The sequence below is a fragment of the Ovis canadensis genome, chromosome 16 (assembly GCF_042477335.2).
Source record: "Ovis canadensis isolate MfBH-ARS-UI-01 breed Bighorn chromosome 16, ARS-UI_OviCan_v2, whole genome shotgun sequence".
Classification (NCBI taxonomy): Eukaryota; Metazoa; Chordata; class Mammalia; order Artiodactyla; family Bovidae; genus Ovis; species Ovis canadensis.
The window spans coordinates 24507639-24579727 of NC_091260.1; the positions used below are offsets into that span (position 1 = coordinate 24507639).

The 72089-nt window shown below is 40.8% G+C and overlaps 1 long non-coding RNA gene across 1 annotated transcript; it reads right to left on the reverse strand.

Moving 5' to 3' along the window:
- Positions 1–15166: 15166 nt before the first annotated feature.
- LOC138421851 (uncharacterized) lies at positions 15167–48426 on the reverse strand. The gene is made up of 3 exons (XR_011249651.2): positions 48294–48426; positions 47816–47885; positions 15167–15405 (listed from the first exon to the last, which is right to left on the reverse strand). It is a non-coding gene; the product is annotated as an uncharacterized lncRNA (long non-coding RNA).
- Between the last annotated feature and the right edge of the window lie 23663 nt (positions 48427–72089).

The following is a 72089-nucleotide window of genomic DNA, read 5'->3' on the forward strand; positions in this document are numbered from 1 at the left end:
CATGATGCTCAAACTATGCTTTAAAGTCCTGCCTGCCACCCATTGTGGGGGGAAGGAGCTTGGATGATGTAAGAAAGAGTAAGGGTGGATGAAGACATTAAAAGTGCGCAATATCCAGTGGCTTCCAGTTGGCTGGCCTGTTTTAACCCAGGAAAATAAGAGATGTTGGTAACTAACTTTGGTCCCCTCTGCAAAAGGAAAAATATTCAGAAAAAAATACTTCTCATTCATTTTGCAAATATTTATTGAATTCCAACCATGTGCTAGGTACTGTTCTAAATGATAAGGATATAGTCATGAATCTGCCTATGGACCCTATAATTTCACATATATTAAGTAGGGCTCACTTGGGCAGGGAATTCACTGTTATTTTCAGTTACATGAATGTCCACTATATGCTCAGCTACAGAGGCAGATTCTCAGTAAAACTAATGAACTTCAGTCTTCATGGCTGCTTGCTTTCATGGGCCCCCTGTTCTGCGTGTCTTCCTCAGGGATTTGGAACTCATGGATACACAGGCCCTGCTCCAGCCAGGGGGTTGTCCTCTATATCCTGATCTATGGGGAAATCAGTGGGCTCCTAGGAACCCCTTAAATTTTGTGGGCCCCCAGTGACATTCTATACTACATGGGAGCCTCCCCAAGTACCCTGAGCCCAACTCTGGCATCAAGAAGGTTCTGATTAAAATGCTACTCCCCACTCAGGACACCTTTTGCCCTGCAACCCCCTCCCCCTGCCCAGGACTAACCGGATGGCAGACCTGGCTTAGTTGGATCAGCTCCTGAGGCCATGGCCAAATGGCCAGCTGGAGCCCTTTCCAGTGATATCAAAGGTCTGTAGCCTCTGAGAGCCTTTCCTAGGACACAAAGCACCTTTAGTGCAAGAAAACTGTTTGAGCTGTGGGATGACTAACAAGTTCTGAAGCTAAAAAAACCTTTTCTAAGCCATCAATAACAAAAAATATATTTCTATCTACTATGCCAGGAGAAAGACAAAATTATCTTTCTATTCTCTCATTTATTATTAAATTTCATAATAAATGGTATTATAAAATTTTTACCATGTGAAAATTGAAAGCTATAAAACCAAACATATAGGGAAAATGTGCATTATATATGTGGGTCAACTAGTTAAACTGTAACAGTAACAATGACTGTTAATTAATACTAGTGATAATAATGCTATTTTCCTGGATGCTTTTTGGAATTTGCAATTTGTTATGATTTCTTTTTTTCATTCAAAATAGATCTCTACCCTGAATCTAGTTTCATATTCTCTTTCATAAAGAGGGCTCCCTATTTAAGAAACATCAGGCCTTGTGAATCTTCAGATCTACTCTGATAGGGCTCCTTTTCCTAAAGAAGTGAACAGGAAAAAAAAAATCATAAGAAATCGCTAAAATCATGAGAAACCAATTCCCACAGCTTTTCTTTACTCCATTAAATCCTCACCCTCTCCTATTTGGCCTTCTTATAAGTTAGTCATTCAGTCATGTCCACCTCTTTGCAAACCCATGGACTGTAGCCTGCCAGGCTTCTCTGTCCATGGAATTCTCTAGGCAAGAATACTGGAGTGGGTTGCCACTTCCTTCTCCAGGGGAATCTTCCCAACCCAGGGATTGAACCCAGGTCTCCTACATTGCAGGCAGATTCTTTACCACTCAGCCACCAGGGAAACCCATCCTATTTGGCCTTGCATCTATTTAAAAACCTTTAATGAGTCAAATGCCAAGGAGTATTCAAAATATCTAAATAAAAAAGGGGCCTCCCTAGTGGCTTAGAAGGTAAAGAGTCTGTCTGTAACGCAGGAGACCTGCCTGACCCAACCTCATTGAAAAAAATCAAGGATCCAACTCTAGCTTCCTAATCTGGAAGAAGACAAACTTGCCTGAATTGGTTTTTGGAACAGGAATTACTTTAGAAGTGCAGTTCCAGAAACTGAGGAGCGTATGATTTTGCTAGTACATTTCTCTTAAAATGAGTTATTAATTCAGAGGCGGCCACTATCAAATGTCTTCCTACAACACATCAACCACTATTTTCCATCTATTCAGGAGGGAATGGCAAGGCTGAGAGCCAATGAAGGGGAGAGAAATTACTGCCGATTTTGTTACAACGAAACCAAAGGACGCTTGATTTATCAGTACATTTGGCACACTCTTTTTCAGGGGTGTGTTGGGGAGGAAGAGTGGGGTGGTGGAAATTAAGGGTTGTAAATTTTATAAATCAAGCCCTCTAAAGTAGGCCAATTGGTCAGCTGCAAACTTGGCAGCGGTGTGAAGCATGTGTGCTGGGGCAGCTTCAGAACACAATGTTCTGTTCACTCTGCGAGCAAAGGAAAGTGGAATAAGGGCTCAACCCAGGACATGGCGAGGGCTCAGCACAGACAGGCAAGAAGGCAGAGAGACAAAGGAAATGCTAAGGAATAAGGCAATACCCTTAGACTGGTGGACACAAAAGAGTGTGTGTGTGTGTGTGTGTGTGTGTGTGTGTGTGTGTGAGACAGAGAGAGAGAGAGAGAGAGAGAGAGAATGATTACCACCCCTGAGAGAGGTGCTGTAGTTCTGATGTTTACTGAAACTAAATCCTGGAAAATTCAGAGCAGTTGTGTGATTAATGATTAAAAGTAATAACTGAATGTTCTATGTCAGAGTAATGATGAAATTTTGAAAAATTTGCTTGGGGATAATGCTGAGTCTATAAACTATGAACTATAAAGATGTGTGGCATAAAGAGAAAAAGAATATTAAAAAAAAAAAGGGGAATAGCCTGAAACACAGACTTTTTAACTCCAAATGTAATCAGGACCTGCCAGGACTTTTTCAAACCATATTTATATTTCATATTGTTTCAATAATTACTTGGATGCTACTGAATAACAGAATAATAGAATATATAAAAATAACAAAATAGTTGGCATATTTGAGTATTTAGCCTTCTCAGATATTTTCAAATGGTTTATAAGAAAATAAACTGGATCCTTCAAGCACAAAAAATAAAGGAAAGAAGAAAAGAAATAGTGATAACAGTTCAAGAAAAACAAGGAACTAATTGTAAATTATACTTTAATTCATAAAACATTCTGCAGAATGTTACTGACCAGCCGTATTCTGGAGATTTTTATTTTCATTCAAATGATTTTGAATCATGCTGCAGTGATACTCCATTAGAATCATTTACAACTGATAATATGCAATGAGCTAGTTCACACATGTTTTCCTTCAAATATCTGGTATTATCTATCATAAGCTTGAAAGGAGGACAGAGGTAAAACTAGTGATAATTGCTTAATTTCAAATGTATATGATCATTTAAAACTTTTAAGTTGAAAATAACTTCTGAAGAGATGTCTTTGATTTACTGCAGAGAAAAAATTTAAGTTTAAATGCAAAAATGGTTTTTACTTACTAGCATCACATCCTTCTCCACATAGGGAAAAAAAAAAAAAAGGCATCTTATTTACCAGTGTAAAAAATCAGAGACCGTAGGGGCCAAGACTCAGCTGGTCTTTGTGAAGGAGTTTATAGCTTTCAGCTGAAATCTCTAAGTGTGAACTCTCATTCTCAGCTGCCGGCTCCCTAAGAGCTCCCTTCGGCCTCTGACCCCATTTCCATGGAGAAAGAGGTGGGAAGGGTAAAAATAAGTTAAAGGGAAAACTTTTTTTTTTTGAAGGCAGTATTTTCAAATCCTCACCCCTCCAATCCTAATGAGTGTTCAAGTTAAAACTGGCCACACATCAGTAACTGAAATTTACTTTATTCTTCAGGGTTAAATGGCTGAAAATAAAGTATTTGCTTGCAAAGTTATGTTTGCATGAAAAAAAAAAAGAAAACACCCATTCTGACTGTTTAAGCTGAAAATTGGAGCTCAAATGAAGGTAAAATGGTTGCTGCCATTTAAAAATGTAAAGAGAATCCTACTGGTTTCCAGAGTCTGGTTTGGGGCTGAGAGCTGTGACTGTTAAGTGGGGTGGGAGTGTAGGTTGGTGTTTCCCCATATGTCAGAAAGCTGGGATCTTCATCAGGAGAATTAAATATAGGATGGTTTGCCTCATGTGTATCAGTTAATCCTTTGTTTTGCTGTAAGCTTTTGTTCCTGACCGTCTAACTGAGGCTAATAAAAGTAGATAGGATGCTACAACTCCTGTTGTAACCACCAGCTCTAGCCCTGCTTCTAGGAGCCATTCACTGAGTCATGCCTACATACCTGCTACTGGATGATGTATTTTCTCACTCAACAACAGCCCCTTACGGGGAAAACTTTTTATTAGGGAAAAACTCAAACATGCACAAAATCAGAGAGAGTAGTCTAATGAGCTCATGTCTCATTTATGGCAACCATTAATTCTTTTGAAGCAAATCTTCGATATTTTTACCCATGAAGATTTTAGTATGTACTTATGAAATACAAGGACTCATTAAAAATAAAAATATACCCCACTGGAAAATATCAACAATTATTTTCTAATATAAACAAATATCAGTGAGATGGCTTTTTGAGTTCATAACTATTACTTTTGTTATATTATTATTCACATTTTACAGTTATGGAGACTGAAGGCAGAGAATTTAAAAATTCTGCACAATATCTCACAGAAGTAGGAGAACCTACTTATAGGTTGAGGTATAGATGAACACAAGTCCATATTCTCAATATCACAAGGATTATAGCAAAACAAAGAAACTAGCATTTTGTGTGTGTGTTTACTTACTATGTGCTACACTTTGTTCTATTTGTCTTATTTAATTCACACAACAACCCATTGAGGAGTGGATGCCATTATCTGCATTTTGCACATAAGGAAATGAAGGCACAGAGGGCTCAGACAATAGCTAGTACATGGTGCATCCAGTTAAAGGATACATTCATTCACTCTCTCATTTACTCATCAACTTCCTGTCTATCTTTATATTTATCTGTGCACCTATATGCCAGCAAATTTGGAAAACTCAGCAGTGGCCACAGGACTGGAAAAGGTCACTTTTCATTCCAATCCCAAAGAAAGGCAATGCCAAAGAATGCTCAAACTACCACACAATTGCACTCATCTCACACGCTAGTAAAGTAATGCTCAAAATTCTCCAAGCCAGGCTTCAGCAATACGTGAACCGTGAACTTCCAGATGTTCAAGCTGGTTTTAGAAAAGGCAGAGGAACCAGAGATCAGAGTGCCAACATCTGCTGGATCATGGAAAAAGCAAGAGAGCTCCAGATAAACATTTTTCTGCTATATTGACTATGCCAAAGGCTTTGACTGTGTGGATCACAATAAACTGTGGAAAATTCTGAAAGAGATGGGAATACCAGACCACCTGACCTGCCTCTTGAGAAGCCTATATGCAGGTCGGGAAGCAACAGTTAGAACTGGACATGGAAAAACAGACTGGTTCCAAATAGGAAAAGGAATACATCAAGGCTGTATATTGTCACCCTGTTTATTTAACTTATATGCAGAGTACATCATGAGAAAGGCTGGGCTCAGGAAGCACAAGCTGGAATCAAGACTGTTGGGAGAAATATTGATAACCTCAGATATGCAGATGACACCACCGTTATGGCAGAAGTTGAAGAGGAACTAAAAAGCCTCTTGATGAAAGTGCAAGAGGAGAGTGAAAAAGTTGGCTTAAAGCTCAACATTCAGAAAACAACGATTATGGCATCTGGTCCCATCACTTCATGGGAAACAGATGGGTAAACAGTGGAAACAGTGTCAGACTTTATTTTTTGGGGCTCCAAAATCACTGCAGATGGTGACTGCAGCCATGAAATTAAAAGATGCTTACTCCTTGGAAGGAAAGTTATGACCAACTTAGATAGCATATTAAAAAGCAGAGACATTACTTTGCCTACAAAGGTCCGTCTAGCCAAGGTTATGGTTTTTCCATTGGTTGTGTATGGATGTGAGAGTTGGACTGTGAAGAGTGCTGAACGCCGAAGAATTGATGCTTTTGAACTGTGGTGTTGGAGAAGACTCTTGAGAGTCCCTTGGACTGCAAGGAGATCCAACCAGTCCATCCTAAAGGAGATCAGTCCTGGGTGTTCATTGGAAGGACTGATGCTGAAGCTGAAACTCCAGTACTTTGGCCACCTCATGTGATGAGTTGACTCATTGGAAAAGACTCTGATGCTGGGAGGGATTGGGGGCAGGAGGAGAAGGGGACAACAGAGGATGAGATGGCTGGATGGCATCACTGACTCGATGGACATGAGTTTGGGTAAACTCCGGGAGTTGGTGATGAACAGGGAGGCCTGGCGTGCTGTGGTTCATTGGGTCGCAAAGAGTCGGACACTACCGAGTGGCTGAACTGAACTGATGCACCTATATATCCACTTATTTGCATAGATAATATATTTTCATGGCACAAAACTCTAGAGTTTCAAAATGGTATATGTGTAAAAATGTGTATCAAATTTGTCCCGCATCCTTCTCCCCCACCATCCCGTTCTGTCTCCAGAGGCAAGCAATATTTGGAGATCCTGGGTATCCTTCCCTCGGTACTTCATGCAAACACATGAGGAAATGCATATCCGTCCCCTCCTATTTTTACATGAAAGCAGCTATACACACTGTTCTGCACTGAAGGGTTTTCACTTAGCATATTCTGGAGTTTTACTACTCTCTCTCTTTTTTTTTTTTTCTAACACAGGACCCACACTGCTACATCCAGCTCATTCACACTGGGAAGCAAACCCACGTCTGAATCTCTAAGTCTGTAAATCTTAACTTCCACATAAATAGTTAATGTTAACTTGGAACGTCCATGTTTTCCTCATTTACATTTTGAGCCTGCTTAAGCACTCTTTAAAATCAACTCATTCTTCCACCATTGCCTTACGAAATGCACTGAAGCTGACTTTAAGATACATTGGCTTGTGTTGCCTGAGATCCTAACAAAGTTTCATTTAAAAATAATCCAGTGTTATAATTAGCCAGCCTTTAGATGTTCTTTATTCTCTTCATTTTGTATGACAATTAAGTGTTCTCAAAGAGGATATAAGAGGACTTGCAATAAAAGACTCTATCAATAATGTGTGTAATACAAATAAAAATAAGGATGGAAAATATTTTTAAATGTCTCTTCGATGAAGTTCTAATGACAGGGGTTTGCGATCATAACTGCTAATACCTCTACATCTTTGGCCCTTCTCAAAGAGTGTTAGTGATAAAAAAATTGCCTGGTGATGCCAGAGACATGAGAGACGCGGGTTTGATCCCTGGGTGGGGAAGATCCCCTGGAGGAGGTCATGGAAACCTACTCTAGAATTCTTGCCTGGGAACTCCATGGACAGAGGAGCTGGCAGGCTACAGTCCATAGGGTTGCAAAGAGTTGGACATGACTGAAGCAACTTAGCACGCACATATGCATACAGTGTTTACAATGATCCCAGGTTGGTATTGTCCACAGATACCTAGCAGAAGCAATATAAATCCTCTTTAAATCCAGGCTTCAAATGAATTCTTATGGGTCAAGTTTCAAGGAACATCCTCCACCATCCTTCTCTCCACCCCATCTCCCAGACTGTAGTAACATGGAGAAACAGGCCACCACGAGGAAGAACAAGCAAAACAACCAACTATCGAAACAGACCCACAAAAGCAGGAGGTAGTAGGATTATCAGAAATAAAGTTAAAAGAAAATAGAAGGATTTGAAAAAGAGTGAAAATATATAAAAGAGAGGCCTAGAGATACTGAGCATGGGGAGAGATGATCCAGTGTAATCAGACTGCTAGGAAAGATCACAGGAAAACTCAGAGTTTAAGTTACATGAAAATTGTATAAATGAATTGTTATCTCTATGAAAAGACCAATTCTTAGATTCAGACATCCCAATAAATCCCTAGGAAAATTAAATAGAAAGCTGACTGAGATACCTTGTAGAGAAACTAGAAGTAAAACCAAGAAGTAAAACAAAAATCAGTTTGAAAGAAAGGCAGGTTTACTATAAAAGCACAATTAGACAGTTGACTTTTCAACAACACAGAAATGGGGAAATATTAGAATATCGTTTTTAAGCTGCTGAAGATAAAATAACTATCATGGTAGAACTGTTTACCCAGTGAAACTATCATTTAAAAATAGGATAAAATAGTGAACCTTTCATACAAAAACTGAGAGAATTTGCCACCACCAGATCTTCTCTAAAAGAGCTCCTACATGACAGATTTCATGAAGAAAAGGATTCCAAGAAGACTTAAATTACAAGGAAAATAACAAGCATCAAGAATAGTATTGCAGTGGTATCTAAACATGAACAATGGAATAAAATAATAATACCTAATTTATGGAGTTAAGATGTAAATTTAAGAACTAAAATCCCTGATTAATAAAACATGTCAGGAAGAGCTCCAGTCAACGTTAAAATGTCATATGCTTCTTATATTGTTCAGAGTAGAAATGCTGATTAAATTCAGACTTTAAAAGTTAAATATGCATATTAAAATGATTTCTAGGAAAAACACTAAGAGCATAAAACAAGCAGAAGAAAAAACAGAATGAGGAAAAAGTAGATCTTAAGTAACCCAAACAAGCAAAAAAGAGAAATAAGAAAAAGAAACAAGAAAAAAAAAAAGGAAAAATGAGAGCAAATAGAATGTAAAAATAAGATGGTAGAAAGGCATTAAAACAGACCAGTAATCAATATGTGTGGACTAAACTCCTCAATCACGAGACTAGTAGACTGGATTTTTTGAAAGGTAATAAGTTGTCTTACAAGGTCCACATTCAACAAAAACTTAAATACAGAAAGAGTTCAAGTTAAAGGATGGAAAACTAAACAATAAGCAGAGAACAAGAGAAAGTTAGCAAGACTGTTCTAATATCAGACAAAATACACTTCAAGTCTGAAAGCATTACCGTAAATAAAGTGAATCACTATATTTTCCTAAAAGTTTCAATTCACCAGGAAAATACAGCAATTCTAATTCACATATCCCCAAAATATAACTTCAAAATATGTAAACCAAGTACAGATAGAACTACAAGAAGAAACTGATAAATTCATGATCACACAGTATCTGTCATTCTCAAGCTTAAGTGAGCATCAGAATCACCTTTAGGGCTTGTTAAAACACAGATTGCTGAGCCTGCCCTTATTGGTTCTGATTTAGCAGGTCTGAGGTGGGGCCCAAGAACTGCATTACTAGCAAATTGATGTCATCAGTCCAGGGCCCGCACTGTGAGACCCACTGCTCTAGAGAAGTATGCACCAAGAGACACGTTTATGAAAGCTTACAGCAACACTGGTCATTCCTGAAAAGTTCTGACAATTGTTGTTAGTCAATCAGCAACAGACACAACAGCTCGTAATGTATTTAGACAACTGAATGTCGAATCTGAGCATAGTTTTCTGTTGGAAAAAGAGTGAATGCGTACATTCACTCTTTACCAAATTCCTTGGAACTGAAACCGATTCTTTAAGGGGGGGAAAAAAGAGCAAGAAAGTAGTACTGATATACAAACCTGACAGACAAAGTTTTAAAATTTACTAATCCAAAAGGATCTAGGCTAGAGGTGGAAATAATCTCAAAAAAGATGGAGTGAGTGCGCAAATATTAGCTCCATCAAGAAAGACTAAAATGAAGACGACACATTGCTAACCTCTGAGACTACCGTCAAGGAGAAGAACCATATCCATCCCAAACTTTGGGGGTGGTGGGAGATATGTCTGTGGAGTGCCACATGCAGCTCTCAGGATCTACTGAGTTTTGGTTTGAAGACACGTATCTACTACTTAAGTCTATCAGGAGATATTTTCTGTGTCATTCAGCTGAAGTTTGGAGTAGAATGATTTCAGCAGTTCTCGGATTTAGCCTCGGTGGGCCTCTACAAGTCCCTGAGGTAAAAAATGGGTTTTTTGGGAATAATTCTATGACATTATTATTCTGTGACAATTAGATTCAAGGGATAAGATCTGATAGAAGGGTGGGATTTAGCCTCGGTGGGCCTCTTGAAGTCCCTGAGGTAAAAAATGTTTTTTTTTTTTGGAATAATTCTATGACATTATTACTCTGTGACAATTAGATTCAAGGGATAAGATCTGATAGAAGGGTGCCTGAAGAAACATGGACAGAGGGAGGATCGTGACTTTGTACAGGAGGCAGGGATCAAGACCATCCCCAAGAAAAAGATATGCAAAAAGGCAAAATGGCTGTCTGAGGAGGCCTTACAAATAGTTGAGAAACGAAGAGAAGTGAAAGGCAAAGGAAGAAAGGAAAACTATACACATTTGAATGCAGAGTTCCAAAGAACAGCAAGGAAAGATCAGAAAGCCTTCCTCAGTGATCAGTGCAAAAAATAGAGGAAAATAATAGATTGGGAAAGACTTGAGATCTCTTCAAGGAAATTAGAGATATCAAGGGAACATTTCATGCAAAGTGGGCATAATAAAGGACAGAAATAGTATGGACCTAACAGAAGCAGTTGGATCATAGATAAAGCAAGTGAATTCCAGAAAAACATCTATTTCTGCTTTATTGACTATGCCAAAGCCTTTGACTGTGTGGATCACAACAAACTGGAAAATTCTTCAAGAGATGGGAATACCAGACCACCTGACTTGCCTCCTGAGAAATCTGTATTCATAAAGCAACAGTTAGAACCAGACATGGAACAACAGACTGGTTCAAAATCAGGAGAGGAGAACATCAAGGTTATAATTGTCACCCTGTTTATTTAACTTCTATGCAGAGTACATCATGCAAAATGCTGGGCTGGATGAAGCACAAACTGGAATCAAGATTGCTGGGAGAAATATCGGTAAGTTCAGATATGCATATGACACCTCCCTTATTGCAGAAAGTGAAGAAGAACTAATGAGCCTCTTGATGAAAGTGAAAGAGGAGAGTGAAAAAGTTGGCTTAAAACTCAACATTCAGAAAACTAAGATCATGGCATCTGGTCCTATAATGTCATGACAAATAGATGGGTAAACAATGGAAACAGTGACAGACTTTATTTTGGGAGGCTCAAAAATCACTGCAGATGGTGGCTGCAGCCATGAAATTAAAAGACGCTTTATCCTTGGAAGAAAAGTTATGACCAACCTAGACAGCATATTAAAAAGCATAAACTTTACTTTGCCAACAAAGGTCCATCTAGTCAAAGCTATGGTTTTTCCAGTGGTCATTTATGGGTATGAGAATTGGACTATAAAGAAAGCTGAGCACTGAAGAATTGATGCTTTTGAACTGTGATGTTGGAAAAGACTCTTGGGAGTCCCTTGGACAGCAAGGACACCAAACCAGTGAATCTTAAAGGAAATCATTCCTGAATATTCATTGGAAGTACTGATGCTGAAGCTGAAATGCCCGTAATTTGGCCACCTGATGCAAAGAACACCTGACTCATTTGAGAAAACCCTGATGCTGGGAAACATGGAAGGTGGGAGGAGAAGGGGACAACAGAGGATGAGATGGTTGGATGGGATTGCCAACTCAATGGACATGAGTTTGAGTAAACTCCAGGAGTTGATTATGGACAGGGAGGTCCGGCGTTGATTATGGACAGGGAGGTCCGGCGTGCTGCAGTCCATGGGATAGCAAACAGTCGGACACAGTGACTGAACTGAACTTAAGTGATGACATTATTTGCCTTTCTCACTGTATTGATATTTGCACCTGTTGGTGCTTGACCACAGACCAAGACAGTGGCATCAAACTATGCCAACAGATACTGAATTCTTCAATAACATGCACTAGCAGTGAAAACAGAGCCAGTTTCTCTTCAGAACATCCTAGATCAATCAAACAGAAAAATGATTAATCTTATTAAATCCCAACTATTAAGTACTATTAAGTATTCCATGTGATAAAATGGGAAGGGCATGTAAGACACTTCTGCTGCCCACTGAAACAGGATGCTTGTCTTGGGGAAAAGTGCACATTTAATTGCATAGGTTGCAAGCTAAATAGTTATTTTTCACAGAACACAAGATTTCATTTGCAAGAACGACTGACAAATTATAGTTATTCAGATTTGAGTATTTGTCAAACATTTTCTCAAAAATTAATGAAGTGGGTCTGCCACTTCAAGGGAAGCAACCCACAGTATTCTTTGCCAATGATAAAATCCAAGCTTTCAAGTGAAAATTAGAACTTTGGAAAACTCATATCCACCGCTGTGAGCTTGACAACAATCTAATACTTGAAGACATTGCTGGTGGGATTGGTGATGATGTTAATGACCATGAGTGTTCAATATTAGAACAATAAACTTTATTAATGTGTCAAAAATTTTAGAAGCAGCATATAACTCAGTGAACCAGTGTTTTTCACACGACCAATGAACGGGTAAAAGCCATTAAAAATGGAAGACAGACAAAAGAACTTTAATGTGACAAAGTAACCCTTAAAAAACAACTACATACAAGGAGAGTTTGGGGAAGTATTAAAGAACAATATCCAAAACTCCTTGAAAAGGCAATTGAAATACTCCTCTGTTTTCCAACTGTATATCTGTATGGAATTTTCTTTACATACGTCAAGCACAACATCATTTATCAACAAGATGAAAAGTGGATGAAAATCCAGCTGTCTACTATCTAGCTGGATGTTAAAGATATTTGTAGCAATGCAACAAAGCTATTTTTCCTTTTTTTCTGAAAAATACAGTTCATTTTCATAAAATATGCTATTTATATAAACATGTAATGGGTTTTATTATTGTTTTTAAATGAAAACATAAACATTGAATTTTTCTCATGTTATAAATAAGGAAGGATTATACTTAACATAAACAATAGCTCTTTGAGGTCCTCAGTTTTTAAGGGTTAAGGGGCCTGAAGACTCAGAAGTAGGATTAAACTAACCACGATTAATCTATCTGTTCATGGCCTAATCTTAAATTGAGTTACAGATTTGAATGGATTGAGGAGACAAATTTGGAAGCAACAACAAAGAATATAAATTTCTAAAAATTTGGCAAAGCAATGATTTACAACTAGGAGCGATAGTGACCACTCTCCCCTCCAGGGGTACTTGAAATGTCTGCAGACATTTTTGATTGTCACACTGGGTGGATGGAGATTATAAGGAAGAGGTGCTATTGGCATCTATTGTGGAGGCCAGGGATGCTACTAAACATCTTACAAAGCACAGAACAGCTTTCCTACAACAAAGAATTATCCAGCACAAAGTATCAGTGGTGCTGAGGTTGAGAAACCCTTCAGTTAACTACAGTAGACAGATATAAAAACTGCCTGTCAGAACAAAGAGAAAACTAAATCACTTAAATGTATGCATCTAAAACACCACAGTTTGCAATCAAGATATGTACAAATCAGCATAGGAGAGTAGGCCAAAGCCATGACATTGTTCTCGGATTTACCAGTGAGACCAATTGGTCATTTTCCAAAGGGGGCTAACATCTGTGGTCTAGTCTATTATTAAAATTCTAATAAAATTTTAGAAGTTCATTCTATCTCACTTATATGCTATAAATCAATTCTGGTAGTGTACATCTGTGTATTTCTGAATGTAAGCAAATGTGAGGTTAGTAAGCCTGAATATGAGTTAAAAACGCACTGTAAATAACATCTTGTGGTCTGACTCAAGACAGCAACTGAAGGTTCCCTAATCCTTCATAAAATACAAGACTTATAGAAGTAGCAAGACATCACAACAATAAAAACAAAACCCCCTCACAATAGTAGTATTTTGTTTAGTACTGAGGGAGCTAGTTAGTAACTGCTGGGCCAACTAACGACATCATTTTGATAGAAAGGAATTATAAATTCCTAGGATCAATCAATTAATCAATCGATTATAAAATCCTAGAATCAACTAATCAACTTTTGTCAGTTGAATTATGTGCTCTCCTATCCCCCAAACCCGGGTTGAAGTCCTAATCCTCTATATCTGAGAATGTGATCTTATTTGGAAACAGGGTCTACACAGATGTAGTCAAGTTAATAGAGAGTCATGTTGGATTTGGGTGGGCCCTAAACACAATGATTGGTACCCTTCTAAGGGGAGAGAGGGTAGAAACACGCACAGGGGGAAGAAGTCCCTTTGCGGACAGGAGTAGAGATGGGAGCGATGCAGCTACATGCCAAGGAGCAGTTAGGATTTCTGGCAACTGCTAGAAACTAGGAGGGGGCAAGAGAAGATGATCCTTCATTAGGGCATTAAGAGGGAGCATGGCCCTACTGCTATCTTGATTTTGGATTTTTAAGAACCATGACACAATACATTTCTGCTCTTTTAAACCACCATTTGTGATGCTTTGTCAGGTCAGCCTAAGGAAACCAATACACCTACCTATTTACATCAGAGTCTCCTCCTCAGACCTCTTGGAGATTATTTCGTGGCATTGAACTCTGAAGCTCCAGTGACAAACCACACACTACTTAAAAAACAGGTTCAGTGTGGGATGGTTCTAAAAGGCATAGAGTTCTTTACACAATGAACAAGTTGGTTGCTTACATTATTTTTTTTTTTATCAACCACCCCATCTAGAATTCTGTCATCTATATCACCTATCATGATGTACTTTGGCAAATGGGTCACTCAAAGTGCAACTGCACTCAAAGTGCAGAAACAGATCCTCAAAGCCTACATCAACTCATCTTCAGAGTAGAAAGTAGCATCAATGTTTGAAGTTACCCACTGAGTTTCTAAGAAGCTGTGGGTCTTGCAAATGAGAATGGGTGATACCACCTTAAGCATTCAAATTCACTTATAAATAAGTTTGCTGGGAGAATTAGGCCCACAGGGTAGGAGTCCAGTTTAAAACAGAAAGGATAAGTGACCTTTTAACCTTCACAGAATTAGTAGAAGAAATGGATTTAGTTTTGTTACACAGAACTTCTAGTGGCTTTCTGACTCCCTTGCAGAATGCCTTCTCCAAGTACATAGTTGGAATACTCATCATTTAGTCCATTGTGTACTGTCCCTTGTGAGGCGAGATATTAATAAGGTGTTTAATAAACATTCACCAATTAGTTTACTCCCGACCCATTGAGGGTCCTTCTTTCACAGCAATTTAAATTCTATTTATAATAAATTCACTCAGTATTCACGTAGGCGATGCATACATTTCAAAATGTTCAGCTGCAATTTGGATCTAATTAGTTGACACTTTGAGTACTGCCAAAGGTTTTTTTTTTTTTATTTTATTCAGGAGTGGATTGGCTGTTTCAACAACAAATCTTCAAAAACATCTGTAGAATAAAGCCAACTGACAAAAATATTTATGTTACAGTTTTCAGCTGTGACATAAGGGGACATTCCGTCTTATGTGCTTCGCATTTTTTGCAAGAGCTTTGGCCACACGGATGCTCTGTGGGCTGGGCTTTCCTCATTATCATCTTGTTCTGTCCTTCATTCCTGTTGGTTCCAGGTTACAAGATGCTTCAGATGGAAACCTTGATAGCCTTGTCTCAACATCTCATTGTCCACACATAAAAACTAAAATCAAGATAACAGGAACACTGAAATCACTTTTAATGTTGAAGAATGATAACATCAGAGCAGGTATTGGTTAATTATGATGAGATATTAAAGAAGAAAAAAAAGGTGAAAACAGTTAAAAGCTAACAATGACGGAGTGCTTACCAGTCACTGTACCAGACATAGAATCTCATTTTATCCTCTCAATAACTCAGTAAAGTAAGTATGTTTTATCTCCATCTTGGAGATGAGAAAATTAAGGCTTAGGGAAGTTAAGCCTACTTTCTCAAGGTTTCAGAGCTAATAAGCTAGGTGCCTGCAACACAGGAGACCTGGGTTCAATTGCTGGATCAGGAAGACCCCCTGGTGAAGGGAATAGCTACCCACTCAAGTATTCTTGCCTAGAGAATTCCATGGGCAGAGGAGGCTGGTGGGCTACAATCCATGGGGTTGCAAAGAGTTGGATACGACTAAGTGACCAACACTTTCACTTTCAGCACTGAAGTCAGCTTTGACTTGTAAAGTTACTGCATAACTTAGACTCAACTGTGTTTCCAGAGACACCACATGGTTTATATAGTAGAAATTCTGATTTCTGCTATGTATAATGAGTATGTATGGCCTACATTTTCACAGTGTTACTACTCCAGGCTTCTCTGATAGTTCAGTTGGTAAAGAATCTGCCGCAGGAGACCTGGGTTCGATCTCTGGGTTGGGAGGATCCCGGGAGAAGGGAAAGGGTACCCACTTCAGTATTCTAGCCTGGAGAATTCCACAGACTGTATAGTCCATGGGGTCGCAAAGAGTAGGACATGACTGAGTGACTTTCACTTCACTTCACTGGATAAAAGGCAAACTAGCTTGCCCAGGGAAGAACAAGGACAGTAAGTGAAAATCTGATCCTTTAGATTCACAGAGGAAGTGGGTATCCAACAAAATATTCCCTTCTATGTAGTTGTCTTGTAGCAGAGGATAATAAAACCCTGAGGCAATTATCTTGGCAACTTAAGCACCCTGATTTTTAATTTCATACAAGAATGTGGGACTGATTTTGCCCAAATAATGTTTGTTTTTCATTTTGAAATGCTAGTTAAAGGATGCAGACCTATTTCTACAAGTCTGATAACTTGACACCCCCTCCCACCCCCTCTCACCTCTCCCTAAAGGGATCTGGCCTAGGGAGGCCAGTCTCCAAGCCGTGGTGTGTTGTATAAGAGCCCTAGAACCAGACTATCTGGGTCCAATTATCAGCCTCATTACTCATTAGCTGTGAGATCTTGGAGAAGTTTTAACATTTCTTTATGCTTCAGTTTCATTCTCTTAAAACAGAGATAATACTTGTAAGTCCTCACAGAGTTGCTGGGTAGATTAAGTTAATTCACACGTGGAAAGCACTTGGAAGAGCACCTGACCTAGAGTAAGGTTCGTTAAGTGCTGGCTAACACCTTCATCCGGAGAAGGCAATGGCACCCCACTCTAGTGCTCTTGCCTGGAAAATCCCATGGGCAGAGGAGCCTGGTAGGCTGCAGTCCATGGGGTCACGAAGAGTTGGACACAACTGAGTGACTTCACTTTCACTTTTCACTTTCATGCATTGGAGAAGGAAATGGCAACCCACTCCAGTGTTCTTCCCTGGAGAATCCCAGGGACAGGGGAGCCTGGTGGGCTGCTGTCTGTGGGGTCACACAGAGTTGGACACGACTGAAGCGACTTAGCAGCAGCAGCAACACCTTCATCATCATCATCTTCTAGCTCCTTGGAGAAAGTTTAGTGTTTGACAATGCTATAAACTCTGCTTTTCAATATGGAAAATGAAAGGGTCCAAAGATCTTCATTTATATTTTAAAACTTCCTGGAGAACTTTTAATAGGTATTAGTGAAGAAGGCTGAGCACTGAAGAATTGATGCTTTTGAACTGTGGTGTTGGAGAAGACTCTTGAGAGTCCCTTGGACTGCAAGGAGATCCAACCAGTCCATTCTGAAGGAGATCAGCCCTGGGATTTCTTTGGAAGGAATGATGCTGAAGCTGAAACTCCAGTACTTTGGCCACCTCATGCGAGGAGCTGACTCACTGGAAAAGACTCTGATGCTGGGAGGGATTGGGGGCAGGAGGAGAAGGGGACAACAGAGGATGAGATGGCTGGATGGCATCACGGACTCGATGGATGTGAGTCTGAGTGAACTCTGGGAGTTGGTGATGGACACGGAGGCCTGGTGTGCTGCGATTCATGGCGTCGCAAAGAGTCAGACATGACTGAGCGACTGAACTGAACTGAACTGAGGACCTTTATTATTATTTATGTCTGTACTCAGCAACACTTTTCCAGATAATGCAATGAGCTAGAAAAATCTCAAAAAATCCAACTTTTGTGAAATTATCTTTTTTGAAAAGTAATTGATAAAGGAGTCTGTTTTTAAAGAAGTTACTTCTGGCTTGAGAGAACATAATAAAGCATATAGCACAGTGCCTGGCACATGGCAGACATTCAATAAAGTCACTGTCACCACTACTAATGGCACATCTTCATATCTGTTTCATGGTTTGTTAGTACTTTATCCCATAGTGAGCTTTTCTTTTGTGGATTACACATATTTTTTCCCCAGCTTCTGAACACTGCAAATGTTGAGTTTTGAAGCAATATAACCATAATTTCTTCTCTGAACTTTCTAGCTAAAAATATCTGCCTTGCCCTGTCCTCTGAAGCTGGAATTAGAAAAATTTAACCTGGGTGTGAAAGAATAAATCAATTAGAGCATGTACACCCTTCACAAGAGCATTCTGTTGGGCGTTGCTTATAACCAAGGTCTCCAATTTCAGGTTCGTCAATAGAACCTGTCTCAAGTGTCACTGTGGACAGTGGACTATCAACATTAGCTCAAAGTAAGTGCGTGCATAGAAGGATTCAAGTTTCAGCCCTTTTCTTGATGAGTATCAGTAACTCTAGGAATAGGACCGCAGGGATAAAATACCTGCTATGAAAACATGTCCTTTGCATGAGCAAACATATTTATGTTTTACTGGGAAATGTTGTTTCAACAAGGAATCATTATTGTAACAGATTACAGTTTATTCCTGATGTAATCTAAAATAAGTCTACTACTAAGTAATGCATACTAATTTCAAGAAAAAACAAACAGGACAACTCTTCTTTTTTTCAAGAAAAAGAACAGGACAATTAAAATTGCCTGTGTAATATGGCCATAAAGTCAAACTACTTTGATTGCTATGGTGCATAGCTTTGTGGATTATTTTTCTGTGTAGGTACATATATATGTATTTTTGTCATTATTTACATTTGGGGAAATTTCAATGGCTTTAATTTTTACGTAGTTAATTATTCAACTTCTCCTTCACAGCTTCTCTATTTGTATCATACTTGATGTCCTTCCCCATGTCATAACATTGCATGGTTAACTTTCTTTAATTCATCTTTTTGGTCTACATGAAACTGGTTTGGTGTAGGAGTGAGCAAGAAGCCTAACTTTATGTTTCTTCAAATGTCTGGCCTATTGCTCAGATGCAGCTTTTAAAATCGTTGATTCCCCCCTATTGATTTGAGATATTTTTAGCATATGGTAAGTTCATATATAGCCTCAGGTTTGTTTCTGTACTTTCCATTCTGCTTTTTTGATTCACTTATTCCTGCATAGAACCACATTTATTAATTACTGTCAACAAAGGTCCACCTAGTCAAGGCTATGGTTTTTCTAGTGGTCATGTATGGATGTGAGTTGGAAAGCTGAGTGCCAAAGAATTGATGCTTTTGAACTGTGGTGTTGGAGAAGTTTCTTGAGAGTTCCTTGGACTGTTAGGAGATTCAACCAGTCCATCCTAAAGGAGATCAGTCCTGGGTGTTCACTGGAAGGACTGACGGTTGAAGCTGAAACTCCAATACTTTGGCCACCTGATGTGAAGCGTTGACTCATTGGAAAAGACCCTGATGCTGGGAAAGATTGAGGGCAGGAGGAGAAGGGGACAACAGAGGATGAGATGGCTGGATGGCATCACTGACTCAATGGACGTGGGTTTGGGTAGACTCCGGGAGTTGGTGATGGACAGGGAGGCCTGACATGCTGCGGTTCATGGGGTCACAAAGAGTCGGACACAACTGAGCGACTGAACTGAACTGAACTAGAAGCTAAATTTGGCAATTTATACAAGGCTTGTGCTTAAGTTTAATCATAGGCATTCTACCATTACCTTTCAAGAAATACTAATTTGTTTTAATAATATATGTACAGTATATACATTTAAATGGTATAAATGACACTAAAATGTCAATAGTGAAAAGTCAGTCTCCTCTTTTCTTCTCTGTCAGTTACTTCCCACTTTGGAGCCAACCACTATTTCTTCTTCTTTTTTTTTTAACTGCTATTTCTTATACATTCTTCCAGTGCTATGCTATGCTTATATAGAATAGAAATATGATGTTAAATTTGCACTTTCAATGACAAGCCTAAGATGACAGATATTAGATTGCCAGATACTAAAGTGAACAGCATACCAAAATATAAATCCTCAATGGAAACAGAAGCCAATTTTGTGACCTTCAATTTTGTACCTACTTTGTAGGTAAAAAAATAGTGGGCTGCTGATGGAAAAGGAGAGGGAGATAAATTTGTGATTCTAAAGATGATTTCTTTGGAAAGAGCAGTGCATGACCCACCCCCTCAGGTGTAGAGGGAACCTTCCATGGGACTCATTTTGACATGGGGCCTTGCCAAGTGACAGACACTAACAGTGCGGTGTCTCCCACTTGCCTGAGAGCCAGAGAAACAGCTGGGTGGAGCCATAGGAGTTTGGTCCCATGGGTTGGCTCCTGAAGCTCACAGCGTGTCAACACAAAAAATGTGCGACTTTCGTGTACCAGGATGGACCACACAGTGGGGGGGGGGGGGACGGGGAAGGGGAGGGAAAGAGCTACGTTGTCACACACAATAGTCTATCTAGATGGGGAAGAGAGCTCAGCACTCATAATCTGGAGGTGGAGTGCAAGGCTACCAGGAGGGAGAGCAGGCAGTACCCCTAATGAGAGCACATCAGGTGCATCAGGGAAAAGCAGGGGCGAGACCTCCAGTGGTGGGAGGATTGCCACTACAAGGCCACAATAGCATCCTCTGAGTAGGATGGTGGCCACCCCAACTGGTGTGGACTGAGGGAATTTCAAAGGCAGGGGCCTTGATTTTAAAACTGGGAAGGTCCTGGAAACCTGGAATAAGTTGGTCACCCTACACCTGAGTAAAAATTGTGTTTCAATCACCTGTCAGACCCAGGGAATACTTGTTGTTTAGCTGCTAAGTTGTGTCCTACTCTTTGCCATCCCATGGACTGTAGCCCTCTAGGCTCCTCTGTCCATGTGGTTTTCCAGGTGAGAATACAAGAGTGGGTTGACATTTTCTTCTGCCGGAGATCTGCCCGACTCAGGGATCAAACTTGTGTCTCCTGCATTGGCAGTGGATTCTTTACTGCTGAGCCACGTGGGAAGCCCCTCAGAATGTACAGCACAATTCTTACTTTCATGCTCTCTTTACCTCACATCATCCCACCCTAGAATGGTCAGAAATAACTAGTAATAAGTAGCAGCAAAGTTGAGCTAGAGAAAGCAAGTCTCCTTTGAGAGAGAGGTGCAATGGTAACTTAACTTTGAGTTCACAGTTTTGAGTATGGCATAGGACTGGGCATTCTAATTTCTTAATTGATCTTGAGAAATCTAAATTGATACTAGTGATCTGAAGTGATAGAACACTTTGTATAACTCACAAGTGATCAGAAAAATCATGGAAATGAATTTTCATCTAGGGGTAGGAGACCTTCCCCAGTGAATACATTTTAATGGGCCAGTGGGACATAAAATAAAGTCACTGTGTGATTTCACTCATGAGTCATGCTGTTTCAATATGCTAGCTGTATATTTGTGTATGTAGTATGTTACACATCCTGCTTTGCTTCAACTTTTCCATTCAACAATGTACTGTGGAGTTTATCCTATGGACAAAGTTTTGTTACATTCATTTATGTCTTTTATTTTTTTGATTTATTCTACTTATAAGTGATAACATACAGCATTTGTCTTTCTCTGTCTGGCTTATTTCACGAAGCATAATATCCTCCAGGTCCTTATGTCGTTTTAAATGGCAAATTTTCATTTTAATGGTATTCCATTGTATATATATGTACCATACCCTTATTCATTCATTCACTGATGGACACTTAGGTTGACTCCATATCTTGGTTATTGTAAGTAATGCTGCTATGAACACTGGGGTGCAAGCACCCTTTTGAGTCAGTCTTTTAGTTTGTTTTCTTTGAATATATGCCCAGGAGTGTTGCTTTCTCCATGTTGATTTTTTAATATTCTATCTTTAATTTGTACTGTGTTAATTACAATATGTCTTGTTAAGGGTCCTCCTTGGGTTGGTCTTGCTTGATGCTTTTTGGGCTCCTGGATCTAGATCTGTTTATTTTTCTGCCTGAGCTAGTGAAGTTTTCAACTGTTATGTTTTCAAATAAGTATGTTTTCTGCCTCTTTTTTCCTCCTTTTTTTGGGACCCCTTTACTTCAAATGGTAGTATGCTTGATGTTTTCCCAGTGGTCTCTTAATCTCTCTTCATTTTTTTCTATTCAACTTCAGTCATTTCTGCCACTCTGTCTTCTGGCTTGCCGATCCAATTCCCAGTATCATTTAATCTGCTATTGATTCCTTCTAGTGTATCTTTCATTTCAGTTACTGCATCCTTCATCTTTGTTTAATTCTTCCTTTTATTTCCTCTTTGTTAATAACTTACAGGTGTTTCAGGAGTCCAACAAAAAAATAAATATAACTTTCAATGTTAAAAATTGGGGAGTAAAACAAAAGATAAAAAAGGGTCTATGTCCCAAATTGAAAATTTCCTTTGTAAACAACCCTTGGAATGAAAAGGAAATCGAATCAAAAACTGGAAAACGACTAAGAAATGCTGATACTAGAACTACATAGCAGAATTGCTTGGTGGGAGAAAATACAATTAGCTGGTTTCAGAACAATATAATACACATCTAGACGTTTGGGAAAAATAAGAATTACCACAGCCAGCGTCTGTTACATCTGTTTGCTCTGTTCATCCATTCTATCATCTTTACAATCATTACCTTGAACTGAACTTTTTCTTTTTCTCATCTCCACTTAATTCTTTTGCTGGGGCTTTATCTTGTTCCTTCATCTGGAACATATCCCTCTGTTGCCTCATTTTGCCTAACTTGCCAATTTCGTTTTGATGTATCTGGTAGGTTGTTTCCCAGCCTTGGAGAAGTGGCCTTTTGTAGGAGACGTCTTATGCATCCCAGCAGCATGCTCATGTCTGGTCACCAGAATTATATGCTTTAGGGGTGCCTTTGTGTGGGCTCTATGTGGAGTCCTTTTGTGGGTAGGCTGATTACCAGTGGTGGTCTTTTAGGGTGAGACAGGCTGGCCCCTGGTCTGGTTGGTTTCCAGGCCCTAACTTGTGTGGAGGCTGACCACTGGCTGGCAGGGCTGGGACATGATGTGTTTGGTTTTGGAATTCCAGGGGCCCCAGGGCTAGTCCTGGCTCATTGTTAGGCAAAGCATTGGTTCTGGGTGGTTGGGGGGGCCAAAGTTTCTATATGTACTGTTGGCCTGCTGGTAAGTTGGGCTGGATCCTGGCTGGCTATTAATGTAGCTGAGAGTAACAGAGGCTGGCTGTTGTAATTCTTATTTTTCCAAAACATCTAAGTATGTATTATATTGTTCTGAAACCAGCTAATTGTATTTTCTCCCACCAAGCAATTCTGTTATGTAGTTCTAGTATCAGCATTTCTTAGTCATTTTTCAGTTTTTGATTTGATTTCATTTCAAGGGTTGTTTACAAAGGAATTTTTCAATTTGGGACATAGACTGGTTTTTGTTGTTGTTGTTGTTTTATTCTCCAATTTTTAACATTAAAAGTTAGTTTTACTTTTTTGCTGGACACCTGAAACCTGACACAACCTTGCAATTAACTACGTATGGATGTGAGAGGTGGACAATAAAAAAGGCTGAGCACCAAAGAATTGATGTCCTCAAACTGTGGTGCTGGAGACGACTCTTGAGAGTTTCTTGGATAGCAAGGAGATCAAACCAGTCAAGCCTAGAGGAAATCAACCCTGACTCTTCATTGGAAGGACTGATGCTGAAGCTGAAACTCCAATACTTTGTCCACCTGATGCAAAGAACCAACTCACTGGAAAAGACCCTCATGGCGGGAAAGATTGAAGGCAGGAGGAGAAGGGGATGACAGAAGATGAGATGGTTGGATGGCATCACTGATTCAATGGACATGAGTCTGAGCAAGCTCTGGGAGATGGTGAAGGACAGGGAAGCCTGGCGTGCTGCAGTCCATGGGGTCACAGAGAATTGGACATGACTGAGTGAATGAATAGCAACCACAATTTTGAAAAAGTTAACTTTGATAGGATAGCTTTAAAAAAAAAGTTTTAGGTGGAGAACTCCTTTGTATTTCTCCTAAGGCTAGATGTCCCTGAATAAAGAAAGGAGTGTGTGGGGGGCAGTGGGGTGGGGGACAGGATAAGTTTGGGAGGAAAGGGAGGCTGCATAAATTTCTTGTCCAGAATCCCTTCCTGTCCCCACTGAGGACAATGTGAAGAGAGAGGGAGGTAGAAAGAGGGATGCATGGAAGGTGATGCAGCAACGATGGATTTAGAGATCAACCAGGTAAGGCTTTTGCATGTCAGGAACCATCATCTGTATAGCCCAGCATGTTGTTGAGAAAATTAAATGAAATAATCATGTGGCAGTGCTCGATACATTCCTTCTCTTCTGTATAGGAAGTTGAGATTATAAGATATGCCTGGCCTAGTGGACCATGATCTTGGATGCTGAATGTTTAATCTAGTACTGTAGCTGAACAGCAATGCTATCTTTGATGCTACTTACAAAAAAAATTTTGTTTTAATTGAAAAAAAGGTATTTCAGTGAATGAGGCCTCCAGAGGCTAATTCATTGCAGTGTTATACTCATTTTAAAATTCTGCTATCTGCCCTAAATTTCTAACTGTTCTGTGTAAGGGGAAGTGTCTGTGAGAAGGGCATGTGTCTTGAGGAGAGGACTAGGAGGGATGACAAAACTCTGAGGATCTGTCCACCTGCTGGCATGAAGGAGACGGTGAGGAAGGATCATGGTAGAGAGGAAAAAGGAGAAGGTAAGAAGAAGAGAAGGCAAACTGCTAATAAATTCGGAAATGTCTTATTTGCTGTTCTTTTTGCTCTCTCTCACTGGTGATAGATCTTCTAACAAGTCTGTTACTTGTTGCTGTTCAGTCAGTCAAGTTTGACGCTTTCCAACCCCCTGGACTGCAGCACCACAGGCTTCCCTGTCCTTCGTCATCTCCCGGCGCTTGCTCACACTCACGTCCATTGAGTCAGTGATGCCAGTCAACCATCTCATCCTCTGTGGTCCCCTTCTCCTCCTGCCTTCAACCTTTCCCAGCATCAGGGTCTTTTCCAGTGAGTCAGCTCTTCGCATCAGATGACCAGAGTATTGGAGCTTCAGCTTCAACATCAGTCCTTCTAATGAATCTTCAGGGTTGATTTCCTTTAGGATTGACTGGTTTGGTCTCCTTGCAGTCCAAGAGACTCTCAAGAGCCTTCTCCAGCACCACAGTTCAAAGGCATCAATTATTCAGCACTCAGCTTTCTTTATGGTCCAACAAACAGTAGAATCTCTCAAATACTGGCTAGAGAGGAGCTCTTGTCAGGTCTGGTGACATGAGTGAGAAAAGCAAAAGTTTGTAACTGAAAAACCGAATGTCCAAAGGCTGGTTAACTGAGAGTTGGCTCTAGAAAGAGTGAAAACATCTGCTGGCTTCTTTGAAGGAAAAAAATCCCTCTGGGTTTTTCCTGCAACAAATTCTGTTCTCAATTTTCTCTTTGGGAGGGATCCAGGAAAAAAATGACCTCTCCCATTCTAGCAATGAATTTCTATTCCCTTTTGAACTTTAAATATGTTAATTTAATCCCCAGATGGTCACCAAAAAATATGTATTGTCAAATCATAGATCTTGACACACCACTTCCAGGCTCGCCCCTGCCCCGTTGCTCCAATTTCTCTGGTTCTGGTTCTAAAGAGAATACATCAAGGGGAACCATGTCTGGCCTAGTCCAGCCCAGGCCTGTACCACCAGTGTTTACAAGAAGTTTGCCTTTTTGTCACGGTGTCCCTTCACTGAGCTGAAGCATGCTGAAGCCTCCAAGAATATCAGAGACTGGCTAAGATCTGTCAGTGGACTGGGATCAAAACCACACTACCTATTTCTTATTTCTGGACTTGAAATCACCCCCATTCAGAATACATTATCCTACAGTACAGTAAACACTGCCCAACTGGGATCTTCTTTCTTTAGTTTATGTTTGTAAAATAATTCAAGAACTAGCCTTCATTAAAAGATATATAGAGTGTGTTAATCTGAAGGTCAAGAAACATTTTATGAACCCGAGTCTGTGGGTGATCAGACAGACTTGTGCTTCTGGTAATACTGACGCTTCTTGTCTCTCAGTGTCTGACTGGTCAGAAGTAGATTCATTTGAAAAATGGGATGCTATTGTTCTAATCTGGGCCTCTCTGGCATTTATGAAGTACAGGGGCCTGTGCTAGAGGCTGGAGTCTAGAAGCTATAGGAGCGCATGTACCTGTCCTCTGGGAACTTCCCCTTTTCTCAGCAGTGTCCAGACCTACTCTCATGATCATCCTGCATCTCCCAGCTTATGCAAGTGGGCCAAGGCTGCACATACAGAGACATCATATGGCCATTTAAGCATTAATATAGCATTTGCAGAAACTGTGTACAGACATCTAAAGATGTATTAGAACCATCTGCAAGCTATTGATGAAGTTTTCCTGAAGAAGTGCTTTGCATGCTCAGAACTGGAAGAGGATGCTCATATGATGAGCCACAGGTCTCCTTCCAAGAAACCAACAGTTGAGGAGAGCAGGTAAGAAATGTAAACACAGCCCCATAACATGAGGAGAGATTAAGGTCCCTGAGATACATAATCCCTGTCATTTAGGCCACTTATTATATCCAAAGATGTCCTTCTCACTGGCTCTCTACCCCTTTTGTTTTCTTCCTTTTTTACAAGTACTAGAAGCATCCTGTAACAAGAAGGCATACAAGAAAACAGTGATAACACCAGTACTAGAAAAAAAGCATGGCCATCATCATGGATGTCTTCAAATCCTACTGGTCCACTCTTTCCACAAACTGGCCTCAAGAGTCTTGTGTCTTTAACACTTCCTATTCTTCCCATCTCAGCCACCTATTCCCATTGATGGATATGCCCTGGATCTTACCACCTGGAACTTTGCCTTAAGCTCAAATTTATCAATTGTGGGCCAACTTCTATTCTTCCTACTCCTCTCTTCCTCTCATATTCCCTTTTTGCTTCTGATTATTCATCCCCCCACTACTGTCAGTACACCAGCTCTTCAATATTCCTTTCTATCCACATTGATTATCCCTACCTATGGCATCGCTTCCTTCCTTATCCAAACCAGACACACAAATGCATCACTTTCACCACTTTATGCTGAACCTGTCTGCTCAAACTCCAGACCCGGATCAATCAAATTATCTGCTATCTCCTATTTTTCTTTTAAACTTTTTGGCCACACCACGTGGCATGTGGGATCTTAGTTCCCCAACTCAGGAGAGAGCCCATAGTCCCTGCAGTGGAAGTATGGGGACCGCCAGGGAAGTCCCTGCTATCTCCTATTTTTACCTGTCACTCCACTGCCTATTGCTGCCCTCCACAGAGTCTTCAAACTCACAGCTTCTTGGTGTCCTCTGTGTTCTTTAAAAGAATTTCCATACTCTAAGCCCTTTCGCATTCTCCACTAGGGCCAGAATTTCACTACTCTCTTCCCGCCACCCTCCCCATCTCTTCTGTCCCCTTGTATCATAGGAAATTAAAACCATCATGTATGACAGCCCTAAAACCAAGGGCTCCTTTTTAGGATATATAAACCTCCTCACTACCCCCATCTCCTTACCTTCAGCTTCAATAGAAGTGGTATCCCTCCCTGAGCATAGCTGATCCCTCTGCATTACTGGAGCAGGTTTCACAGGAGTATAATTGGGAAGAGATACAGTTTCTATGCATCAGCTACGATCTTTTCTTCTGAAATATGTCTAAGACCCTTGCTTAGAGAACTGTGTCCCAACATCTATTCTCGTAATTGGATGTCACAACTATGTCTACGCTCTTCACACTTATCATTAACAAATTAGTAGGCAAGTGAGAAGAAAGTTTGTGATGAGATACAAATATGCTAAGTTCTTGAATACCCTATTCCAGACTGTAGTTTGGATACCGCATTGCCAACCTGCCCAAGATTTACACTTTTTACGTAGTTTTTTGGTTTGTTTCTTGTTAGTCATTATCAGATGGATTTAAGAGGACAAGGTTCACATTTATCCACACATGGGAGGATCACAACCAGTTTCAGCTTATGTCAACAGTAAGTTGACAGGAAAGTGGAAAGTGGGAGGGAAACATTCATGAAAGTTAGTCAAAAAAAAAAAAAAAAAAAAAGGAAAAGAAACTTCAGAAAATCCTCAACAGGAGAAAACTATCTCTAGGAAGTCCTTCATGCCAAATCAACTGTTTTCAACAATAGGAAACTACATAAATGGGCCTGGTTGGGAATTGTTTCATATAATTGCTAAGTCTTCTCTGGAGGAACAATCTTTGGGGAAACAGTGCTCCAAGTCAAGTAAGTCTTTAGGTAAAGCCTCAGCCTGCCCACCACCGAGCCTGGCCTTCAGCACTCTGAAGAGGATTCCCAGTCATCAGATACACAGAATCACACAGTTTAAGCTGTGCTGAAGCTGAAGCTCCAATACATTGGCTACCTGATGAGAAGGGCCAACTCCTTAGAAAAGACCCTGATGGTGGGAAAGATTGAAAGCAGGAGGAGAAGGGGACAACAAAGGATGAGATGGCATCCCTGACTCAACGGATGTGAGTTTGAGCAAGCTCCTGGAGATGGTGAAGGACAGGGAAGCCTGGCATGCCGCAGTCCGTGGAGTTGCAAAGAGTTGGACATGACTGAACAACTGAACAACAACTAAACAACAACACAGTTTATAATATTATCAAGCTGAGTCAACCTTCTAACCAGGAGGCATTCCCGGGAGATGACCTCCTTCTCTTGACTAAGATCCTCCTACAAACCTGCTGATACAGTTCTCATCCAGAAAGAATTCAAACCTTGAGAAGGAGGACTTTAATACCTAGGATCCATGTCCTGGGTATTTGCTAAATCCTCTGTGAGAAACTCTTGTAGATCAAACTCAGTGCAGCATGATCCAAGCTATGGGGTCAGGTAATCCTGGATTTGACTCAAACATTAGATAAGATCGTTCTTTAAGTCTTGGTTTCCTCGTTTGTAAACTGGGGACAATAACAGTATCTATTTAAAGAGTGGTTCCAAGGGTTAGTTCTGAAGCCCTTAGCTTTGCAGCTAATAAAGTGTTATCTACAACTTATAATAATTACTTTTGTCATTACATCTAAGATCCCATCATCTACAAATTTAGAAGGAATCTCTGCTATTGGGAAACATGTTCAAGGGTCATGACTGAAGCTGAGGATGTAAAAAAGAAGCAGCAAATGCTGGGTGAATACATTTGAATTAAAATTCTTAGGCCAAGTCACTTCCCAATACACAACATGAGTAGCCAGTTCTTTGTGGTAGGAAAATCTGAAGACTCCCTGGACCCAGTAACCCACAGAGCAGCTGGGCTTACAGGAGCTTTACAGAAGCTGAAAAAATGGATTATATTGGGGAGACCAAGCTAGAGGTGGACAAGTGGAGAACAACCCAACCTGAAGTTTTAGGAGGGAAAAGATTTAGGATTAAACAAGGTGTGTGCTGACTTCAATGAAGAAGGCAGATTATGGATCAAAATATGCCCCTCCTACCCAATAAACTGCCATCAACTTGAACACTGTCTGTAGCTCTACGTGCTAGTGCTACCAGTGGACAAACAGTGATGTGCTATGTCTGTACCTACAGACGGACCTAGAGCTACAGTCTATTATCTAGATCTATAGCCCATGCCTCTGTCTACAGCTATAGAACACAAGGGCTACTCGCCACACTGTTCATATCAGTTATCTCTGATGTGCAGGACTGTTGATGTTCAGAAATGTTATTTTTTTGCTGTGTTTTCTGGTGAGTATATACTGCACTTGTAACGAGACAATCACAAAATATTAATTAAAAAATACATCAGAGGGAAAAACATTAGATGGGTATTGACTTCCCCTTTCCTTTCGTAAGAGCAGACGTGTGAGACGTGTCGTGAGGGAAAATCCTGCCAACAAGGAGTCAGGTGGGAACAGACTGTGGATGGAAGGTTTGAGGAAAATCCTTTGAATCTGCCTGCGCTTTCCCCACTTAACTTTTGTCTATGGAATTTTATTTGCCTTTGTATTAAAGTAAAACCAGAAGCATTTTTGTCTGGCCTCCTTGTTTACCTCTCAGATCTTCTCATTGTAAAGCCATCTGTTCACATGCTCCCCTGAAGCCGGAGGATTAGAGGTGGTGGATTTTAGATAATGTGTCTTGAAAGGAGACTAGTTACAGACACCAAAGAAACTCATTTTAACGTTTCCAGTGCATACAGGTAAAGTCGCTATTATCCCAGTAGAGAATTGTGGGCTGTCTCTCTTGGATTCCCAGGTTAATATTTTGGCAGAGATTTGGCTCTGGAATCCATGGAAGACTTATCATGGGCAGGAGGAGAAAGAGGTACAGATATGGAGAGCAGTGTGATGTTTACATCTGTGTGGGCTGTGGTATGGTGCAGCACCCTCGACCCAGAATGATGCAGACCCAGAATCACACTAGAGATGAGACCGACATGTGTGATGAGAAGAGAGGGAAGCCAAGGGTTTCACTGCGCTGCTTGTCCTTGGATCTTTGAGGGCCGTCCTTCCAACAGCCTCTGAAACCAACAGAGATATCACATTCAAACTAAACATCGCTGCCTACCTAACAAGTACTAAACAAGTGTTAGGTGGTGGAGACACAAAGCTTATAAAAACAGATAATAGCTAATAATCAGTACTTCTTAATCTGTAGCAAACGTGTCCTTTATGTGTTTAATATAGTTAAATCCTTGCAATACCTAAACAAGGTCATTGTTGTTTAGTTGTTAAGTTGTGTTCGACTCTTTGCGAGCCCATGGACTGTAGCCCACCAGGCTCCTCTGTCCATAGGATTTCCTAGGCAAGAATACTGGAGTGGTGCCATTTCCTTTTCCAGGGATCTCCCTGACGCAGGGATTGAACCCCACATCTGCTGCATTGGCAGGCATATTCTTTACCACTGAGCCAGTCACTACTTTAACAAGGTAGGCAGTAGTATTATATCCATCCTACACATAAGCAAGCCTAGGACTACAGTTTAGATAAAATTGCTGAAGTACACACAGATAGTAATTGTTGGTGCTGGTGTGGGTGCCCAGGTGGACTCCAGAGACCGAGTTTTTGATTTCCAAGAAGAGAGGTCTTTGGCCTCAAGGGGTCACAGACTAGTGGGACAGGCAACCAATAATGAAAGACAGAAATATTAATTGGCCCCTGGTGCTGTGGGAACACGAGGCAGAATGTGAGGTCAGAGGAGGATTCTCAGAAGACATGATGTTTGACCACAATGAATAGTTCACCAGCCCACAATAAGTACAATCGCTAACTCCTAAACAGCATTTACTGCATCCCAGGGACTGTTCTAGGCTGCACGTATCAACTAAATTTGATCTTATAATTTTGGGGACATCATAGGGGATCCAAAGTGCTTACTTAAGAAAGGGTGATAAATGGGTTGAATAATCCCAACAATGAGTGGCTTCTAATGGATGACTTCAACTCCCCCCTGCCCTGCCCCCGCCCGCCCAGCCTTGGGTAATTTACTATTTTGGATTTGGTTTTTCAACTCACATTTAGTTAGTATCTAGAATTTAGAAAATGACTATTGTCTCAGTAGTCTTCAGATCCATCAAAATGTCTCAGTTATAGCTCTCATTTTTAACTCAGAGGCAAACAATGAAGAAGAGCCATCATTAGTCAGAATTCAGATGTTACCACATGCATCTCTGTGCTGTCTTCTGAGGCACAGTCAGTGAGTGGCCCCAGTCTTTGGTTTTTCAATGTGTCTTTCTCCTGAATGACAGTTTTCTCTGAAGTTTAATCTTCTCTGTGGGTTATATGAGCATCCTTATTTTAGGGTCAATGTCACGAAATCCAGAGTTTAAGTGGAAGAGTTGATTTTTAACTTTCGGCATACATTCTGTTGAAGCAGCCATCCTCAGAGGTACCTTTCGCTATCAGATGGTGAGCATGATGCTTATAGAAGCTCTGTTTAGAAAGATGATGTTATGGACCTGTACTAATATCCTGGGGTTGTGGCAACAGATTACCACAAAGTGGGTAACTTAAAACAGCAGAAAGTTATGCTCCCAGTTCTGAAGACAAGAAGTAAAAATGAAGCTATCAGCCGGGTCGCGGTCCCTCTGTGAACTCTCGGGAAACTCTGTTCACTGCCTCCTCTAGCTCGTAGGGGCTTTTGATTTTCCATGGCTTGTGTTTGCATAACTAGAAGGTCTGCCTCCATCTCTACCTGGTCTTTCCTTCTTCAAGTCTATCCTTTTGTCTCTTATAAGGATGTTGTCGTCAGATTTAGGGCCCATCTGGATAAATCAGTCATTTCATCTTAAGATCTCCAACTTAATTACACCTATGAAAGCTCTTCCCCCCACCCACCTTTTTTTTTTTTTTTTTTCAAAATAAGATCACATTCTTAGGTTTCAGGGGGATAGAACATGGACATATCCTTTTGGGTACCACCACTGAGCTCACCACAGGACCCACAGTCAGGAAGTCCTGATGGTAACAAAGGTGCTTTCCCCATAGTGATAATGGATTTATACAGATTTACCTGTAAGCGCCTGCCTCCTTTACCCTGAATGTGAAGTGAATACACATCAACTAGCCTAATTTAGCAGAGAAGGCAATGGCACCCCACTCCAGTACTCTTGCCTGGAAAATCCCATGGACAGAGGAGCCTGGAAGGCTGCAGTCCACGGGGTCGCTGAGGGTCGGACATGACTGAGTAACTTCACTTTCACTTTTCACTTTCATGCACTGGAGAAGGCAATGGCAATCCACTCCAGTGTTCTTGCCTGGAGAATCCCAGGGACGGGGGAGCCTGGTGGGCTGCTGTCTCTGGGGTCGCACAGAGTCGGACACGACAGAAGCGACTTAGCAGCAGCAACAGCCTAGTTTAGAGGCTGAAGCAGGGATTACAAACTGGTGGACCCAATGTCAGCTCTAATCAAGAGGCTTGTTTTGGTTGCTCTCTGTGGTGCTTTAATATTTTTGAGTTGGTTGAGTATATGAAAAATTGGAGTATTTTTGCATACAAGTCTGAGGTTTCTGGCTTTTCTTGGAAGTCAGCTCTAACAATACCGTGCCCACAGTCCCTCTCAGTAACCGGGCTGGGGCCCGCAGAGGAGCTGCTCCTTTACAGGGGGTTTGAACTCTCCACACTGCCACGGCCCTCACCACGCACTGTTGTTTACCCCAGGGCCATTCCGCTCATGGCCATTAGTGGCTTCGCTCCTGAGCTTTTGAGTTGGCAATCCTTGTCCATGGGCATGTTATCCAGGGCAGCTAAGCACTCCAGTGGAAATTCAAGCAATGACCCTGATTTGCTCTGACCATGGAGCTAACCTGCAAATTATTGTCAAAGAATTTGTGTAGACAAGGAGAACGAGCCATTTTAGATTCACGCCATGTACCCACTGGCAGCCAAGACTCATAATCCAAAGATGTTCAGCCTGTTACTGTGATACAGATCCTACATTTTCATAGTCTAACTCTTTTCAGGCCCAGCCTTGTGTAAACATGATTTATAATCTTGAATTTTGCAGGCTAACTTAACTCCAGAAGCCTTGCTTGTTGCTTTATGTATGGACCAAAGGTTTTATCTGTTTTATAACACCCTTTATATAACATGATGAATATTTTCCTACTCCCGATAAATTTCGTTTGTTGAATTTACCCCCACAGAGCTTACCTGAGCTGAATCTCCTAGCATCTCATTACCTAAGACCTTTCTCTAAGGACACACAGAGCAAAATGGAAACCCTCTTTTCAACAGGAGTGGTTTTAACAGATACCTATTTCTTTTGCTTTGACTCTTGAGTCCAGATCTCAGACAGTTGAGAATAGCCTTGAAATACAGAGGTCTACAGAAACCTTCAACATGTAAGGCTCATCTATTACTTACAATTAGAATGACAGTTGGTGGTGAATAATTAAGCAAACACTGACCTTGCTAGTGTTCCCACGGAGGCATTTTCTCTGGGATTAACTGTTCTTGCCCAGACTTCCCCATGTCACTCTTAATAATAATAATAATGGACATGATTTCTGTTTGCAGCAGGGAGATATATTTTCACATGCGCTATTCTCATGAACAAAATCAAAACTCCTTTATATATTTTTTGCTTCTTTAAATACATTCCAATATAATAAATCCAGGATTTATTTTAAAAATCACATATCCACTTTCTAGTAGGTTAGACCTGTAACATCTTTCTTAACAATGAATACCAAATTGATTTAATTTAGCAGAGACAATCTTGGGTAAGTGACTTATTAAGTGGCAAATGGAACATTCAGAGTACACATAAAGCTATCACTTTTTAAAAGTCCCACCAAAGTAGACTCCACAGAAGTAGAGATGTGAATAGCAACAGACTAGGTTACAATCTATTAAAAAGTCACCTGCTTTAGTGCACCAGTGAAGAGAATGTTTCAGTGTATAAGATACAAAAAGCATGTCTTAAAGGAACATCTCATTGTGTCCTTCATGAACGCTGCAGAAAGAAATGTAGCTGCCCACTCAGGTAATCCAACAGTGCAGTTCTACCCATTTCATTGAAAATACTTTGGGAGAAACTCTTCTGTCTAATGGAAGGAAGGCAAACCTAGTTCTTATCTTTTGTTTGGAATCTGAAAGAGCTGAATGGTAAATGATGGCCACTGACTCTCAGGATTGCCACCAGACTTTCCTCTGTGAAAGGTGCTTATCATGGCGATATGGCATGAATTGAGCAACAGGACAGGCCCAAGAAGAAAAATGCTGATTAGCAAGACCTGCAGGCTGTAACCCTCCATCCTTGACATCTGTTACTGGTTTTTCTGAATAATGAATTTCATTCCTATAAATTACTTTGAAACAGTTATAGACTCAGAAGTGTAGTTAGTGATGATAAATAGCTGTATGTGAGGATACCGCAGCTCAATCCATCTTCATCTTTCAATTGTTGCTTCTTTATAGAGAAAACAGGCACGGCCATTAACTGCTGGCGAGGCAAGGTTGACTAAGAGATTGACAACAAAATGATTTACAAAATCTATATTCCATTGCACATGGGCCATGAAGCTTGTAGTTACTTTTTCATTCATTTTTTCCTAATAACAAAAGAGTCTTCAGCCATTAGCTCTTGTGTTTGAGAACTGTCCTCCCTGAGAACACACAATTTTAATCTCAGAATGAATTAGTTGGTTTTCTAAATGTCTTTGGAATTTTTTTTTTCATTCTTTAAGCTACAGCGACTTCAGTACTAACATCACTGTTGAAATAACATATATTTATCAATTAATGAATGCCTGCTACTTTGGAGAGCTCAAGGAAGAAGAGGACACACTAACAGGACATGATCTCAGCCCCAGGTGGCTTGGGATCCACTCAGGGTGGGGACACACACCAAGAGAAACATCTAAATAGCAACACTGAAGAGATGGCAGAGCAGAAGGGCTGTCACAAACAATGAGCGTCAGGATAAGCTGGGGTGGGTAGGGTGTGAAATGCCAGTACAATGCCCAGAAATGGAGATGGCATCTTAAGGAAGGGGGATACAGGTCCAAGAAATTTAGCCATCAAATCACTGGATTTGATGAAGAGTATAGTTGTCAACAGTATGGCCTCTGAAAAGCAGTCCCCCTGAGGAAGCAATTGGACATGTCCATTCACGAATTTCCTCACATGTAAAATAGACATAATAGTAGTCACTGTCTCATGGGGCTGCTCTGAAGACTGCATGAGACAGCAGACACAGCGTGGTCAGTGTGACTGGCCTGGTGTTTGTGTCACCCTGGCAATTATCATGTTTTTAATTATATTCTCCCCAGTTTTAACCATGGTTCCAAAACATCTTCAGTTTCTAACATAATTTATGATGCGCACTGTAGACCAGTGTCACGAGATATAATTAGATATGTTGACTCTGATTCCCTCATTGTAGCCACAAATGCTTGTTTGGATCCTTTTATGTTGCTTGTCTCCATGGATATTTGAAAGTTAAACTTCTAGAAGGGTCCTCTTATGAATCATTACTAGAAAAATAAAGCTTTTTAATTTGGGTTCATATGTGACTCGACAGCTACAGAGTTTGGCCTGGCCCCAGGTTTACAGATTGATAAATTAACAACCTCTCAGCTCGTGTGCATGTGTGTGTGTGTGTGTGTTTGCCGCTTTTTTCCCTGAGATTTGAAGGCCCACAATGTGAACAGTTTTCCAAACTTACAGCATCCTTCTGGCACAAATCATTGTCCCCAGAGGCTAGTAACTGGCTTCAGTTGTTATGTGAAGAATGTTTTAACACCACCACCTTTCTAAAGTGATAGAACACAGAGGCATCTCAAGGCATTTTGACTTTGGTTCAGACAGCTTGCCCAGCTAGGCATCTCCTCTCATGTCTTCCCCTTCAACCCTGGGGGATTCAGCCAGGCGGGTAGTTTGACCCCTGGAGTCAGGGTGCAACTTCGTAGAAACCCAGAAGAAATGAAAGTGGAGTGTTGGGCACCTACATGAATAAGAGGGTGGCTTTGTGACTAAACGTGGCAGCTCCCTATTTCTTTGAATTATTTTAGCCCCTTCCTGCAAAGCCATCCTCTCCCTGCTGCCCACCCCTCCTTCCCACATACCCTGGTGGCCCTATGGGCTCTTGACAGGATTCTGCCAAGGTTACAACATTGGTCTTAAACACATTAACCGAGGCTTCCTCATCAGCTCAACTCAAGCACCAGCAAAACTCCCAGATGTGTCTTCCTTTAACTTTCCTGTTTCCCAAACTTTCCTGCTCCTATGGCTTAACTGGGATACCTGGAAAACGTGGGAATTCTGATTCCATGGTTCTGAGGTAGAGTCCAGGGGTCTCATTCTTCATATAACCTGGGTGATTCTTTTGATCTGGCAAATTTGGAAAACACTGGTTTAGCTTTTGTGGGAGCACCCATGCATCCTGACATTGGATTTTTGCAGTAACAGGGGTGTGTGTGCTAGGGAGGGATGGACAGTTAAATATTTGTTGAGAAAAAGAGAATGAATAAATGCAATGGCTATTTTAAAAAAATTTACTAAGCCTGCTCAGGCTTCACTTCTGAATACTCATAAACTAAGTGTCTTTTAAATTTAAAATCCCACTTTTACTTGATTAAAAACTGTATTGTCTGTATATATCCTAAAATTTTCATAATAAAACTATAAGATAAACTATCTGAAAACAACTTTTCTCACATTTTCTGTTTGGTACATTTAGGGATGTGAAGATCTATAGAATAAAAATGTTCTCTTGAGCCTTCTTATCAGTTACATGACCCTCTTCTCTCCAGTATATCTGCAGGAGGAGGAGACATTTTTTTCCACCACTTGTACAGAGTACCTAAATAGGTAGACTTCATGCCCAGGAATACATTTTCTGGCTGAGTCACTATGTAAGTTAACTCCCAGGATTCATTTTAAATGACATGAATCATACAATGGTTAGATTTTTTAAATGATTTTTTACATTTGTGTAAGGTCAGTAGACAATAGTGGTGTATCAGTGATAACTTCCTGATTTTGACCCACTGTTATGCAAGGTTGCTAATATTTATGGAATGTAGGTGAAATGTATATTTCTATATACAAATATAATTTCTATTATCTGTGCTGTTTAAAAATTCTTTGATATCTGAAACTATTTCAAAATTTAAAAATAAGTAATTTAAAATTTAGGTATAATAAAAATTTGTGTATTTACCACCTAGATTTTATAAATATTCAGTTTAGTTCAGTCACTCAGTCATGTCCGACTCTTTGCGACCCCATGAGCTGCAGCACGCCAGGCCTCCCTGTCCATCACCAAACTCCTGGAGTTCATTCAAACTCACATCTATTGAGTCGGTGATGCCATCCAGCCATCTCATCCTCTATCATCCCCTTCTCCTCCTGCCCTCATTCCCTCCCAGCATCAGAGTCTTTTCCAGTGAGTCAGCTCTTCACATGAAGTGGCTTTAGCATCAGTCCTTCCAAAGAACACCCAGGAGTGATCTCCTTCAGAATGAACTGGTTGGATCTCCTTGCCGTCCAAGGGACTCTCAAGAGTCTTCTCCAACACCACAGTTCAAAAGCATCAATTCTTCAGTGCTCAGCCTTCTTCACAGTCCAACTCTCACATCCATACATGACCACTGGAAAAACCATAGCCTTGACTAGACAGACCTTTGTTGGCAAAGTAATAATATAATAAAAAATTTGTGTGTTTACCACCCAGATTTTATAAATGTTAGCATTGTCTTATTCGCTTGACACTTACATTTCTTTTTTAATTTGAGGATAACTGCTTTATGGTGCTTGTTGGTTTCTGCATACAACAAAGCAAATCAGTCATAACTATATACATATACTCCCTTTCTCTTGAGTTTCCTTCCAAGCCCCCACGCCCAATCCTATCCCTCTAGGTCATCATAGAGTGCCAGGCCAGGCTCCCTGTGTTATGTAGCATCTTCCCACCATCTATCTTACACATTTTTTAAGGGGCAGACCTTTAAAGAGCCAGTCTGCTCTTACATCACTTTGTTCTTCCACTAGCAGTAAGTGGACAGAGGAGCCTGGTAGGCTGCAGTCCATGGGTCTGCATGGGTTGCTGAGGGTCGGACACGACTGAGTGACTTGACTTTCAGTTTTCACTTTCATGCATTGGAGAAGGAAATGGCAACCCACTCCAGTGTTCTTGCCTGGAGAATCCCAAGGATGGCAGAGCCTGGTGGGCTGCCGTCTATGGGGTCACACAGAGTGACTGAAGCGACTTAGCAGCAGCAGCAGCAGCAAGTGGAAGTTTCTGTTTTATTTCGTCCTCTTCAATGCTTAGTACCATTAGGCTTTGATGTTATTTCCATTTCAATGTGTAAAGAAGGATAGAATTTGTTTCAGTTCCCATCACCTTAAAGATGAGTGAGGTTGAACATCTTTTAATAGGCTTATTGGTCATCCGGGTTTTTTTGTTCTTTATATTGCTGTTCTTTGTCGATGAAGGAGAAAGGAGCTCCCACCCATCTCCTCCTCTCAAGTCAAGATAGTAGGGATTTAAAGAGCCTAAAGAAATGTGTCCTGCACTGCGGCCCCTGATTTCCTATAGGAAATGCTAAGGGGATGGCTGAGCAAAGGAAAGATGGTTGTATTAGTGGCTTGGACCGTTAGAACTGGCCTGGGCAAATGACGCTGGAATGTTTCTTATGGATGAGGTAGGATTCAATGGGAGAACGTGCTTTTGCAGGTTCTTTATGAGTCTTGCTCGAGAGAGCTGCTTCAAGGTTTACCTCAACAGAAGGAAAAACTGTCAGGCATCCAGGGAGTGGAGGAAGGAGCTAATAACCAGCTGAACTTGCCTGACTCCAGAAAGCTACAGGTGAGAAATCTCTGATAACCCGGTAGGAGGAATTGCTAAAAAACACAAAAATGCCTCTGAGAGATAGCCTGACCCCACAGCTAGAGGAAACTAAGGTCACTTTGTTGCTAGTTAGGTGAAACACTTCCTGCCCCTTTAGTTCTTCCCTCTTTGATCCTGGAGGTTCAGAGCAGAAACCACAGAAGAGCAAGATGGGGGAGGTAAGATGCAAGGTTGGGCGGGAGAGAAAAGTTAATTTGCCTTCCACCACCACTGCTAGAGGCTGCTAGCCTGTATCAGGCCTGCTTTGGGAAAAAGAAATGTGTAATGAAGTTGCAGTTTTAGTTGTTGCTTTGGACTAGAGGTGGATGTTACTAATCACAGGACCTATGCTATTCAGAGCAGCTCTACAGGGGACGTGCGCTCAGCTGCCCAGTTGAGTCCAACTCTTTTGTGACCTCATGGGCTATAGCCCACAAGGTTCCTCTGTCTGTGGGATTTTCCTAGGCAAGAATACTGGAGTGGGTTACCATTTTGTCCTCCACAACAGGGGATGAGATGGCCCTAAATTTCATTCAAGGATGAGAAAAGAACTAGAATAAATGTTAAAGGGCAGTGGCAGACACAAAGAAAGTTGTTTCCTGATTATATCCCACGACTCCTGCTCGTTTGCTGTAATTTTGACATGGCATGAGAGGTGCTATGCTGCCAAGGTTAGACACTGGGCTCTGGAACCAGCTTTCTTAATCCTAGCTTTGTCTTTATTGAATATTTACCTTTTCTGTGCTTTAGGTTTCTCATTTGTAAAGTATGACAGTATGTTGTTATGAGCATTAAACAGATTAATGTACTTAAAGTGCCATAAACAGTGCCTGCCATTCTGTAAGCAGTAAACATTAGCAAAGACGATTAAAATAGCTGTGTTTACAGTTAACTGTAAAAATACTCAGTTACTACATAAAATTCATGTATGAGAGATACAATATACTTACTGAGGGTCTCTGAAAAGGTGGAAACAGTTTAAACAGTGCAGTTCAATTATTTTCAATGTGATGGCTTATTTGTTTGAGAACAGACTTCAAACAAACTTGGTTTTTAGATGACAGCACAGTTTTTCTGGTTTTTTACCTTTTAAAATAAAGGCTGAACATTTTTATCAGGACAGCAGTGAAAGCAAGGAAGGAGTCTGACTGTGTGACACCCCCACCCCTCCCAAAGCTGAAGCAAAAGCAAAGGCTGCGAAGCCCAAGGAGGCAGCGCTGAAAGGTGTCCGCGGGAAGAAGAAAATGAAGAGCCGCACGCCATTCCCCCCACCGGCAGCCCGAGATACCGCTGCCCCAAAGGCCACCCAAACACCTTGGCAGAGCACTTCCAGCAGAAACACGCGTGACCGCTACCCTGTCATCAGGTTCTGCCTGACCACTGTGTCAGCCATGAAGATCAGGACAGCATCCCCGTGCTCACTGTAGGCGCGAGGCCAGCCAGCACTGGCTCGGACAGGCTGTGAGGAAGCTCTATGACCCTGACATGGCCAAGGTCAACATCCCGATCAGGCCTGATGGCGAGCAAAAGCCTTATGTTCCACTGGTGACTATGACACTTTGGATGCTGCCCACAAAATTGGGATCATCTAAATGGAGTCCAGCTGACTAATTCTACACATAAAATTTTCACCATAAAAAAAGTAAGAACGGCTGACTGTACCTCTAACTGAATGTCACGAGTATTTTCAAAAATTTCACAAAACCATGCTGGGTGGGTTCCACAAAAATTCATCCTAGTTGACTTCAGGTGCTGCCAAGCTTGCTTCCTCACCTCTTGTCAATTCCCTATAGACTTTCTGTGCGACTGTTCCCAAATTCTCCATTCTCACATGCTCCATCCTACGCCCTGGCTTGATCTCAAGACTACCCGCTAACAACGCAGAGAGGATCATTTGGGAAATGGTGCTCCAACTTCCTTTCTCTCCCCCATCTCTTCCCCTCTTCTTTTGGTCTTGCTTTCCTAAAAAAAGTTTTTTCCTTCTTTCCAAGGTGAACTTCTCAATCCACATTCTAATTGCTGTCCACTAGTATCTGCTCCATTAATTCGTCTCTCTCAACATCATGTTCAAATTGCTTTCCAATTATTTTTACCCTCAGAGTACTGGAATTCTCACACTAAATCAAGAAAAAAAAACTATTAACAGAGGCCAAAATTCCTAATAATGGAGTAATACAATAGGTATTCTTTGGGACTTCCCTGGTGGTTCAGTGGTAAAGAAGGCACCTGCCAATACAGGAGACTCAGGTTTGATTCCTGGGTTGGGAGGATCTCTTGGAGAAGAAAATGGTAACCCAACCCAGTATTCTTGCCTGGGAAATCCCATGGACAGAGGAGCCTGGTGGGCTTCAGTCCATGGGGTTGCAAAAGAGTCAGACATGACTCAATGACTAAACAACAGCAACTCGTTTATCTGGCTTCTTTCATTCAGCACAATTATCTTGAGACTCATCAATGTTTTGTTATGTCATGTTCTCATCCGTTTTTACTGCTGAGTAATATTCCATCATAAGGATGTACTACAATTTATCTGTTCACCTGTTGATGGACATTGGGATTTCTTTTAGAAGTGTTCTGTCATAAAGAAACATTTTATACAAGTCTTTGTATGGATATGTACTATCGTTTTCCTTGGGTCAACATGTGTGTGAGGAACTGAGGATGGGTTAGTATGGTAGGTGTATGTTTAGTTTTTTAAAGACAGCCTTCTGAATGGGAGAAAATAATAGCAAATGAAGCAACTGACAAACAACTAATCTCAAAAATATACAAGCAACTTCTGCAGCTCAACTCCAGAAAAATAAACGACCCAATCAAAAAATGGGCCAAAGAACTAAATAGACATTTCTCCAAAGAAGACATACGGATGGCTAACAAACACATGAAAAGATGCTCAACATCACTCATTATTAGAGAAATGCAAATCAAAACCACAATGAGGTACCACTTCACACCAGTCAGAATGGCTGCGATCCAAAAATCTGCAAGCAATAAATGCTGGAGAGGGTGTGGAGAAAAGGGAACCCTCCTACACTGTTGGTGGGAATGCAAACTAGTACAGCCACTATGGAGAACAGTGTGGAGATTCCTTAAAAAATTGCAAATAGAACTACCTTATGACCCAGCAATCCCACTTCTGGGCATACACACCGAGGAAACCAGAATTGAAAGAGACACATGTACCCCAATGTTCATCGCAGCACTGTTTATAATAGCCAGGACATGGAAACAACCTAGATGTCCATCAGCAGATGAATGGATAAGAAAGCTGTGGTACATATACACAATGGAGTATTACTCAGCCGTTAAAAAGAATTCATTTGAATCAGTTCTGTTGAGATGGATGAAACTGGAGCCGATTATACAGAGTGAAGTAAGCCAGAAAGAAAAACACCAATACAGTATACTAACACATATATATGGAATTTAGGAAGATGGCAATGACGACCCTGTATGCAAGACAGGGAAAGAGACACAGATGTGTATAACGGACTTTTGGACTCAGAGGGAGAGGGAGAGGGTGGGATGATTTGGGAGAATGCCATTCTAACATGTATACTATCATGTGAATTGAATTGCCAGTCTATGTCTGACGCAGGATGCAGCATGCTTGGGGCTGGTGCATGGGGGATGACCCAGAAAGATGTTAGGGGGAGGGAGGTGGGAGGGGGGTTCATGTTTGGGAATGCATGTAAGAATTAAAGATTTTAAAATTTAAAAAAAAAAATAAAAAAAAAAGAAATAAATTTTAAAAAAATAAAATAAAATAAAAAAATAAAAAATAAAATAAAAAAAAAATAAGGCAAATGACAAACTCTTTTCCAAAATGGTATACCACTCTGAACATCTTAAACATTTTCAACATCCTTTTTTTGGGGGTGGGGGGGTAAATTATGTGAATGAAAAATATGTTGGGTTAAATACTGTGACTAGTATAACGTTTCTAAAAAAAAAATCATGTCTAGTCAGCTATGTCTATGGTCAAGTCCCAGAAATATAATCCTCTGTGTCTGCTTTGCAGAACAACACACTTCGAGTATTCAACCACGTGAGCACATGTGCCAAACAGAAATGCATTCAGCGACCAGATAGCAGCTGTCCTTGGGGGGTGGCTGATGGACCAGCAGGGCTGCGGCAGCGCTGGAGGCTAAGCAGGGTGGACCCGTGCCAGGAGCCTAACTCTCATTCAGTTTAATGCTTTTGGCAGCATGTGCTACTTATGTCGTCCTTACTTTGATGAAGCTTCCAGTTTTCATTACCCCTGTGGGAAATCTATTTCAAATAAGCTGCTCATGGCATTGTGTATATACACACGTATGTTCACATACAGAATTGCATATAGAAGCCTAGACATCTTCTCTTGCTCCGCTAAGACCAAAGGTCATAGTTGTGATTCCAGCTTTGCTATGACCAGCTGAGCGTCTTTTCACTTTTAAGCTACTAAACTGAGTGGGACTCTGGAGGCATTGACTTAACAAGCTTCCTGAACCAGGGCTAGGATGGAGAGGAGATCAGCACGGACTGGTGGGCAAAGCTGGATAAGCTCCAGCCTGGAACTGTGGGAGAGATAAGGGGCTGCATTGTGACCCCTGGAGGTAAGGGTGGGACAGATCCTGAGGAAGTACAAAAGGTGTGAGGGCTGCAGACTGCATGTAGGAGGTGCTCTTCTGGGTATTGCTGATGGTTAGTTCAATAGTTTTCTGCTGCATTACCACTCATCCAAACCAAGGACAATACTAAATCCCCTTGTATCATAAATTCCTTCCCTTCTACTTAATGGCCTCCCTTCTCTTCTTCGTCCAGGCTTAGCATTTTCTCATTTCTCTCATTATATAATTCTTGTCCATGCCCCTGAATCTCCTCCAAACTGCTCCCCTTTCTGTATTGACCAAAATTCTGCCATGAATACTCTACACACACCAGCTCTATTCCTTGACCACTTTATCACAGAGGTGCGTCTGGTCTCAGACAGCACCATTTCCCACTTTCTGACTCCTCAAAAGATAAAGATTCATTTGGTTCTCAGTTACCTGAACCTCCTGACAGCTGGCATCACCGCAGACCTACCCTTCTCTCTTGGAACTCATCCCCCGCCCTCCATCACGTCCCTTCCCTCTGGTTTTCTTCCTACTTTTCTCATTACTACTCCACAGTCCTCTTCATGGCCAAGCTGCCCTCTCCAATACTCCCAGGTGGAGTTTGCCTGGATTCGCCCACTTCCTTTGTCCTTAGTTTATTCACAGCCCCGGGAGAAGTCACATTTTCCCAGGATGGGCTACATAAACTTTGAGGCCTACTGCAAAATGAAAGTTCAGGGTCCTTTTCTAAACAATGATTATACATTTCAAGATGGTACAGGCAGAGTATGGGTTTCAAGCAGGGGCCTTTGGCAACTGTGTAAGTTGCATGTTCGTGAAGCTGGTTCTGTGTTCAACTCTAGAACTTGGAGTGCACAGTGTTTCCCAGGTCTCTATTTCCAGCCCAGACCCCTCTCCTGAGCTCTAGGCTTAAACACTATTCTGTATGATGACCACTCCCTCTTTGACCACCAGTCTCCTCCAGGTAGATTTTGGTTTACTCCTGACAGTTTCACTCACCAGCTGTGTAATGTTGGGCAAGACACTCACCCTCTCTGAGCTGCAGTGTCTCAGTGTAAAATCCGTAAGTCTATGTGGAAGCTTGTGCAAGTATCAAGGTGGTAATTCAATCACAGATGTTGCTAATATACGCTATCAACAGCTACAAACTGTCCACATTCATAAAAGGTAAACAGTCCTGAAGCAGGAAGACTGGGTAGATGCTGCAACGTCAGTGCTAGCTCTTCACCAGTTGTTTGGAAATTGTGAACATTAGGACAGATAAAGCAGCAGCCTTTGCAAATACCTTGGGAATAATTTTTTCCCAAAAGAGGCTATTTTTAAAAAGTATGCAATATTATATTTCAACAATAGAAGAACTCAGAGTGAGTTCACCCAGCAAAGATCTAGTTACTTGAATTCCAGGCTCCCATCTCTTATAAGCAAAGAAAGTGGACTCACACAGCAAAACCAGACTGTTGGGCTGCACACACCAACGATGAGGCGAGTGATGGGTGTTTTCCCCACTTTCTACTGGACATAAGCAAGATATTTTGTGGAAATCTAAAACTCGACATGCCCCACACAGAACTTAACCATTCTCTTCCTTCTCAAAGATGCTTCTTTTCCTCAATCCTGTATGTCAGTTAGTTACTGACTACCAAGTCAATGAAGCTAAAATCCCTGACCACTTTGTACTGTGCCCCCACCTTCACCGCAGCAACCACCCCCTGCCCTGCCCCACCATGCACGTCCAGAAGCAAGACAGACAGTAAGTGCATCTAGAATCAGAGAGATGATGGTGGTGAGATGTGACTGGATAGAAACAGAAAACAACAATAGGCATCATAAATACAAGAGATAATTTACCATGTAAGATATTACTTACAGTCTTGATTTCATATTTATAGCCCCAATCATATTAATTCTATGACTGATTTTCTTCTTACTTTTAGCATTATTTCTCAAGTAGAATTATCACCCAGGCTATTTAAAATGGCCCATGAATCAACAAGAAAAAGCAGACATATGTGGAAAGAACATGAGCAGGAAAGCTACAGGGATAACACAGGTGATCCTCATAAGAATCTCAGTCTAGTAATGATTAGAGAAACGCAGATTAAAATGATGAAGTAATTCCCACCCATCAGACCGGTTAAAGAAAAAAGGATAACTCATTTTGATCAGGTGGTACTAAAAAGGTAGCATCTGAAGGCAAACAATGCTTAAAACGCATATACCTTTGACTCAAATTCTAGACGGTGACTATCCTTAAAAAATTCTTGCACATTTGCACAAAGAGGCATTCACAAAGATGTTTCACTGAAATACTTTATGTTGGTAGCAAAATAAAAGGATGTAGGATAACCTAAATATACACCTGCTAGAAATAATTAAGCCAATGATGTATCTATACAAGAATATCACAGAACTGATGAAAAGAATGAAATATATTTATAAATTCTAACTCGGAAAATCTCTACAGGGTAAGTGAAAAAAGTTGCCATTTCTGTAAAATGAAAACGAAGTAAAATAAAATAAAACTTAACTGTATCATACTTACAGAAGTCATATAGACATCTAACTATCAAGTAAGGTGGGGAGTGTCATGGGGAGGGGAATGAAGGGGAGCTTGGCACTTTTTGCTCTATGTAATTCCCTGTTTAAATTTATATAATGAGAATGAGTGGCCCTATTAATTTTGTAATGTAAAACTATAATTTTAATTATTAAATAAAACATGGCCGAGTGATTCATTATCTCACTGTCAGACCAAAATAACTGATTTCGTGTGTTTGTATAATCAAAGTGAAGTTTATAAACATTTATCATAAACCCTGGGTGGAGGGGGGAGCCATACAAACAGATCCTGCAAGCCTCACACCCTGTGGATTTAATTCAATATATATGAGATGGTCCCAGGAGTTTGTATTTTAACAAGCTCATGATTAGAACTGGAGAACTACTAGAGCAGAGAATTAACTGTATTTGGGTTTCTTTGCCCCTTGAATGGTTTTAAATTGCCAGTTCTCAATAAGGAGAATAGAAAATCAGACAGATTAACTCAGGGTAGGAACAAGAGACTGTAATTTAGTAGCTAAATTTTCAAAAATGCTGCCCAACCACCTGTGTTTGTGAATGCAGGTGCTGACCTGTGTCTACCTGAAGTGGTTACTTATATGCAAATTCACACCTGCCAGATCTGGACCAGCGCAGAGGAGGCAAAAGAATGTGTATTCTCTGCTGCTTCCTATTTCCAGAATTTGGGCTTCTGCTCCTAATTATGGTTGTATTTTTCTTGGTATTCTCCAAGGAGATTTCTCTCTGCTAGCCAATACAGATTCAAGAAAAAGAAACAAAACAACCAAAACACAGCCATCTGTGCTTTAGGTATTATAATATTTATACAGTGTTACAGTTGCAATTCGCTTGTTTTTTCTTCCTCAAGACTGAGGGACTCAGGACCAAGCTTACTGGCTCTGTATCCCCAGCAGCCAGCATCATTCCTGCAGACCCATATGAGGCACTCTGCTGTTTATATCTATGTCTAGTTTCTGTTTCACAATCCAACCTAGAAATGACAGTCTTTGAATGAAAATTTCCCCCAGTTTTTATCTCTCCTGTTTTTCACCATCTCTTTTGTCCTCTAGACCTGGATAAATGCAATGAAGTTGATTTACTAACACCATTCTATAAAAATGGTCTTCCCTGGTGGCTCAGATGGTAAAGCACCTGCCGACAATGTGGGAGACCCGGATTCAATCCCTGGGTCGGGAAGATGAAGAGATGGCAGCCCACTCCAGTACTCTTGCCTGGAAAATCCCATGGACAGAGGAACCTGGTGGGCTACAATCCATGGGGTCGCAAAGAGTCAGACACGACTGAGCGACTTCACTTTCTTTTTATAAAAATGTGGGCACTAAATCTCCCAGATCGTATTGATTTCTATTCTTTCAAGACATTTTACTTCCAATTCTTTTCACATTATTTATGTACTTATAGCTGAATACATTTTATTTAAATTATTTGTTAACCTTTTGTTCAGGTGTCCATTCCCCTTCACTGGGCTGTCAGTTCCTTTACACCGGATCATGGACCTAGAGCCTGACACAAAGAAAGTGCTCATGAGAATTTATAGAGTTTAGGAGTTTTCCAAATAATTTTAATATATACACTTGTTTATATGATATGGCAACATTTTTTTATTAAGAGATCATAATTTAAAGGAAGACAGCATATTTTGGGGAAAAAAGACTTAACTGAATTTTTATACAAAGATGAGATCTCAAAGGAACCCTTGAAGTACTGAGTGCAATAGCTCTGATAGAATCCATATTTAAGAAATAATTACCATATTCATTTACCGGTATTTTCACTCTTACTGATCATCTGTTTCTATGTTTAAAAAGGAAAGAAGGTGCACCAAGTACATTTTAGTTTGCCTAGCCAATCCTGAAATCGTGATTTTAATAACAAAAATCTGGTCTCCTTGTGACAAGTTAATAAAAGTACCTCACGTAGGTGCTCTTATTCTTTTCTGTTGGCCTTCACTTGCAGTCGCCTTCTGCCCTCTTCCTGGCCCTTTAACATTTGAAGACTGAGGGAGAGAGAGAAAATCGATTGTCCAAATATTGACCCACTTCACCGTGTCGGTGCCGCCTGACTCTTAACCAACTGAAAGCTGATAATCCACCTTTCCCCGCCAGCGATGATCGCATAGTTGTGAGCTGAAGGCCAGTGATTAGGTCTAATGCAGCACTTGATTTCATGAAAAAAGTAATTCAGAGTCACCTTTTGGGGTGACTTTTCCACCTAGGACTGCTGACTCATACTTCATTTTTTCTGATTCTCGGTTTTGCGGTACCAGACATGCTAAGCATAATGCAACATATTGCTATCTTTATTTATTAGTTTCTAAGAGAATTAATTATCTTTAGCTGCTATCAAGCTCTTGATGGTTTACAGTCCCTCTCAAGCTTCTGCTCTCATCTGTCATCCAGGATTACATCCATTTTTCATGCCAGACAACAGTCATTTGCCTGAAATTCCACTTTAATGCTATGAAAATGATGGCTTCTATCTCTGAAATACCATTAAGGACCTTCTCCCCATCAGAAAAACTATATTTCAGTTCTTTACTAGTTGTAACTTACTTCTGCAAAAAGGGATATATATATATATATATATAAATATATATATAATTTTTATTATTATTTTGGTCATGTGAAGATTACATTTAGGTTGCAGTGTTTAAGGATATTAAAATGCATTTCAGGTTATCTCTGTAAAAGGGGCAATGCCATCAGGATCTTGGCAAAGTCTAGCTGCTAGAACTTACTGTAGCTTCTCTACTGCAACCACCAATGTTTATCACATACACTGAAAGCTTCAGTTGAAATTCAGGCCAAAACTTTCTGTGGAGTCACAGCAAACCTTCCTGTATCGTGATGTCAAAGAGTAAGATACTCTTAGTTTCACTCAACCATGTGTCCAGAGAGAAGAGGGACTCTGGGAAAAGTGCTCTCATTTCTTTCAGAGTACCCACATGAGGGCTATCAAGTGTACAAGGTGAAGCCGTTGATCCCACTGGATTTACCTGAGAACTTCAAAGACTGAGCCCAGCCCAGGAGAGACTTATGCAATCAGGTTCTTTGGGAGTTACCCAGGGCTGTATTTCCAGTGAATTCCCTGGGTGATTCCAGCCCAACTGAACAGGGAAGCACCAAATTAGGCCGTGGTTCCCCAATATCCCTGTGGGTAAGAGTCACAGAGGAAGCTCATTTACATGCAGACCCTGAAGCTCTGACCCCAGAGATGCAGATTTAATTGGGCGGCTTGGGTCCTAGAATTTGCATTTTTAATAAGCATTTCAGGCGAAACTTCTGCTGGTGGGCTAAAGAAACACGTTTTGAGATACATGGATGTAGCAGTTAACCAGAATCTAGCACAGAGAGTGAATTATTAAATGGTCATCTGATGAATGCCAGAAGGGTTTACTTCAGTTGCTGAGTGCAATATTCAAAATTACTGGAAGGATCACGTGAAAAGCTATCTTTCTGATAGTGGAATTTTAGTTTTAGCTTTCATTACTGAAGACAGAGCAACCGTGTGGGGAAAAAAGTATAAAAAGATAGCCATCTAGCAATTGTCACTTCAGTATTAAAAAAAATACAAGGAAAACGTGAGAGGTTCTTTTCCTTTTTTCCCCTCTTTCTCTCCTCTAATCAATGCATGATTACTATTTAAGCAGAGAAATCAAATTAAAAAAAAAAAAAAGGATTTATCTTCCCGATATTTCTTCTGTCTCCTGCTCCATGTAGCCACTGTTAAGTTTATCTGGCTGCATCCAGATCTTCTAAAATGCAATCAGGACAAGTCAGCTTCCTTCAAGAATTCCCAGATGCTCTGAGGATCGAGCATGATTGGGAAAGGGTTCCTGACCGGCTCCCTTCACGCTGCCTCACCTGCCATCTCTGACCCTTGCTCAGTTCTAGGTCAAGTTGCCAAAAACTGATTCACTGGAAACAAACTTAACTAGAAAATCAAAATCTTAAAAGTATCCAAGTTATTAACATTCCTCCCAGATTTTCTTCTTTTAAGTATAAAGTCTGTGCCAGTTCATATTGGATGGGCTTCCCTGGTGGTTCATTGAATGAGACTTTTAAGCTAAACACTGCATGCTTTACTTAACTGCTTTTCACTTCATTGTTTTCACTGAATTTAAATGAATTTTTTAAAAAGAATTAAAATGCTCTTTTTAAAAATTAAAAAGAATTAAAATGTTTCTATTTCACATTTATGACTAATCAATCCAGTCATTTAGAACATGGTACAGAGTGTGGACAGAAGCAGCTGTTTATTGCGCTTGGGGAGGGGGGCTGGGTGGGGGCATACATGAGAGGATCGAGGGGAGGAGCATTCCAAACTCTTTGATAAAAATATTTAAGGATTTTTTAAAAAAAGTTATGCTTAGAGAATTTTATGCATTTTATAACAAATCATGTCAGTGGCAGGGCAGCAAGGGAATTTAGTAGCTGGTGTTTTTAGCATTTCAGTCTCTTAAGGGAACAAGCCCATTATAAGGGGATTCAGATAAGGGGTTACCAAAAAGAATGATAAATTCCATTGGTAACACATGGGAGGAGATCAGGAAAAAAGTTAAAACAACTTAGAATCCTATATAAATACCATTTTCTATTAGTTTCCAGTTAGTCTAATCTACTGAAGTAATTTTACTTCATTTCCAGGGACCAGCCAAAGCTTCTGTACTTTAGCTTCTTTGGATTTATGATTTGGGGGATGAGCATTGCTGGTGAATTTCAAGTTGCCTCAACCAAAACAAACTAAATGGTGAGACACATCCTTTAAGGCTGTCACAACCATTTATGGGAAATGGTTAGCTATAATATTTGGAGAAAGTTAATTGAACTTTTGATGAACTGAAAAATTGGCAAATTGGTTACCCAGTACATTGGTGATAACTGAGAACTGAGTTTTGGCAAATCCCCCAAATTACATTCTCTGTGCCACAGTCATATTGATCTTTTTTGGTAAAAAAAAACCAAAAAAACAAAAAAACTATCTCAGGCCTCCTTTCTGACCTCCACACAAAAATTTATCTCCCCTGAAGATTTCAGACTACAGGCCTCTTCCCCTGACACCCTAAATTGCCAAGGATCTAGCAACACCCCACATCCCCCACCCTCCAGGCAAAGTACATTCACTTTTCCTCCTTATGGGACTGCTGAGAGCAAATGCAGTAATCTCAACTGTCTGGACTTGAAACAAAAAAATAACTGTTTTTTTTTTTTTTTTTAACCAAAAAGACATTCGGTAAATAGAAATAGCATGCATACCAAGCAGCAGAGGGTCCCAGCTTGTGGTGGTCTCAGATAGGCTGTCCATGTCTCCCAGAAGTCATCTGCTAGGCCTGGAGCCTAGGTGGTCTGCAGCCTGGCTCCCAGCACCTGCTTAGAGAGGCCCTCCTAGGCTGGGGCTCTGATGCTGCTGTGCCACACCTAGAGCCTTATTCCTAGCCCCGCGAGCTTCCTGTGCATTTCACTGGCAGATAGTCTTTGTTTCCTCCCACATGATACAAATCTTCTTCCGATGGCCAGTCAGCGGAGGTGGAGGGGAAGTCAGCTAGTGCTCTGAACACAGACAGCTAATTGGCTCAGGTCCTGTGGTGCCAGTGCTACCCTGAGCCCCACAGGCCTGCCATTATGATTAGAGTGTCGAGGCTCAAGTAACAGATACTCGAGTCACCTCAAACTTTGGTCACTATCTTTAAAGGTAATTTGTGATGTTCTTGCATCACAAACTGTTAGGACTTAATTTTTTAATATTAATACAAACTATTGCAGAGGGCATAGAGTTTCATCTTAAAGATTCACACAGATGAAGGAAATTGGTCATATATATGAACACATATATATATAGTGATAAATGTAAAGTTGTTTATTGAATTTTGGGTCTCCATAGACTATAAGCTCCTAAGTTACATCTATATCTAGGGCCGAGGAAAGTAGCTGATATCCAGTAGCTGCTCAAAAAATATTCAGTGAATAATGAATATATTTATCCCCACACCACCTCAAAATTCATTATGAAAGTCAATGTAAATTCAATTGATGTCATAGAGAACCACTTTAACAGTCACAATGATATTGTTTGTGAGATGCTGGATGTTATCAGATGAAAGTTATCAAATGCATACATTGTCAATAGATTATAGAAATTGCTATCAATTGAATTACATATGAGGTGTGTATTAAACTGTCAGCAGATGTATGAGCTGACACTACTAAATGTGTTAGTAGTGTCATTTGAAATGCTCCACTTTTACTTCTCTAATGGCTTAGTCTTAAAATATGGCTTAAAATATTTAAAAATCAAGTCCTAATAATTTTACTCTTATCACTCTAAAGGAAATCAGTTCTGAATATTCATTGGAAGGACTGATGCTAAAGCTGAAACTCCAATCCTTTGGCCACCTGATGTGAAGAGCTGACTCATTTGAAAAAACCCTGATGCTGGGAAAGATTGAGGGCAGGAGGAGACGGGGACAACAGAGGATGAGATGGTTGGATGGCATCACTGACTTGATGGACATGAGTTTGTGTAAACTCTGGGAGTTGGTGATGGACAGGGAGGCCTGGCGTGCTACAGTCTGTGAGGTCACAACGAGTCAGACATGACTGAGTGACTGAACTGAACTGAACTGTACACAGACCCTAAAGTACCACCTGAAGCTCAATAAGTATTTGTTGAAAGCATAATATAACTTTGACTGTTTAGGCAAATTGAGGACAGCCTGAAGCATTGGGCTCTTTGACAGGAAGAAGAAATATTCTTTTCCATGTGCTTGGCCGTCATGAATCCAGACAGACATCTTTACAGTTTCTCTCCTGCATTATTTTTCTGTTGCTGTGTAATAAATAATAACAAGTTTAGCAGCTTAAAATAATATACCCATTCATTCACTCAGTTTTGTAGGTCAGCATTCCTCCACAGCATGACTGGGTCCTCTGCTCAGGGTATCGCAAGACTGAATTCAAGTCATTTTCTGGACTGAGTTCTCACCTGGAGATCCAGGGAAACTTCTTTTCCAAGCCCATTCTTGTCATTGGCAGAATTCAGTTTCTTGCAGTTGTAGCATTCAGGTCACCATAGTTTTGCTTATGGTCAGCTGAGGGCTTTTTTCAGCTTCTTGAGGCCACCCACCTTCCCTGCAACATGGCCCCCTCCATCTACAGTGGCATGTTGAATCCTTCCGGCCCACTTCAAATTTCTCTCTGGTCTATAAACACAGATTTAAAGGGATTATGTGATAAGGTCAGGCCTACCTGCATAATCTGCCTCTCTTAAGGTCAACCGATTTAGGAACTTAATCACACCTGCAAAATCCCTTTGGCCATATTAATGTAACATAATCATGGGGTTATATTTTAGTATATTCAGCTTCTGCCACACTCAGGAGGAAGAAAGTATACAAGGGCAAATGTCATAGGGGATCATTTTAGAATTTTGTCTATGCCATTTTCTTTATTCCAGGGCTTTGGTTTGAGGTCAGGAATTGTGTGCGTGTGCGTGCATGCATGTGTGTGTGTGTGTGTGTGCATGCGTGTGTGTGTGTTTGTGTAAGAGAGCGAGCATGTGTGGTGTGTGAGAGGTTGGATTATCCTGAACTCTGACTGAGGTCTGTTGCCCTGGTCCATGATACAGGTATTTTCTGTAACAGCATCATTTTAAAATATGAATATACTTTGTTCGGCACTCTTGGACAGCTTCTCTTTATCCATGACCCCTCTTTCTTATTTTGACTTACTCAGTGGTCTGCAAGATTTTCACTTTCCCCTTGGATGTTGCTTGACATGTCACCTGCTTCTTCCGGTGGAAATAGCTGGGACTCATGATTGGAAGTCCAGGTACATGACACAGGAGGTAATCACCAGGAGGCTGAGGTGCTTAGAGGGCTTTCCTATAGTTTCCATGGAGTTAAAAGTAAGTGATTATTCAAGATCTGCACAAGGGTTTTGATTGCAAGTGTTTTCCCTGATATCATTTATTCCTATCAGCATATTTGGGGCAATAATTGCCATTAGAGAAAGTAGTAGAAGAAGAGCCATCTTGAGGTGTGGAGTGACGTTTTATCTAGGAAGAGACTTCAATCCTGTTAATTTTGGGTGGTGGACAGTGTGTTGGTGGTGTGGTTGAGAATTTCAAAACAGTGAAACAGAGACCCTGTTCTCACCCAGGGATACTTTACCTGGGGTCCATGGACCTCCACAGGTCACAGGTGAGCCTCAGGGAGGGCCAGGAGCTTTTGAAATGAAATATTAACTATGAGTTGGTATGTTCATATTTTTATTGAGGAACTAATAATATCATCATTAGATCTACTTAGGAATATAGTTTACTTAAATTATTAAAAACTACCAAGCTATTCAAAAACCATCTTTTCATGACCAGGAAATTGATACCCATGAGGGTGAAATGATTCCCCTAAAATCACAGAACTAATTTTTTGTCGTACAGCAGAGATTAGACTCCTGGTACCCACATTAAACCACAAACACTGTTGCTGCACTTTACCGTGAGAGAGACGTTTAAGGCCAAACATGTGTGATAGTTAGTTCATAAATTAACTAAATCAACATTACCGCGTTCCTCTGAAAGAGGTTCTTTAGCTACATGGTGTCCTTCAAAAGAAAGTGAGCTAAAAATGGGGAAATTGTATACTGTGTTGGATCGTCTTACCTTGTACATATTAAAAAATTTAAAAAATTTTACAAGGGCAAATTTTAAAAATAGCTGTTGAATAAATGACTGTCCTGCTCACGAAATGCCCTATTCATGAAACAAAAGTATAGAGGGAGCCTACTTGTTGACTAGTACCATATTATTTACTGCTGGAATTGCTATAAATATTACTTGGCGGGGGGCGGGAAATCCAAGTTTTTATACAAGTTAAAGGCAAGAGAAGCAACCCAGGGAATGATAATACAATATATTAATAACAATGATAAAAACATTGGATTGATCACAATGTACCAGGCACAAGGCCCATTTCTCATAAATTGGAATGAAACATTGGAATAAGAATTGAGTAATAAAAATAATATTAATTATCTTCAAGGCAACTTTGACACTCCCCCTTCCAAAAAACACATATGCATTTAATCTTTAGTAATTACTTCGCATTAGCTATATATTTTTCTTTTGTTGATATTTTCCTTTGAAAACAGTTAATTCCAACTGAATTAACAGGAAAAATATTTTTACCTAAGTCCGTTAATGTAAAAAACAACCACATGGGTAAAAGCTTACAAACATCAGAAAAGTCAAAAGTAATAACTTGAGGTCAAAGGCAGTAGAAGTGGGGTCTTCTTAAAGCTGAACCAAGTGTTTGCTCTTAGGTTGCAGCAAGAAATTTAGGTTCTCCACCAAAATGTCATTTCTATTTGTTCTTAGCACTTACACAAGAAATAAGCAATTAATCCTTCTGATAGTTTAATTAGACAACCCTCAGGGCAATGGAATTTGTGTCCTAGAATAGGATTTTGACACACTGATGACTGAGGGAATCTAACATGACCTAATTGTTTGGTGTGGCTTGATACTTGTGTCCCAGGAACAGGCACCAACAGCGGGGCCAGTGTGTCCCAGCCGATTCATATTCAAAAGCATCACAAGGAAAAGTTGGGTGAGCCAGCTGTTCTAGTAAATTTATACAATGCCACCACTGGGAGACCTGGTGTCCCCTACTGCTGTGGGAAGCTTTAAAATACCAGCAACAGCTGCCTGAATGTTCCCCAAGTGTTGTGAAAATAGCTGTAGAAAATGGCCCTGAGTTACTGGGGGAGATAGGGATGTCAAACCCAGCCTGCCTATCACATAGAGACAGAAGGTCACTGTCTGGGAAGTGAACGGCCTTAGGTTTTGTCTGGCCTCTGCTTTAACAAAGTGTGTTCTTGGGCAAGGACTCTGTCCCCACCTCCTAACTCTCAAAAATTAAGGGGTTGGGCAGCAACAGTGCTTTCAGAGAAGTTAGAAGAAATGAGAAATTTCCTTATTATTGTGCTTTGCCCCAAGTCATCAGTACCTCTGAAAGAGATGAGGGTGATTTAAATGAAGCACAGTAAATAGTTAAGTAAGCTTTGGGGCCTAACGGCTTCTTTGTGTCTTCATTTTCCTTTAGCAGACTCCTGTGTACATGAAAAAAATATCAAATGGAATCTACATGCGTTTTTCTGTCTGCTACTCTGTCTTATGCCAGTTTAATGTTTTGACTCAAATCTAAGAAGGTAGAAAGAAGCTTTCCTTTCCTACAGTTTCTTTTCCCTGAGGTCCTGTAAGCCCAACCCCTCCATGTGCTTTCTGGGTTTTTTTTTTTTCTTTTTTTTTTTACTTTATTTTCCTTTACAATACTGTATTGGTTTTGCCATACACTGACATGAATCTGCCACGGGTGAACATGAGTTCCCAATCCTAAACCCCCCCTCCCACCTCCCACCCCATATCATCTTGCTGGATCATCCCCGTGCACCAGCCCCAAGCATCCTGTATCCTGTATCAAACATAGACTGGCGATTCGTTTCTTACCCGATAGTATACAAGCTTCAGCTATTTGTAAGGCCTCCCCAGACAGCCATTTTGCTTTTTTGCATTTCTTTTCCATGGGGATGGTCTTGATCCCTGTCTCCTGTACAATGTCATGAACCTCATTCCATAGTTCATCAGGCACTCGGTCTATCAGATCTAGGCCCTTAAATCTATTTCTCACTTCCACTGTATAATCATAAGGGATTTGATTTAGGTCATACCTGAATGGTCTCGTGGTTTTCCCTACTTTCTTCAATTTGAGTCTGAATTTGGTAATAAGGAGTTCATGATCTGAGCCACAGTCAGCTCCTGGTCTTGTTTTTGTTGACTGTATAGAGCTTCTCCATCTTTGGCTGCAAAGAATATAATCAATCTGATTTCGGTGTTGACCATCTGGTGATGTCCATGTGTAGTCTTCTCTTCTGTTGTTGGAAGAGGGTGTTTGCTATGACCAGTGCATTTTCTTGGCAAAACTCTATTAGTCTTTGCCCTACTTCATTCCGCATTCCAAGGCCAAATTTGCCTGTTACTCCAGGTGTTTCTTGACTTCCTACTTTGGCATTCCAGTCCCCTATAATGAAAAGGACATCTTTTTTTGGGTGTTAGTTCTAAAAGGTCTTATAGGTCTTCATAAAACCGTTCAACTTCAGTTTCTTCAGCGTTACTGGTTGGGGCATAGACTTGGATAACTGTGATATTGAATGGTTTGCCTTGGAGACAAACAGAGATCATTCTGTCGTTTTTGAGATTGCATCCAAGTACTGCATTTCAGACTCTTTTCTTGACCATGATGGCTACTCCATTTCTTCTGAGGGATTCCTGCTGCAGTAGTAGATATCATGGTCATCTGAGTTAAATTCACCCATTCCAGTCCATTTTAGTTTGCTGATTCCTAGAATGTCGACGTTCACCCTTGACATCTCTTGTTTGACCACTTCCAATTTGCCTTGATTCATGGACCTGACATTCCAGATTCTATGCAATATTGCTCTTCACAGCATCGGATCTTGCTTCTATCATCAGTCACATCCACAACTGGGTATTATTTCTGCTTTGGCTCCATCCCTTCATTCTTTCTGGAGTTATTTCTCCACTGATCTCCAGTAGCATATTGGGCACCTACTGACCTGGGGAGTTCCTCTTTTGGTTTCCTATCATTTTGCCTTTTCATACTGTTCATAGGGTTCTCAAGGCAAGAATACTGCAGTGGCTTGCCATTCCCTTCTCCAGTGGGCCACATTCTGTCAGTCCTCTCCTCCATGACCCGCCTATCTTGAGTTGCCCCGCAGACATGGCTTGGTTTCATTGAGTTAGACAAGTCTATGGTCCTAGTGTGATTAGATTAATCAGTTTTCCATGAGTATGGTTTCAGTGTGTCTGCCCTCTGAGGCCCTCTTGCAACACCTACCATCTTACGTGGGTTTCTCTTACCTTGGGCGTGGGGTATCTCTTCACGGCTGCTCCAACAAAGCACAGCCGCTGCTCCTTACCTTAGACCAGGGGTATCTCCTTACCGCTGCCATTCCTGACCTTCAACGTGGGACAGCTCCTCTAGCCCTCCTGTGCCTGTGCAGCCACCACTCCTTGGGTTGCTTCTTCCAGCTGCCGGCCCTGGCCTCGGGCTTGGATGGCTCCTCCCAGCTGCCGCCCCTGGCCTTGGGCTTGGGGTGGCTCCTCAGGGTCATCGCCCCTGGCCTTGGGCGTGAGGTGTCTCCTCCCAGCTGCTACTGACCTGGGAAGTGGGGTGTCTCCTCCCAGCCGCCGCCCCTGACCTCGGATGCAGGGTAGCTCCTCTCGGCCGCGCACTAGTGCGCCGGCTCGCAGCCGCCTGCGCACTAGTGCGCTGGCGCGCAGAATAGCAAGAAGCGATAAGAAGAGATAAGAAAGCCTTCTTCAGCAATCAATGCAAAGAAATAGAAGAAAACAACAGAATGGGAAAGACTAGAGATCTCTTCAAGAAAATCAGAGATACCAAGGGAACATTTCATGCAAAGATGGGCTCGATAAAGGACAGAAACGGTCTAGACCTAACAGAAGCAGAAGATATTAAGAAGAGGTGGCAAGAATACACGGAAGAACTGTACAAAAAAGATCTTCATGACCCAGATAATCATGATGATGTGATCACTAATCTAGAGCCAGACATCTTGGAATGTGAAGTCAAGTGGGCCTTAGAAAGCATCACTAGGAACAAAGCTGTGGAGGTGATGGAATTCCAGTTGAGCTGTTTCAAATCCTGAAAGATGATGCTGTGAAAGTGCTACACTCAATATGCCAGCAAATTTGGAACACTCAGCTGTGGCCACAGGACTGGAAAAGGTCACTTTTCATTCCAATCCCAAAGAAAGGCAATGCCAAAGAATGCTCAAACTACCGCACAATTGCACTCATCTCGCATGCTAGTAAAGTAATGCTCAAAATTCTCCAAGCCAGGCTTCAGCAATATGTGAACTGTGAACTTCCTGATGTTCAAGCTGGTTTGAGAAAAGGCAGAGGAACCAGAGATCAAATTGCCAACATCTGCTGGATCATGGAAAAAGCAAGAGAGTTCCAGAAAAACATCTATTTCTGCTTTACTGACTATGCCAAAGCCTTTGACTGTGTGGATCACAATAAACTGGGGAAAATTCTGAGAGAGATGGGCATACCAGACCACCTAACCTGCCTCTTGAGAAATCTGTATACAGGTCAGGAAGCAACAGTTAGAACTGGACATGGAACAACAGACTGGTTCCAAATAGGGAAAGGAGTATGTCAAGGCTGTATATTGTCATCCTACTTATTTAACTTATATGCAGAGTACATCATGAGAAACGCTGGGCTGGAAGAAGCACAAACTGGAATCAAGATTGCAGGGAGAAATATCAATAACCTCTGATATGCAGATGACACCACCCTTATGGCAGAAAGTGAAGAGGAACTAAAAAGCCTCTTGATGAAAGTGAAAGAGGAGAGTGAAAAAGTTGGCTTAAAGCTCAACATTCAGAAAACGAAGATCATGGCATCTGGTCCCATCACTTCATGGGAAATAGATGGGGAAACAGTAGAAACAGTGTCACACTTTCTTTTTTGGGGCTCCAAAATCACTGCAGATGGTGATTGCAGCCATGAAATTAAAAGATGCTTACTCCCTGGAAGAAAAGTGATGACCAACCTAGATAGTATATTCAAAAGCAGAGACATTACTTTGCCGACTAAGGTCCGTCTAGTCAAGGCTATGGTTTTTCCAGTGGTCATGTATGGATGTGAGAGTTGGACTGTGAAGTGAGCTGAGCACCGAAGAATTGATCCTTTTGAACTGTGGCATTGGAGAAGACTCTTGAGAGTCCCTTGGACTGCAAGGAGATCCAACCAGTCCATTCTGAAGGAGATCAACCCTGGGATTTCTTTGGAAGGAATGATGCTGAAGCTGAAACTCCAGTACTTTGGCCACCTCATGGAAGAGTTGACTCATTGGAAAAGACTCTGATGCTGGGAGGGATTGGGGGCAGGAGGAGAAGGGGACAACCGAGGATGAGATGGCTGGATGGCATCATGGGCTCTATGGACGTGAGTCTGAGTGAACTCCAGGAGATGGTGATGGAAGGGAGGCCTGACATCCTTTGATTCATGGGGTTGCAAAGAGTCGGACACGACTGAGCTACTGAACTGAACTGAACTGATATATGTTTCAATGCCATTCTCCCAAATCATCCCACCCTCTCCCTCTCCCACAGAGTCCAAAAGACTGTTCTATACATCTATGTCTCTTTTGCTGTCCCACATACAGGGTTATCATTACCATCTTTCTTAATTCCATATATATGTGTTAGTATACTGTATTGGTGTTTTTCTTTCTGGCTTACTTCACTCTGTATAATCGGCTCCAGTTTCATCCACCTCATTAGAACTGATTCAAATGTATTCTTTTTAATGACTGAGTAATACTCCGCTGTGTATATGTACCACAGCTTTCTTATCCATTCATCTGCTGATGGACATCTAGGTTGTTTCCATGTCCTGGCTATTATGAACAATGCTGTGATGAACATTGGGGTACATGTGTCTCTTTCAGTTCTGGTTTCCTCTGGCTTTTATCCTATCCTCTGGATTGAATAGTGTTCCCTCCAAAGTCATGTCCACTTAGAATCCCAGAATGAGACCTTATTTGGAAATAAAGGCTTTGCAGATATGAGTTAAGGCAAGAGTATACTAGATTAGGGTGAACCCTAAAGACAATGACTGTTGTCTTTATAAACAGACAGGAGGATGTACAGAGACACAGCTATGCAGAGAAGAAGCTAGTGTGAAGAAGGAGGCAGAGACTGGAGTTAGTGGCCACACAACAAGGGACATCAAGGATTGCCAGCAATCACCAGAAGCTGGAGGAGGTGAGAAAGGATTCTTCCTCACAGCCACTTAAGAGAGCATGGCCCTGCCAACACCTTGATTTGGGACCTCTAGCTTCCAGAACACTGAGAAAATACACTTCTGTTATTTCAAGCCATGTCATTCATGGGGCTCTGCTGTGATAGCCCTAGGAAGCATACAGATTTTGTTACCAGGAGTAATTCCTTTAGAATTTCATGTCTGTCATTACCATCCCTTGAGCTCTTGCATTTCTGTTTTCATTCATGCTTAACTTATTCTGATCTAAACAAAATTTAACATTCTCAATCTTGGTTTGCTTTGATGGTCCTTCAATTAAATTATCTCTCACCAGTCAACAACTTGTTTTCTTTTAAACATTACATACTTAAATATAGTCCCCCATAACTATCACCTCTCTTACCAGTTTTTAACTCTTGTGACTGGTTGTTCCAGGCCTTTGTTAATTTGGCTTCTCTCAACTTATCAGACCCCTTCACATGTTTGCTCCACTCCGACCAGACGTTTCTACCTTGAAGACTTTGTTCATGTTGTTTTATTTCTTAAACGTCTGGGAGCCCGTGGCAGCCCCTTTCTTTCTCTTCTCCCTGACTCTATCAATCCTACTTTGCTTTCAAGACCAAATTCAAGGGCTGTCTCCTCTGTGCAGATTTTTCCATCTTCTCCTGAATACACTTGTTAATTTTCTGAACTCCTTTTATAATTTTAGTCACCACCAGCTTATGTATGCTGTTGCTCACTCATGATTTTGTGACATCTTTTAGCCTAATTTGATTTCAAGCAGTTTAATATCAAAGACTAATGCCTGTATATCTTTATGCTTTTACATCCCCTCATAGAGGGTGGAGAAAAAAACAAAGATCATGGCATCTGGTCCCATCACTTCATGGAAAACAGATGGAGAAACAATGGAAACAGTGGCAGAGTTTATTTTGGGGGGCTCCAAAATCACTGCAGATGGTGACTGCAGCCATGAAATTAAAAGATGTCTGCTCCTTGGAAGAAAAGCTATGACCAATCTAGATAGCATATTAAAAAGCAGAGACATTACTTTACCTACAAAGGTCTATCTAGTCAAAGCTATGGTTTTTCTAGTAGTCATGTATGGATGTGAGAGTTGGACTGTGAAGAAAGCTGAGAGCTGAAGAATTGATGCTTTTGAACTGTGGTGATGGAGAAGACTCTAGAGAGTTCCTTGGACTGCAAGGAGATCCAACCAGTTCATCCTAAAGAAATCAGTCCTGAATATTCACTGGAAGGACTGATGCTGAAGCTGAAACTCCAATACTTTGGCCACCTGATGTGAAGAACTCTGTCTCTCTCTCTAGTTGCTAAGTAGTGTCCAACTCTTGTGACCCCATGGACTGTAGCCTGCCGGGCTCCTCTTTCATGAGATTCTCCAGGCAGGAATACTGGAGTAGGTTCCCATTTCCTTCTCCATTGAAAAAGATCCCGATGCTGAGAAAGATTGAAGGCAGGAGGAGAAGGGGATAACAGAGGATGAGATGGTTGGATGGCATCACTGACTCAATGGACATGAGTTTGAGCAAACTCCAGGAGTTGGTGAAGGACAGGGATGCCTGGCATGCTGCAGTCCATGGGGTCGCAAAGAGTCAGACACAACTGAGCTACTGAACTGAGCTGAACTGAACTGATAAGAGGGTGGAATGATGAACATACACTAAGATTTAGAGAAATTCACATCCATGAGTTTCGGGGCAGTCATGGGATATTCAGCAAACATAGCCAGTGATTTCTGTAATGAGAGAATGTGCTTAATCTACTAAAATTCTCCAAGGGGGTCAAAAGCATGCGGACATAATTTCTTTAACCTTTCGAAAAATCTTGACAAAGTTCCACACTAGAGGTTATTTAAAAATAAAAATGAGTCATGATGAGAGTGTGGGGAATGTTTTGTCATGGCTAGGGAACTGGCTTAGGGAACGGAAACAGCCAGAACCAACAACTCTTCTAGTAACGAATTCCATATGTTTACAACCTCCTGTCCAAAGAGAATGGACCCTTCTCTGAATGGGGGGTTGGTATGGCAGGGGGCCCAAATTGGGGCATGGCTAGATTTCTTCAGCATATTTTGGAAGAGAGAGTTTACAGTGACATTTTTCTCAGAAGCACAATGCCAAGTCCAAAGAGGGAAAACTCTAGAAGACCTTGAGAGCATACATGTCATCAAGGAAATGACTGATGAGTCTGAATGCTGGCAATGATCTAAGGGAACGTGTTAGAGAAAAAGCAGCACATGCTAGGAGGTGATGAGTCCTGAGCTACCTGTTACCACCAAGCAAGGAACAAAGACACTGGTTTCTCTAATAGGCTGATAGTTTGGCACCTCTTCAGATATTGCCATTAAAATGTTTGATCAACATTTACTTAGAAGAAAGTCCAAGGGCTGCCCTGGGGGAAGAGCTGGGAAGGTGACAGCTCTCAATCTCTTTTTCTGTTGTCCTGAGAAATTCAGTTCCTCCCCAAAGTTGCATGTTCACATCAGCAAAACCAAACAAGAACTCTGCAGTTGATCAAACTCACCTTCTTTTCCTGGGCTTCCCTAGTGGCTCAGACTACAATGCAGGTGACCTAGGTTGAATCCCTGGGTTGGGAAGATCCCCTGCAGAAGGGAATGGCCACCCACTTCAGTATTCTTGCCTGGAGAATCGCATGGACAGAGGAGCCTGGTGGGGCTACAGTTCATGGAGTCACAAAGAGTCAGAATCAACTGAGCAACTAACACTCTCATTTTCACCATCTCTAAGACTGTCTACTACTCACTACTCTAATACAACTCTTGGGCTTGCACCTCCTCACTCATAGATATATTGGTCTTCCAAATGCACTCCTATCTGGTAAGAAGGCAACTTTACTATACAAACAGTTCCCTGTTGCTTAAAATTAATCTTAGGAGGAAAGCAGACTGTACATCAATCTGAAAGAAAGGATGGTCAGAAAGAAAGGACTGTTTTGGAGGAATGTGATTTTCACCTTAAGAAAAAATTGGTATCTAGAGTGCTAACAAAGGTGCTGGGTGCTTGAGTCTAGTAGACTCTATGCAAACATTGCCAGGGCCTGGTGACACATGGATGGGCAGCAGTGGGGCTGGGTGATACAGCTTTTGCAGTTGTATGTTTTACAGCTGCATCTTTCAAGTGTGGAAACTTCCATAATAAGGAATCACAGCAAATGTGAGCATTTTAACCTGCAGCCTTTCATCTTCCTATAAAACAGAATTTAAACAGAAAACAAGTAGGCGTGAAGCTAGTCTTATTTTAGGTGTAAGACCATCTGCTGGTACAGCCAAGATTAGAACAGTTAGCAGGAAAATCATGATTTCGAATTAAACAGACAATAATGACTCTTCTGTTTAGCAACCTGAGTCCATAAAGCATAAGTCATGCTAGACTGAGCACCAGGCTGGGATGGAAAAGGGCTACCTGGACAGCAAAAAGCAGCACTTTTTCCTTTTCTTTCTCTCTTTTTAGTTTAAAGAAGTTATGTACAACGATAATAGACAAGAATAACAACAAAAAAGGCAATTTAACAACAATAAAATAGTATAGACAATAGAAGTGAAGAAAAACAAGAGGCCGAATCTATGGTAGTGAGCACGGAAAAGGACCCTGCCTGGGCCCTTGTGATGAGGGAGTTTGAATCAGGGATTCAGGGAAAAGAGGGAACAGAGCAAGAAACAGATCCTGTGTAGTGACTTGACTTTCAGGATGGCATCAGAAAGGACTTTCTTTTCTGTCAAGGGCCATGAACAGATATTGTGGGAAGGGACAAAACATTAGAAAGAATAATTAATCTTTCCAGTTGAAAGGGATTGCATTAGGAGTCTGCAAACTCCTGAAAGTAAAAGCTATAGAGTGACTTTGGTACAAGGACAGTTTACATTTAGAGTAACTGCAGTGTGATGGTCAATGTGGGTGCACCCTATTGGACAAGGCTCTGCCCCAGCCTTCAGAGAACTTACCATGGAACCCCTCTGGAAGAGAGGCATTCATAGGCAGAGGGGCACTGGCAGCTATTCTCATCATTCTCCCCTCTGCCCTGGTCAGTCTTCAGTTACAGCTTAAGTCACACTGCATTAGGACCAACTGTTGCCTTGTGGGAGTCATGAAATTATGGATTACATTTTGTTTAGTACATGCTCACTGGATAGCTAATTAGATAATTGAATGAGGGACTTTCCTGGTGGTCCAGTGGTTAGGCCAATGCAGGGGACATGGGTTCAATCCCTGATCCAGGAAGATCCCACCTGCTGCTGAGCAACGAAGCCCTTGCACCACGACTACTGAGCCCACACTGCAATGAGAAGCCTGTGCACTTCAGCCAGAGAGTAGCTCCCACTTGCCACAGCCAAAGAAATCCTACTCACAGCAATGAAGATCCAGTGCAGTCAAGATAAAATTAAAAAAATACACACTCACTGCAAGGAAATAATTGAATGTAAGTACTTGCCCCACAAGGATTTGAAATACTGTACAGAAATACTTAAGAGTGACAGTGTAAGACTAAATAAATGCAGAGACAAAGAAGTGGCAAAATTGGGACAAAGGGAAATGGGTTAGTAAAAGTCAGGGATATTAAGGAACAATTAGAAACTCAAACTGGATTTTGAAAAGTGGATGGAGGCTTTCAATGCTGAGAAGCAAGGCTGAAAGTATTCTAGGCTGACAGTTCTGGTATGTGGTGTGTTTGGAGAACCATGATTCTAGAACTTGGGGCAGGAGTTGGTGATAAGTGGAAGGGGTTGATGGTCTAGAGATGCAGGTGGGAGCTCTGTCATGGAGGCCTCTATGGAATATGCTGTGGGGTAGGATTTCATCCTGAAGAAACTGGGAGCCCCAGAGAATCATGGTTGGATCTGTGTTTCAGAACAGGGCACAGGAGGGATTAGAGCACAGATTGTGGAGTCTAGTCAGATCCTTTAGAAAATCTCAGCTCTCCTCAAAATCTCACCATTTTCCCTATGAAATGCAGGAAGTAACCTTGCCTCTTATCTTCCTATTTCAAAGTGAAAAACGAGAACCATGTCACAATGATACCCACCTCCATCACTCCTAGTCAGTGGAAGAGATAGTTCTTTTCCTGATAAGAGCTCATAATATAGCTTAACCATGTGGCTTCGTCTCTTTTGTAACCTTTGCCCCTTCTCTATCCTGACTTCTTTTCCTTAGCCAATAAAATGTGTCCTTTCTCAGACCCTAGATTCCTCTGTAGTCATTTCTCTGCCCACCCTTTCTTCAACAGTTGAGTTGCTACAGCTTCTTCACATTCAGTCTGCATCTCTTCTCTTACTTGTCAATTTATTCTAACTCACTTGTCAATTTATTTCAATGTGCATTTGATCCCAAACTGCTCTAGCCAAGGTTCCAGTGATCTTTCACTAGCTAAGTTGAAAGAATACTTCCATTCTCACCCTGTTCAACACCAGCATGGCTTTTGAACCAGCTGGCTGCTCCCTTCTTGAAACTCTTCTTTCATTTTCTTTTTCTTTTTCCTTCCATGTAGAAGTTTTTATTATTATTATTATTATTATATTCTCTGGCTTTTTGTGAGCTTGGAATCCTATGCTTGAATGTACTATAAGATATGCTAAGAAATGTTTTAGGGTAGAAACAGTATGACTTCAGATTAAAATCTTATCTGTGCTAAGAAATTACGAAAATGGAAGTAAATAGAAATGACATTATTTCCTTAGTTTGAAATGCTTCAAAAGATAACTTACTGTCTGATGCAAAAATAGTAATAAGGTATTATGGGTTTTCTGTAGTATTTAGAATTACAATATATGATAATAGTAACAAATATGGAAGCAAAAGCAATGTGTTTCTAAATTTACTATATGTGAAGTAGAATAACAGATGAATATGTATGTCTCTATATATTAAGTTTATACATCATGTATAACATTACATATCTATATGACACTAAAATCTACTAGAATGGTTTCTAAACTTATTTCAGTATCTTGATAAAACCGGGAGAAAAAAAAATTCCTTTCTTGTCTCTTAAATGTGCAAGTTTTCCAGAAATACTTATCTGGGCCTCAGAAAAGAGATTACAGGGACATATTTGGGCATCATTAGTACACGGATCTACATGAAGTCACCATATGTCTGTGTTATTTGCTCAGTCATGTCCGACTCTTTTCAACCTTATGGACTGTTGTTCACCAGCCTCCTCTGACCATGGAATTTTCCAGGCAAAAATAATGGAGTGGGTTGCCATTTCCTCCTCCCATGGATCTTCCTGACCCAGGGATTGAAGCCAGGTCTCCTGCACTATAGGCGATTCTTTCCCATTTGAGCCACAAGGGAAGGCCTGCGCCACCCTGGATCTATATGAAGTCAACATAGAGATCATATACAGTAAGGAAAGAACATGAATAAAGACAAATCTTAAGGAATATCAATATTTATGATGTTGGGAGAAGAAACCAGGGAAGACAAAGACAATGCAATCTAGAGAGTACATGGTGATGCATTGGAAAAACCAAGGAAGAGTTTTAAGAGGGAAGTGGCCTCAGTCCTAAAGGAAGGTCAAATAGAATAGTACAGAGACCTACCAGATATAGCAAAAGTGCAGTGTGGCCTTTGAGGGAATTATTTCAATAGAGCAATGAAAATAGAAGCTCATGTGTGTAGGTTACTGGAAGAAATAGAGACACAAAATCCATACTCTATTTTCAAGGAACTTGGGCTTAAAATGGGAGGAGAGAAGAGAATAATTTGAGAAGCAACCCTTTAGGATGGCAGAGATCTGAACACACTTAAAAGCTCCAGGCAATCTTTGAAACTGGTGAGAATAACCTTATGGCAAATAAAGTACTAGTTTTCACAGAGGTTATTAATAAACATAGTCTTCACAACTAGATATTCATTAAGTGAGTGAAGTCACTCAGTCGTGTCTGACTCTTTGTGACCCCATAGACTGTAGCCTACCAGGCTCCTCCGTCCATGGGATTTTCCAGGCAAGAGTACTGGAGTAGGGTGCCATTTCCTTCTCCAGAGGATCTTCCCGACCCAGGGATCGAACCCGGGTCTCCCGCATTGTAGGCAGATGCTTTACCGACTGAGCCACAAGGGGAGCCCTTCATTAGGGAGTCATTTAAGTGGATGGAAGCACTAACAGTTTATAGGATTTGTTGTCAAAAATATAATGTGTTGGATTATAAGAATATCTTGTGAGAGTCAGGAGGTCTTGTGTGTGTGAATTACGTATGGGAAGCAGCATCCTAAATGCAAAACTCCTGGGTAAATGTTGACGTAGTAGACAAGGACGTGAACTTGGCATTTGGAGAAGCAGATCTTATCACCAACCATCAATTTAACCTCCTTAGATCTTTATTCTGTCATTTCAAGTTGGAAGGACTAATGAAGATGATTTAGTCTCTATAGGCATTTTCAAGGGTTCCTTTCCACTAAAATATCTTGGTTGGTTTTCAATCTGTACTTCTCTAATTCCTAGGTCAATGGACATAGTCTCCTGGATCTGTGAGATCCCAGTGAAAAACTCTAAATTTCATATTTTGATGACAAAAAAAGAAGTAAATTTTTGGTCATTTGCATGATGAAATCATGGCTGTGGATTTCAGCACCTAGCATTTATTTATTTTATTTGAAAGTGTACATCTAGTTTGGCTTTTGGTCCCTAAAGGAATTTTGAGTGACAAAAAATGTTGGGAGATTTCTTAAGCTACCTAGGATGGTTTGTTCTATTTTAAAATCCATAACCCAGGTCCTGTGTCTACTGCTACATTCATCTTGAATTATTTTTTCTGAATAACAAAACTTCACTTTGACATCAAACATTTTTCAGCTAAAAGTCATTTTCATAAAATAAGACTTTGATTTTATAAGTGATTTAATGCGTTGAAAAAGTGATGAGACACGGTAGAAATGGCATATTACAGCAGAGTCAACCTAGAAGTCAGACGGAAGGGAAGAGATAGAAATTTGACCCCTAAATGATGTATTCCAGCCGAGTGAAGGTCCCAAGACCTTATAAGGTCAAGGGCTTTGTAGAAATTTGGATGAAAATATATGTCGCTAAAATGGAGTTATCACATCACAAACAAAACTACAGGTGTGCAGAATTCAAAAATCTTTGACACTGCACATACTATTCTCTTCATATTGACTGAGAGGAGTTCATTTTAACAAAGCAACTTCATTGTCTGCATTAAATGACTTTATTTGAATTGTAGTTCATAATTTCAGTTTTGCTTGATGGTTGTATAAGAGCTATAGGTATACTGAGTTTGTACCTGGATTTATGCTTATAGATATTTAAGTAACATTTCAATTAAATACTACAGGCTCACATGGTTACCTTATAAAATTTTTTTTGCCTTCAAAAGATGTCTATACCTAAGGCTTGAAAACCTGTCCTTGGTTATATCTAGCTCTACATATTTCTGTAAATTCCTTCGACCAAAGTGTGGGGAAGGAGACAATATTGGTGGTTAAGAGATACTGGTGACACAGAGAAAAGCCTGACAATTATGGGGACTCCATACCCTGACTCATATCCTCAAACTAGGGAAAACCCACAGGGAAAGGCAGCATTAGAGCTCAAAACCAACTTCCAAACTGTTGGAGGAGGTCAAATGAATGGGGGCAGATGACCTTGGGACTGCCCAAATGCACTTTAGGTTTTACATATGTTCAAGGAATTGGGTAGCAAAAGTTAAACATGAGTCAGAAAACCAAAAGTGGTTTTCAAAAGGCCAGTTCAAGGCTGGAGCATAAATCACTGAGGCAGCCAAGAGGACAGCTCCTAACACATTAGTAATAATCATACCCTGCTGAGAGGATTAGATTCAGTGAGCAACTCATGAGTCAAATGAGGAGGGAAAGCAAAGCCTGATGAAGACGGTATAAAATGAAAGAAAGTGGTAGAAAGAATATGAAAAGAAAATAAAGAAACCTGAGGTATTTTGCTTGGGGAGGTAAAAGAAAAGGATAAAAAAACTTCTTTCTATTGGCTAGTTTGCAAAAGGGGAATCATACGAAGTTGGTGACCAGCTGTTCTCCATCTCAGGAAACAAAAACAACAAATATAGGACACAATCCAAACTCTATGGATTTAGATTGATCACATTTAAGAGAAATGACCTTGAAGGAAGCTTGTGGGGAACTCACTGGCATTCTTGACAGAAGGGATTGAATACTGTCTCCAGGAGAACTTGTAAAACAGTTGAGGAAGTCTCTGCTCTTGCCAGAATGAACTCACAACCTGTGGGCCACTTCTGGGTATTGATGAGAGGGAAAAAGGAGAAGTCAGGAGATGACAAACAAGTGGATCTCAGCACGAGTGGAAACAGAGAGGACTTTTGGGGATGTGGTGGAGGAGCTTCAAGAACTGACTTAGAGAAAACTCACCCCCATAGGAATGGCATGAGTCAGTGACCCCAAGGCTGCCTGCTGAACAGGGCAGGTCATGTTTGAAGAGTTTTGGGTGGAAGGAGCTGTTTAAATATTATGCTGTATTTTTTTTTTTTAATTAAGGTTCACACACAGCAAATTACTTTCAGTATTTGCTAACGCTTTCTACTTCACGTCAACTCCTCCAGCAGCTTCTTCAGGCTCTTCTCAGCAGAGTTGGAAAGGTTTTTTTTTTCTCCCCCAAGTTTTCAATTCTTTTTGAAGGTCAAAATGTTTCTATGTCACTAAAGAGCTCCCCAGAAAGAGCACTTAAAAAAAGAGGATGGGGGAAATGTACTGAAAATGTGCTTGGCCCTTTGCAAGCTAGGTTGAGAAATCCTTGCCAGTGTACCTTTATGGTTGCGGCTGTCATTTAACCATTTAACGAGTGATGAGCTCACAGCTAGACCTGGAAAACAGCGACTGGAAAAGTAAACCACACTTTGCTGATGCTTTTCGTTCTTAAGCAACTGTTCTCAAGTTCATATGCTAGGCACAACTCTCTGAGGAGTTGAGAGAGAAATTCGTTTTATGAGGACGATTACTGTGTGAGGCATACCAGGAAAACATTGGAAAATGTGACTTTCTTATGACATTTGCTCTGCCTGACTTTACCATGAGGAAAATCTGAAGATCAATGAATTCCAATAAAGTAAAACCCACACCACCCCAAATGTCAACTTTCTTGAGACAGGAGTAAGTGTGAACCTCTCTCTGGGAGTAGATTTTCCATTTGCCTCTGTTTCATACTTGGAATTGAACTTGGGATGGGGAAAGGAGGAAGATCAAGGAAAAGCTATAATAACATTTATGACCAAACCCTTTTGAAGCTGGTATTTTGAGTCACACTGAGGATATTTTTAATAAGCTCAGATGTTGAGAAATGAGAAATAGTTTTTGTATAAATTGGGTCTGCACATTTGGAATTAAAAAGGAACAAATCTATCAAATTACTGAATAATAGTCTTAATCAATTAAATATTAGTTTAAGTGTCCATAATCTAAAATGATTTTGGACTTTCTGATGAGGTTTCTAGAGGCTTATCTTCCCCACATATTTAAATGTGCAGCCACAGAGATGAATGAGTGTCTTGCTAGTGGGTGACTGGAGAGACCTTATCTTGTGTTATTGCTTCAACGTATGCAGAAATTGTAATGGACAGAGCTCAGGACTAGGCATTAGCATAACGTGGCCTTGATTCCTCCTTGACTGGTTCACATAATCTTCTTGTGCATGATTTTCCACGTATGTAAAAGGAGCGCTTCTAAGAATCCACTTGCCGTAGCTGCCTAGATGCCCTCCACATGGCTCAGTCCCAGCCGATCCAGTATTGGTCTCATCGCCCTGCCTTTACATCTTATTCTTCTTCCCATGTCCTTGGTCACAGTGATGGAG